Below are 57,121 nucleotides of genomic sequence, written 5' to 3'. Positions count from 1 at the left end.
AAGCGTCAATTTAACTTATAATCTAACTTTTTGGTTTACAGAATTATTGTTAGAAAATTCCGTATATTTACACACACACACACACACACACACACACACACACACACAAAAAACGAATCTTTTGTTTTCACTTCCATATGGGGGTTCAGGCCTCAATAAAGGGTCAAAACTCTCCAAAGCCGTATTGTTTTTGGTTTTTTTTACTTATCATTTTTTGCCCATAACATAATTGAAAACTTTAAAGAAATAGAGAGAGGTCGTGCATTTAACCTCTGGACAGCAGCACATTAATCACAAGCAACAACAATGTTGTTTTAAAAATAACCCCTTACAGTACGGTTCGTCAAACCTGTTTGCCTTTTGTGATCGCGCAGGGACGGACCGCACGGACGCGCAGCCAATGAGCAACTGAACACACACGGACACATGGGAATATCTGACATATCTCCCCAACTCTGACCTTGAGGGGAACAATAAAAGAGGACCAGGCCACTTCTTCCGAGGCCAACCCGTTTAGACATTACTGAGGTCAGTACTCAAATGCATGTGCTTTCCACAGCGCTGTTTGGATAGTGCGCCGTGCCTTGTATGTGACCGTTTTGAAGAATTCAAGGTTTTTGTACACAAATACTCACCAAGATTGTGGATTAGAGATTGACTTTTTTCAACAAATGCCTATGTGAAACAAAACAAAGAAGAGAAAATCTTTTTTTTTTTCTAACAAAGTTTCTACGACGTTACAGGTGTTTGAGTGCAGGTCCGGGACCGGAAGCGTTAATCATGTCCCGCTTTATGGAATTGGGGGAATTCGGAGATGCGGCCACATTCCTGCGTAAAACCAACCTGGAACAACTCGCTGCGCAGTCCCATGCGTTTGATGGTACTGTCAGACGTCCTATTTGTGTCCTATCCTTTTTTTTTTTTTTTTTTTTTACTATTATTGGTGCAGAATCCTATCAAAATTCAAATAATTAATTTTAAATCCTATCCAGTTCGGAACGAGTTACACATTAAGATGAGCATGTATTGTGCATGTGAAAACGCATAGATATCTTGACATAACACGCAATTTAGTTTATTTTAAATGTAAATAAATGCAATATATATTTATATTAGGCTATAACCTAAATTATAAATTAATGTAATAATAATAGTATTATGTTTAATTGGTGTTGCATGCATACCATGGTTTGTAATGTTACCTGTCTGGCAGTTCAATTAAGAAGTGACAAATACTTCTGTGTGCAGGGAAGAAACGTGTTTATATTCCAGATGAGAATGAAGCCTACATTGAGGTGGAGATCAAAGATACCGATGGAGACAAAGTCATGGTGGAGACCAAAGATGGAATGGTCAGTGAAGCTTAAACTGCCCTTGTTTTTTCTGTGACCACACTGCAAAAAATATTAATCACAACTTTTGTCTTATTTTGCAGTATTTTATCTACATTCTTACAAGAGACAATTTTTGAGAAGATCTTTCTTACCTCATTGGCAATTTTTTTTCTTGTTTTAAGCAAAAAGCTTATGCTTAAAAAAAAAATTGGGGAAAAAACAGATAAAGAAACATACATTTAAGTATTTGTTTTAGGTGTTTTCACTAGAGAATTATAATTGTTATTTTTTTATTGCAGTGTATACCAATGCTGATGTTGTCTGTGGGCTGATTTTTTTGTGTGTGTATTGTATTGTATTTATAGCAAATAGTTAAGCTCAGCAGGCCAATTTCGCATGTTTCTACAATTGTCATTCAAGTGACTACATTCATTCTGCAGTGGAAAAAGAAAATGTATCACAAGGTGGTGATTAAATTCTTTAATCTAATCCTGACAGATGTTAACTGTGAAAGAGGATGACATTCAGCAGATGAATCCCCCGAAGTTTGACATGATTGAAGACATGGCCATGCTCACGCACCTCAATGAGGCCTCTGTTCTTTTCAACCTCAGACGTCGCTACAGTTTCTGGATGATCTATGTGAGACACGACTTTATCATTTACTGTTTAAAAAAGTTTTAAAAATAACTCGAGAATCAAGATATCTGTTTCTTCGATGTTCTTCATAGCTTTTTGGATCATTTTAGGGGTTCTCAGTCTTCATGCGTGTTCTTTTCTGTCTGTCCACAGACATATTCAGGGCTGTTTTGTGTGACAGTTAACCCGTATAAATGGCTTCCTGTCTATTCTCCTGAAGTGGTTGCAGCGTATAAGGGAAAGCGTCGCTCAGATGTTCCGCCTCACATCTATTCCATAGCAGACAATGCCTACAATGACATGCTAAAAAGTATGGTCTGAAACATATTTCACTTTTGATCTCTATTTCACACAGGCCTTAAATGTTGCATTTGTTTTGATTCTGAATTGCAAAGATAATGCATTCTTTATTCTTTACCATGTACTCAGTAAACTTTTTTTCCTTGTAGATCGTGAAAACCAGTCAATGCTTATCACGTAAGTAACCTTCCACCACGACGTTCTGTTCTACAACTATTAGGTCAGAATGATCTGAAATCCTTTTTGCTCATTATTTAATCACGAAGCGGTATAAAAAAATGGGTTTTTGTCATTTTGAAGAGTTTTCTTTTTTCTTTTTCAATCTTTCTTCTTGGATTTAATAATGTTTCATGTATATTTCACATGAATTTTGTCCATGCCTAGCGGAGAATCCGGTGCTGGCAAAACTGTCAACACGAAACGCGTAATTCAGTATTTTGCCATTATAGCTGCTCTTGGTGAAGCAGGGGGCAAAAAAGGAGTAAGGGCAGAAATTTCTCTGCTTTTTTTTTGTCATCACCCATCCTTATCCCTTGGTTTTGTCTCCCTGCGAGTCTTACTTTTGTTCCTCTACATCTTGTTTTTTGGGATTTTTAATCACGTCTAAATGTTTATCTATTCCTTTTGAATTCACAGACATCCTTTTAACCGATAAGGAGTGACCCTCAGAGTTTTGTTTTCCCGTTCCAGTATGATTTTATAAACCCTTTTTATACCACTCTTTACATTGCCCATTCCCCTTTTTGCAATGTCTCTCATTTTGTCTTTTGTTTTTAACATTATAAGCTCCTTTTTCACTTTTTCAGAAAAAAATACCTGATTTCATCTATTTTCCCCTCAATCATGACAGATAATTTCATTTTCATTTTTCATTAGTTTGTTCTGTCCTACTCATAGATATAACTTTAGTGTTCGATTATAAACTCACACATTTCTCTGTTTTCAACGTAAATAGGGTACATTAGAGGATCAGATAATTGAGGCCAACCCCGCTATGGAAGCTTTCGGCAATGCAAAAACCCTGAGGAATGACAACTCATCCCGCTTTGTGAGTAAACGTCATAAGATGAGCACAACATCTCACTTTCTTTCAGTATCGTTCTCTGTTTTACTTTTTTTCTCCTCTCTTTAACACAGGGTAAATTCATACGAATCCATTTTGCTCCTACAGGGAAACTTGCGTCTTCTGACATTGACATCTGTAAGCTGATTTGAAAAATAATACTGTTAATAGATTATATATATTGTTATTCCTTCAAATCCTGTTCCATTTCATATTCTCTTTAGATCTTCTGGAAAAATCTAGAGTGATTTTTCAGCAAACTGGAGAGAGAAGCTACCACATCTACTACCAGATCCTCTCGCAAAGGAAACCAGAACTCCTAGGTATTCAGAGGAAACACATACAGCATGGCTACTATTTAAGCTAAAGAACTGAGTATATATCAAGTAAAGATGTTAAAATGCCAGCAGAATTCCATCCTCAGTGCACTGTGTGACTTAAAAACCAAACCTCTTTCATGTGTTATACAGACATGCTGCTGGTGTCATCAAATCCCTTTGACTACCACTTCTGCTCGCAGGGTGTTGTAACTGTTGACAACATGGACGATGGAGATGAGCTGCTTGCAACTGATGTAAGTACTTGTATGATGGAGAACACTGCAAAGAGATACCTAGATGCTAATTATTCCACATAAACACAGAATGACCACTCACCTATAATGCAATTTGCTTACCTTCCTCTCTAGCATGCAATGGACACCCTTGGTTTCACTCCTGAGGAGAAGTATGGCTGTTACAAGATAGTCGGTGCCATCATGCACTTTGGCAACATGAAGTTCAAAGTGCGGCAGAGAGAGGAGCAAGCAGAGGCAGATGGCACTGAAAGTAAGAGGGATTCTGTCATAAGCAAGGCCAACGTCTCAGTCAGCATCTTGGTTTGGCTAAGCGCTGTGATTTTGTTACTCAGGTGCAGACAAAGCCTCCTATCTCATGGGGATCAGTTCAGCTGACCTCATAAAAGGACTGCTTCACCCTAGAGTGAAAGTGGGCAATGAGTACATTGTCAAAGGACAGACAGTTGAACAGGTCAGTTTGGTCAGTAAATGTTGAATTAGTATCCACGCTATTTAATATCACCAAGCAGTGAGAGTATTTGTGCTTTTGTGTCATGACAGGTGACCTATGCTGTTGGTGCTTTGGCCAAAGCCACGTATGACCGCATGTTTAAATGGCTGGTGAGCAGAATCAATAAAACCCTATACACGGCCATCCCCCGTCAGTTCTTCATAGGAGTGCTGGACATAGCAGGCTTTGAGATCTTTGAGGTAAGTCAGTTTGAATATTTGTAAATTGCTTGTATATTGCTTTGCATCACTCCTTACCACTGTCTGCACATCAGATGTGGATCTTAAAGACACAAAATTAGGGCTGAGTAAAAATATGGATTTTCTCATGGATATTCATTTGATTGACACAAATTTGATTCTTAAAAGCTCTTTTTTTACCCTGTGGAAGTGGTTCCTGCACCACTTTTCAATGATTCATTGACTCTTATGTACTGGTTCTTGGTAGTGAATCAAAAATAGGCATTGCAAACAATGTAGTCCAATTATTTTTAATGATAAAGTTGATGTACTTGAAAAGCTACTTATAGTCAGTAGAATGCCTGTTGGAAACCATCAAAATAAAGTGTTAGCAGATATTAAGCAGACTGTCTACTAATATTCTAATGACTTGTAGTTGACATGAAGTTGCAAAGTTACTTATAGTTAGTAGAATGAATGTCTAAAGTGGACTATAACATTAAATCACAATCAGATTGAATCGTGAACTTATTTAGAACTGATTCAGGAAATGTACACTTATACCCACCCATACACATTATTCAGCACTCATTGTACCTTATTTGAATAACTCTTTCTCTTCTATTTCCCTAAACAGTTCAACAACTTTGAGCAAATGTGCATCAACTTCACCAATGAGAAACTGCAACAGTTTTTCAACCATCACATGTTCATCCTAGAACAGGAGGAGTATAAGACTGAGGGCATAGAGTGGACTTTCATAGACTTTGGATTAGACCTGCAAGCCTGCATTGACCTCATTGAGAAGGTTGATATAGAATTACATACAACTCTGTGAAAGCATGTGTAAGTTTGTATAAGATAATACTAAGCAACTCTAGCTGTTACATCCTTCTTGTGTTGTTTGCAGCCGTTGGGTATACTGTCTATTCTGGAGGAGGAGTGCATGTTCCCTAAATCCACAGAGAGCAGCTTCAAAGCTAAACTCTACGATAATCACCTTGGCAAGTCTCCCAACTTCCTGAAACCGAGGCCAGACAAAAAACGCAAATATGACACTCACTTTGAGCTGGTGCACTACGCTGGAGTGGTGAGTGAAAATAACATCATATTCACATACATATTTACCATAGCATACAATAATAGACTCTTTATAAGCCGCATTACTAGAGCCATTGGAATTTGTTAAGCAATTTACAGTATGCAATGCTGCCATAGAATGGCACCATTTAAGTAACGGGGATTGTCTGGAGCAAGTTGAGGTTAAGTGCCTTGCTTAATGGTACAATGGTGATAGCTCAAGAGTGGCAAAGGATAAATCACTTGATCACTATAATTAACTGAACATATAATATAAATTCACATGCATGTATGTTGTCAGGTGCCGTACAACATCAATGGATGGCTTGACAAAAACAGAGATCCTCTAAATGAAACAGTGGTGGGAATCTTCCAGAGATCATCCAACAAGTTAATGGCAATCCTCTTCGAGAACTTCATCAGTTTAGATTCAGGTGTATATTTATACAACTGATATTAAAAAGATGATTCCACTTGGCCAGATTGTACTGAGGTATGTGTTTTACACGTATTGTTACAGGTACAGAAGCAAAGCCAGGGGGCAGAGAGAAGAGGAAGAAAGGTGCTTCATTCCAAACAGTGTCCCAGCTGCATAAGGTGGGTAAGAGTGAGGAGAGATTATGTATTTTCTATAGGTATACTGTGTGATATCAAATGACGTTATATCTAAATGCACCAGAAAAGCAATTTGTCACTTCTTTAAAAATATGCAAATGTTAGATATTGGAAATGGTGTTGGAAAGTGAGCCAGTTAAGACTTGCAGTGATGTTTAGGTAATCTGACCCATGAACATCACTTTAAGTCTGTGCTGGCTCAGCTTTCACCAGCTGCAGATGCAAAGACGCAGGTAAGATCTGACCCAGTAGTTGCAAGCATGGAGACTGTGAGCTGATTTAAAATTTGTTTAAATCTTATCATATTGCATAATGACCTTTCCTTCTATATCACTCTAGGAGAATCTAAACAAGTTGATGACTAATTTGAGAAGCACTCAGCCTCATTTTGTGCGCTGCATTATCCCCAATGAGTCAAAGACCCCAGGTACAAAAAATTCAGTGTTGAGGATAAAACCATTTGTTATGCTATAAGATGTCCATAAACCAACCGTAAACACACCATCAGTCTTCAGTTTCTGTTCTTGTTTCTGATAGGGATGATGGAGCCATTTCTGGTTCTGCACCAGCTTCGCTGCAATGGTGTTCTTGAAGGAATCCGCATTTGCAGGAAGGGATTTCCCAACCGGATTCTCTATGCAGAGTTCAAACAGCGGTGAGTTTTTCTTCATAGGTCACACTTGTAATTAGGGGCACAAGAGACTGGATAATGTTGGAATGACAGGAAGATCATTTTAGTGAATGGTAATTAAATTAAGATTTAACACAGGTAATGCATTCTGGGGATGTAGTGTAGAGTATAATATCTATCTATCTATCTATCTATCTATCTATCTATCTATCTATCTATCTCCTTGATTTTCACTACTTTAATTCTACTTTCTTGTATTAAAATGTAACAATTTAAAAGCCATTCTCAAGTAAATTTTGAATGGTGCACAACCCCAATAGAAAGATGAATAAAGATATTTAACTAAACCATCATGATTTACCAGCTACCGTATCCTGAACCCTTTGGCCATCCCAGAGGACACATATGTGGACAGCAGGAAAGCTGTAGAAAAGTTGCTTGGGTCTCTGGATATCGACCACACACAGTACAAGTTTGGCCACAGCAAGGTTCATGAAATTGTTCTCTTTCACTCCTATCATGCCCACTACTGTATTTTCAGTTACTTAAAACTCATCCTAGGCTACACTGACCTGTGAATCTGTCCTCCTTCAGGTTTTCTTTAAGGCGGGACTTCTTGGCCATCTGGAGGACATGAGAGACGAACGTCTGTCTAAGATCCTCACCTTGCTGCAGGCCTTCTGCAGGGGAAAACTCATGCAAATGGAGCGCAGAAGGATGATGAAAGAGAAGTATGTGCTATTTGGATGTCCAAACCATGACAATAGTCATAAAGCATCTAAATAGCCAAACGCAAATAGTTTTGCTGTTACTCACTGACTGTAAAAGGTGTCAGATTGCAGATATCGCATCCTTAAGCCCTTTCTAAACATGTCGATAAACTGTTGAGAGTGCGTGTAGGCCTATGAGCCTGTAAATCTATGGGAGGAATGTCTGAAGTGTATGCGGACTATGTTGTGGCGTGTGTCTGGCGTGTGTCCGTTTGTTTTGTGTGTGTGTGTGTGTGTGTGGTCAATACAGAAAAAGCCAGTTAAACCCCCTCCACCCAAAATGGCATTTACAAAAGCAGGTGTGGAGGTGGGTCATATATCCCGCAAACAGCGCACATACCAGTTGTTGACGGTTCCTTACCAGAGTGCCCCCTCCGATCTTTAATATAAATAACCTTCTTTTGTCCAGAATGGATATAGCTGGGAGCAGGCTGAAAACTGCTGAAATGCCATCCCAGGTGACAGGACATTAAGTCCTCTTGTTTCTTCAGAAGGGTTCAGCTTTAGATAATCAACAACCTCTGCCTGACCTTTGACTGTTCCTGATTGTGTTGCCGCTTCAGCAATGCGGAATTGATTTACTCTTTAGGCATGCTCAGTATCACAGTGGGATTACTGATTTAGAACACACGAAACAATGGCGTGTGGCAGCCTGGCCCTATTTGGTGCTAGACATACTGAGCTAATTTAGAACAACAGGGGCAGGGAGTTTGAGGTGCAGGCTACAAAATGGATACGGGTTGTTTTATCCTTGGACACAAGGAGTTTTGAGAGAGTGTAAAAGGCTTCATCTTGATCCTCTTACAGTATGTATTAAAGATGTCCTGAGCCGATCTGAAGGATCGATATTGGGGCCGATTAAGCATTTTTCTTTATTGATCGTATCGCCTATCCTAAGCCTGATCCTTAATTTTACATCAGCTGTCACGCTGGTGCCGTGCAGTAGGTAGCGGAATGCACCCAAGTGGGTTTGCCAACCGTCATTAAAAGGAAAAGAATAAGCTCAAGTGTGTGTGCATGATATATATACATACATATACATACATATACATATTTATTTATATATAATTACTTTAGTAATTGTTACATTGGAGTTACTCTACTGATAAATGCCCCTTTTTTTACATTTGAGACCCTGCCCCTGAGAAACTCTCTGCACAGCCCTGTATATATTGGATTGATTGTAGTGTACTTTAAGTGAGCACCAAGTACTAGGAAATTACAAGTATAGGATCTGAACATGCTATCTGCAGATACTCGGATCGTTTTGGGGGCACAAAAAACTTGTTTGGGACATTCCTAGTATGTATCTTATATTGAAACATTGTAATGTATTTACCCAATGTTTTGTGTAGTCCAAAATATTTCCTAGACAACTCCATATATACCAGCACCACCAGGCTCAATGACATTATGCTAATTTTTCATGGATCTATTTATTTAAAAATATATGTTTAACATGCAAGTCATACACACATTGACTTACAGTCATACAGCACCTCTACGATGAAAATTAGGGGACATAAAATTCCCTTTAATTTTTTTTGGTGGTGCACCCAACATGCAGGTTAATAGTTAAAAGTGCACTCAACATACAGGTTAAAAGGTTAAAATTATTTTATTGATTAGTAATTCATTTTTTGTTATTTTTTTTACCTTGAAATAATCTATATATAATGATTAAGATGTACACTCACATGTACTTAGATGTAAGGAAGATGTGTTATATTTTACTTTATGATTAAACAAGATGACATTTTTGGGATCAGTATATTTAAACTTTTTATTTTAATTGTATAAAAGTTTTTAGAACCATATGAAACCAACATATAAATAGTACATTTCTGAGAACTTAGCATTTGTGTTTAAACACGATTTTTCCTTTTCTTTATCGTGGAAAGCCATATACAGTATGTCACTGATCCACTATCTGATTATCTTCACTCAGGGAAGCTCTGATGGTGATTCAGTGGAACATCCGTGCCTTTTACGCAGTCAAGAACTGGCCATGGATGTGTCTGTTCTTCAAGATCAAACCCCTGCTGAGGAGCGCAGCTACAGAGAAGGAGCTGGCTACACTGAAGGAGGAGTTCCAGAAGCTAAAGGAGGCTCTTGAGAGGTCTGAGGTGAAGAGGAAGGAGTTTGAGGAGAAACAGATCTCTTTGGTGCAAGAGAAAAATGACCTCTCCTTACAACTTCAAGCGGTGAGTGCAAGAGTGGATCATACCAATGAAACAAGAAGTTAAGATTCAGAATCAAAGTTAATAGCAATCATATTTTGCTTGCTTTTATGCATCAAACACTAGTCAAAGGAAAGATGGAAAGAACTCATCTTTACATTCTGACCCCAGGAACAGGATAATCTGGCTGATGCTGAAGACCGCTGTAACCTGCTGATCAAGGCTAAGATCCAGATGGAGGGGAAAATTAAGGAGCTGATGGAGAGGCTGGAGGATGAAGAGGAGGTTAATGCCACCATCCTGGCCAAGAAACGCAAACTTGAGGATGAGTGTATTGAGCTGAAAAAAGACCTAGATGACCTGGAGATTACTCTAGCCAAGGTGGAGAAGGAAAAGCATGCCACTGAGAACAAGGTAACACTGATATGTTCATGGATGGGGCAACGTGGTCTACGTTAGTTCCTCTAATGCACTGATTAACTACCTAGTTCTCTCTGGTTGACTCAGGTGAAAAACTTGGTGGAGGAAATGGCTGCATTAGATGAATCCATCCTGAGGCTGACTAAAGAGAAGAAAGCCCTCCAGGATGCACATCAGCAGGCTCTGGAAGACCTGCAGACTGAGGAGAACAAAGTGAACATGCTGTCCAAGGCCAAGATCAAACTTGAGCAGCAGGTGGATGATGTGAGTATAAAGTGGGCTCAGTAAAACCCTATGAGACAAACTCTGTAGCAATCCGAAACTCCTTATTCACAGCACAGTGGAAATGAAAAGCTTATTAGCCTACACGAGAGTGTAACCTAGCAAAATGGTTGAGTAATACATTTCTCATTGTTTATTATTATGTGTTAATTGGAACAGTTAGAGGGCTCTTTGGAGCAAGAGAAGAAAGTGCGTATGGATCTGGAGCGAGTGAAGCGAAAGCTTGAGGCCGATCTGAAGCTTTCAATGGAGTCATCCATGGATTTGGAGAACAACAAACAGCAGCTAGAGGACAGACTAAAGAAGTGAGATTTTATAAGCATTACACAGTCGTCGTCATGTTAAATGGAAGTACTGTGCTACAAAAATGCTGTAAGATTATGTTCTCTAATGAAATCTGTACTTGGTCTTTTCTGTAGGAAAGACCTCGAAATGGTTCAGATAGGTGCAAAGATTGAAGAGGAGCAAGCCTTGGTTATTCAACTACAGAAGAAAATAAAAGAATTACAGGTAAAGTAATTATTTGGCTACTGACCGAACATTACGTGTTTGCATAATGAGTTATTAATCTAACAGTATTATGGTAAACTGTTTACAGACTCGTATAGAAGAGCTTGAGGAGGAACTTGAGGCGGAAAGAGCAGCTCGAATAAAGTCGGACAAACAACGCAGTGATGTTTCAAGGGAACTGGAAGAGCTGAGTGAACGTCTGGAGGAAGCAGGAGGTGCTACCGCTGCCCAGATCGAGATGAACAAGAAGCGAGAGGCTGACTTCTTAAAGATGCGAAGAGATCTGGAAGAAGCCTCTCTGCATCATGAAACCACCATGGCCATGCTACGGAGAAAGCATGCGGACACTGTGGCTGAGATGGGGGAGCAACTGGACAACCTGCAGAGGGTCAAACAGAGGCTGGAAAAGGAAAAGGCAGAAGCCAGAATGGAGTCTGAAGATTTGGCGTCTAACCTTGAACATCTCTCCAGAGCCAAAGTAAAACATCTCAATGTGCTTAACATGGTTTCTGAGATGCCATTATGTTTCTATTCATAGAGTTTATATTATATATACAGTACCAAATGAAGTGTGAGGGAATTAACAAAGAGACTGATGTTTGCAGGCCACAACAGAGAAAATGTGCAGGATGTACGAGGACCAGCTGAACGAGTCTAAAACCAAGGCGGAGGAACTCCAGAGGCAGCTAATGGATGTCACCTCTCAAAAAGCACGGGCTCAGACAGAAAGTGGTCAGTGTCCTACACTTTGAAAAGGAATAAAGATCAGGAGCTGGAAATATATTATACATTATGATTGGAAGTGTCCTATAGACAATATGATTCACATTTTTTCTTAGAAACAAGTGCCAACACAGAGATCAAATAATTTAAGAACAAAGTAACTGGCACTTGGTAAAGTACCAACGGATGTTCCCTCTTTTCACTCTTACAATTATCAGCCGAGGTCGGCCGCAGACTGGAAGAGAGAGAGGTTCTGGTCATGCAACTGCAGCGAACAAAGAGTGGTCTCACCCAGACCATGGAGGAGATGAAGAAACAGCTAGAAGAAGAATGCAAAGTGAGCCTGATTTTAGATACATTGGATGCATTGTGCCATACACAATTGTGCCACCACAATTAATCGCATATCAATGTTTGCTTAAGAAAGACATGAAGCATTACATTATTGTGGCAGACAGGTAAAGCGTTGTACCCTACCTTTCAAAAGTTTGGGATCATTTTATTTTGGAAAGAAATTAATACTTTTATTCAGCAAGGATGCATTTAATTGCTCAAAAGTGACACTAAAGACTGGAGTAATGGCTGCTGAAAATTTCAGTTTAGCCATCACAGGTACATTTTTTATATTAAAATAGAAAATAGTTATTTTAAACTAAAAGCATTTCACAATATTACTGTTTTTACTGTATTTGATCAAATAAATGCAGCTTTGGAGAGCATAAGAGACTTCTTAAAAACTCTTAATGACCCCAAACGTTTCACTGGTAGTGTTTATATATTCAATATATTCATCTCAAGTGAATCACATTTAATATTATATTGTGTTTGTGTCTTTGTGCCAGGCAAAGAACAGTTTAGCGCATGCGGTACAGTCATCCAGGCATGATTGTGAGCTCTTGAGAGAGCAGTTTGAGGAGGAGCAGGAGGCCAAATCCGAGTTGCAGCGTGCTCTGTCTAAAGCCAATGCGGAGATTGCACAGTGGAGGACAAAGTATGAGACTGATGCCATTCAGAGGACCGATGAACTAGAGGATGCCAAGTAAGAGACCACTCTGTCTTCAGCCAATGTAACATAGGGTCTTGTTCACTTATCAAAAAGAATGACTGTTTTATTTAAAAAGCTGATTTATCTGTCTTCAGGAAGAAGCTGGTTGCACGGCTCCAGAGTTCTGAGGAGGCGGTGGAAGCTTCCAATGCCAAATGTGCCTCGCTGGAAAAGACCAAGCACCGTCTGCAGACTGAGATTGAGGACTTGATGGTTGACCTGGAACGCTCTAATGCTGTGGCTGTTGTGCTGGACAAAAAGCAACGCAATTTTGATAAGGTCAGGACAAAAAAGTACATTTAAATATTTAATTTAATGAGAAGTACAGATAGGCATTGTTTTTATTCATTTTCTACTACCACCTATTTTTATTATTATTATTATGTCCAGGTGCTGTCTGAGTGGAGGCAGAAGTTTGAGGAGACACAGGCCGAGCTGGAAGGCTCTCAGAAAGAGTCCCGCAGTCTCAGCACAGAGCTCTTTAAACTCAAAAACTCCTATGAAGAAGCCCTTGACCAGCTGGAGACGATCAAAAGGGAGAACAAGAACCTGCAGGGTACAAAGACTGTACATAGACTTTAGGAAAGAATATATCTGTGAAATTGCACACATTTATATTAATCAAGAGAGGTTATATTTTGGTCCAGAATGTATTTCAAAATGAGCCTTACCTGACCTTTGTTTTGCAGAGGAAATCATTGACTTGACTGATCAGATTAGTCAAGGCAACAAGACCATCCATGAGCTTGAACAGATGAAGAAGGTTTTGGACCTTGAGAAGAGTAACATTCAAGCAGCACTGGAGGAGGCTGAGGTGAGGAATATTACCTGAGATACCTCACCAACAGACATTTATAATTATGTACTTGGGTGAAAAGCTAATGTGTTGCTAACCCTGTGTGACTCAGGGCACTCTGGAGCACGAGGAGAGTAAAACCCTACGCATCCAGCTGGAACTTAGCCAGACCAGGACTGAGGTTGAAAAGAAACTTGCTGAGAGGGATGAAGAGATTGACAATCTCCGGTAAGGGACTCTTTTATATCTATAAAAAAAAGTAAACTATTAAAATATCACTATTTAATTAAAACACGTGACTATTTACCTATGCAGTCGAAACCATCAGCGGACTCTGGACACCATGCAGACCACTCTGGAAGCAGAAACCAGGGCCCGTAATGAGGCAGTCAGGGTGAAGAAAAAGATGGAAGGAGATATGAATGAGATGGAGATCCATCTGAACCACGCAAACAGACAGGCTGTGGAGTCTCAAAAAATGGTGCGCAACCTACAGCTTCAAATCAAGGTGAGATCGGAGGGCTGTATGCAGATTTAAACTACAGAGTAATCTTTAACTACAACTTTAAATAATCTCTAGGGATGCACAATAATACGATATTGTATAATTGATTGTGCTCAGTTCCCTATTTTAACAACTTTAATAAAACTGTTCAATGTAATCTTTAGCAAATCCCAAAATGAATATCCGTTTTCATAATGTTGTGATGCCTAAAGCATTTAGTTTTTGAAGTTTTATTTTTAATTTACTCAAAATGGTATACATTTTAATATCAGGCTTAACATAAAAATAATTACCAGCTAATCTGTTTTGGCCAGAATCTTTATATCAGTGCATCCCTTCTAATCTGTATAACATACATTTAAGTGTGTAAAAATTCAAATGTTGTGTCTTCTCAGGAACTGCAAATAGAGTTAGATGATTATGTACATCAGTGTGAGGACCAAAAGGAGCAAGTGGCAGTCACAGAAAGGAGAAACACCCTGCTAACTGCAGAGTTGGAGGAGTTGCGCGCAATGGTGGAACAAACAGACCGCATGCGTAAAGTCGCTGAGCACGAGCTTCTGGAGTCCAGTGAGAGAGTGAACCTGCTGCATGCTCAGGTATGATAAATGAACGAAACAAATAATCAATAATCAAACGTCATGATTTTACCTCACGATCCACTGATCTCTACAGAACACGGTAGTGTTGAACCACAAGAAGAAGCTCGAGGGTGACCTGTCCATGCTATCTGGGGAAGTGGACGACGCTCTGCAGGAGTGTCGAAGTGCTGAAGAGAAGGCGAAGAAGGCCATAACTGATGTGAGTTACTACTGTCCGCAAGTTTTGCATGGGCAGAAAATGTCAAAATTGCATCTAATTTTTCTGATTACAACAATAAAGCACCACTCTGACACACTTGTTTTGAGTGTGCTGTTTTATATTGTAACTTGTAACCAAACATATCCATCATTAGGCAGCCATGATGGCGGAGGAGCTGAAGAAGGAGCAGGACACCAGCAGTCACCTGGAGAGGATGAAGAGGAACATGGAGCAGACCATCAAAGACCTGCAGATGCGTCTGGATGAGGCGGAGCAGATTGCTCTCAAGGGAGGAAAGAAACAGATTCAGAAAATGGAAATTCGGGTGAGCAGAAGAAGAAAAAAAAAAGGCCATTTGGTGCAGACATGAATATAACGTATTTTATGGACTAATCTGTATCTGTGGGAACATTTCAATCATCAGGTGCGGGAGCTAGAGGGAGAGCTGGAGTGTGAGCAGAAGAAGAGTGGAGAGTTCCAAAAAGGATTGCGAAAATATGAGAGGAGGATCAAAGAGCTCACTTACCAGGTATTACTCACGGAGACGTGACGCAACAGAAAAACAGTGTGCCTCATCATCTCCAGCACATCTAAAAGACTTTGTGTTCTCTGTGCAGACTGAGGAGGACAGGAAAACTCTCCTGAGGATGCAAGACCTGATTGAAAAATTACAGGCAAAAGTAAAGAGCTTCAAGAGACAAGCTGAGGATGCCGTACGTATTTTCCATTCCCTTGCAATATCAACTCAGTAATTCAGTCTTTCATTACATAAAAATATGGTACAGTGTTGGACAGTAACAAAATATTTTACTTTGTTCATCGTGTGACCTGTCAAACAATATGGCATTGTCCATTTTTTTAAAGATTACAGAGCATTGTATCTCGTTGTTGTATGGCAGGAGGAGCAGGTCAACTGCAACATGTCTCGGTTCAAGAAGATCCAGAATGAGCTGGATGAGGCCGAGGAGAGGGCAGATATGGCCGAATCTCAGGTCAACAAGCTGCGTGTGCGCACCCGAGAGACTCATGTTGTCAAGGTAACACAGTAAACTGATCTCAGATGCTTGTATAGATAGATCACCCAAAAATGAAACTTCTGTCAATGAATTGGCACAACAAAACTGAACCCAATTAGACAAAAAAGCTCCAAATATCCTCTTTTATGTTCCAAAGAAGAGAGAAAGTCCTACAAAATCAGAAAATGAAAATGACGGAATTTGAATTTTTGGGTGAACTGGCCCTTTAAGAATGAATAAATGGAAGAAAAAGAAGACAATAAAAGTGAGTCATAACAAACATACCTTTTTGTTCACAGATTGTGGAGTGAAGATGATTAAAGCAGATGATTTTTAAGAGTCGTGTAGCTTGTGACAAGTACCTTTCCTTTCTTTTTTGCTCTTTGTAATATGCTGCAAGGCACAGAGGTTTTGGAAATGTTTAATGCTTACTGAAAGTCAACTAAAACTGATAGTTTTTTTGTTTTTTGTTGTTGTTGTTGCAATTGCAGCCTGCAGAGATAAAATGCTGATTTTCAGATATCAAACACTAGTCTTGAAAAGTGTTTTTTAAGCGGTCTACATCCTTCTCGGAAGAGGCTCAGGCTGCAGAGCTCATAATTTGCAGTGTTTTGGAAAATCACAGTGTCATTACAGTCCAGCTGAAGAACAGCTCAGGAAGACAGTTGTGTTCCTGTACCCTTCTGATTTTAAACTGGACTGAGTTGAAGTCCACAGTGTATTTGAAAAGCTATTTGGACATGATAAATAAACAGCACCTAAATGGAAATGTTTGCATGATCATGTCAAGTTGCACAGAAATTAATTTGGAATAAAAATGTTAAGAATGCGTTGCTCTTGTTTTTCTGGTCAAATAATATGCCAAACCCATGCTTTCAATTTCAACAAAGTGGGATACTTGACCACTTTATGTTCTTTCTAAAATATAACATTATGTAGCATCTGTGAAAAGGGGAATCTTTCTGAAGATCAAAAGAAGAAAAAAAGTGACTCGGCTACCAAAAACTGTATGAAGTAAAACCAGCAAAACAGTCCAGCCTAACCAGACTAGAGATTAGTTAATCTGTGTAAGGCAAGACACTACAGGCAAAAAATGTTTTATTTTTATGCACTGGTCAACATTCAAAATACACTTTTAAGTGTTTATTTTATTGCACTTTATCTATTTGCAGATCGTAATTGCAATACATATCTTTGTCACGGTTTCAATGAAATCTCCGCTTGAATAGCATTTACACCAAACTTTAGTTTTATTCCTATACATATTCCAATGGGTTTGAACAAGGGGTTTGTTCACATATCATTTGCCTGATTTATACAACATTTCATTCTTAATTAAAAAAAAAAAATTTCTAGCTGTTAACAGTATTTCCATGGTTTCTAAAATTACCTCTTAAAAAAAAACCTTAGACTATGTCAACAAAATAAAACAATTTTGAACCTGGCTTTATCCAGTGCTCAGATTTCTGTTCTGGAAATGTATGCAAATTAGTGCATATTTAATCAGATTAATTAAAATATACAATTAGCATATTTTAACAGAAAATTTGTTATGCAAATAATGTTTGCAATTCTTAATGTAATCAATCTACTGGGAAAGTGTGATATTTATTAGTGTTTTTTTTTTACCCTATTCATCCGTGGTGTCTCGCTTGAGGCAAAGCTATTTTCGTAAGCAGGAATCTGACAACAAAACAATTATTAGTTCCAACACACTTATAATATAATTATAAAGGGAGAGTTGATAGGGAGAAAGATGACATAAGAAAATCATCTTTTTAGAACTAATGAATCGAACAGATATAGCCTACGCATTGCATACATGCAATGAACATGTTAATATCAGCTATTTAGTAGGCCTTTGTTGTTGTTAATATTATTTTGTACTAAATTTAATCTAACAAATAAATGTAATTTACTGAATAAAAAATATATATTAATCACCTCAGAAAACGCGCCATTTCTGTCTGTTCGCAACGCAAATATCTGCCAACTAATCAGCGATAATTCCGTCAACGGAACTGGCGACCATGGTTGGCTAACGATACGTTTGGGAAACGCATCCCAGGTCTGGATAAGAAGGAAAAAACGAGTTCAAAATAGCAACACTTTTTCTGTAAGAGGTAGCGGAGTGTTGTTGTTTATAAATTAAGGAAATAAGAATTGCTTGGTTCATTTCACTAAGCAAAACAAAAATCATAGATTTACATAAAATATAAAGGAAAGCCAAACTGCAACTTGCCTTAAAAAATAAATAACATTACAAAAAATAATTAATTTTGTATGCTGTATGAGGTGCCCTGATTGAAAACCTGGTTTTAATAGAATACGCTTTTAATGCTGTAGCCAGACAGAAACATGCTTGTGATAAAACAATTCTTTATTTTCTTTTGTGTCGTCACTCTGTAATTCAGGGCTTAAAAGTTCAATTTTGAAGTAAGAACTACGTACATAACATACATAAATATACAGGCAGTATGTAAACTAAGCCAACCACCAACATTAGACATTAGGATGTCCCTGAATGAAACAGCCTTTTTTGCAGTGAGGGACAATGGGCAGTGAGACTCTTCCCGACTACTTTCAGGAGTTTGTCTGGATGTGTAACTGACAACTCGACCCACAGGAGGCAAGAGAGATCAGCAGTAGAGAACAAGGCAGCTGTAACTCTACAAACCAGACTCTAGTGCCATTGCAAACACACACACACTATACACACCTCTAAAGTGGCATTACATATTCCCAAGCACATTCATTTCACATTTAATACTGTGAGCCAGCACACACACACACACACACACACACACACACACACATTCATGCAGTTGAACAAGCAGATCAATAACCTCAGTGCCATGAATAGCCAGATACACTTGCACCCACATACTCATAACTTCACACATACACACTATTCTGTAATGCATCTGAATGGACGAGGTCTTATAAATTTAGGCATGATGTAATTCTGATGTAAAGAGAGTCCTCTCATTCTCTATAGTCACAGCTCCATGAAGTCTCTGTCCAGGTCCATGTAGGCTTCATCAATGTAGCTGGCAATGGCACATTGTGAGCCTCTACCAGAACCCAGCAGCACTGATACTGTCTCCTTCCAGTAGGTGAAGGGAATACAAGAACTCTGTAGAGAAAGAGATACAAAAGGTAATGCCTTATGAACCCACATCTATAACAGAAAGTCTGCGTTTGGTCAATCAAGCGGAGCTCACGTTCTCCAGGCAGGTGCTGTCCTTGTCCTTGTTGAGGTAGTGGTGCTGCCAAAAGCGCAGCAGGTTGTGGAAGTTGTTGAGCAGGCAGCCGGGGTATTTCTCTGCATATTCCTTCTCTCGCAGAGCACTCAGGTAGAAAGGCAACTTCCCCCGCCTCCGCGCCAGCATCAGAATCACCAGACTGGTGTTTAGACAGCTCACGTTCTCCTGTGATTGGTCAAAAGCACAGCAATAGGTTTTAAGGGTCAATGATATTTAATAAAAACAATTGAGTTCAAGAATTAGAAATGTAATCTTTGTATTCATGTTGGTTTAAAAAAAATTATAATTTGTGTGACTCGTAATAAACTTTATTTAATCTATATATGATTTGCATTTTTCAGGTATTTTTGAACAAATTTATTGATCTAGACAAAAAAACAATTAGTGTAATGTCAATGATCTCTCACATTTGGATATTATCTTGCAACAGCATAAATTAGGGGTCGGCAAACCTTTTTGTCATTAAGTGCCATTTCGATTTTTCCTAGTTAATCACTGCGTCATATGCACACACACATTCACAGAACTCAGCATTAATTAGTACACCCCCTCTGAACAAAGATATGTTCCCATTACTTAGTGATCACTATTTCAATTCAAGAAAATAGACATTTACACTATTGCATTTCAAGACAAATGGAAATTTTGTAAACAGACTTTATAAAAACAGAGAAAAATATGTCATCACTATCTGTAAAATAAGCAAATTAGCCAATTTTGCTTATATGAAGGGTTGCAAAACTGAGTACACCCTTGATTAAATACAAACACATAGGCCTGATTTCACAGACAGGGCTTAGATTAAGCCAGGATTAGGCCTTAGTGCCGTAAAAAAAAAAACTTTACTGGTGTGCTTCTTGAGACAGAACAATGACAGTCACGCATTTTAAGATATGTCAGTGAAAGCTGCTTTCAGTTAAAACAGTTTTTTTCCACAGACAAGCTTAAGCCTTGTCTGTGAAACCAGGGGATAATATTATACTACTCTGACCCTTTCTTGGCACTGAGTGTACAAATTCACAACCAACTTTTCACATCCATTCTGTTTATCTCCTGGAGATCCACCCCAGTAGTAGCCGCATTTCCATTACCCTTCAAATTGCGCAAATTGAAATTGCGATTTGAAAATACGCCAAATGGAAACACGTCAATTTCGCAAAAACTCCCATTTATCGCAAAAAAGTTTTTACGCTCGCATGAGGTGGTTTTTCAGGCAATTCGAAAAAGGAATATTTGGCAAAACTGCAATGGAAACCGTTTTTGCGCATTTACAGTCACCTGACTTAGAAGGCGCGGTGTGTTTGGACAGAATATGAGACAGAGTTCTTTATTAAATTCATAAAAGACAAAAGAATGACAGAAATACTGGATTCTAAACCTCAAAGAAATGCCACAATCAAGACCTCGGAGCAGAAATGAGTGAGAAAAACCCAGAAACACCTCATATGTGCCGCTCACAGTATAAGGGTCTTTCCTTGCCATTAATGCTTGGATAACACGCCTACGTTTCCTTCCATTAATAATAATAATGTCTAGTGCGGTACGTGGCTGTGATATATATAAACTTACCAACGTCCGTTGCCATGATTTTTGGAATGACTTATCGCGAGAGGAAAAAATGACGTTTTAGTCGCATAACATCGGTTAATGGAAACTCCATTTCGCAATAGTTTTTTGTTGATATTTAGAAGAAAAAAATCTCAAAAGTTTTGCGCAAATCTTTAATGGAAACGAGCCTATTGTCATGTTGAAATGCCCAATTGGTTCCATTGTTGTCAGCATTCTAAGGATGATTCAACGGGCTAAATAGCACTTATAATTACTCTTATTTAAATGTTTTGGTTCAACATCACCTCACCTGTTGATCAAGAAATGCCTTTAATTTGCACCAGAAAATTGTATTTAAATTTATTTTGTAACTTTCAGGAGGTTTACTCATTTTTCATGACATTTTATCAATTTGATAAGAAAATCTTATTTTCCTGATTAATATTGACATGTTTCTTTGGTAACTGATTCAGCAGACTTGCTGGAACATTATATCTTCAATGAAGATTACCCCTCTCCGTGTTAATATTGGCACTCGTGCCATAGGTTGCAAAAAAATTAATTTTATAACTTGCCTGAGTGAGGGTTTGTACATTGATGATGCTGATCAGTCTATAAAGGTAGAACAACCTGTTTTCCACTTGAGCCATGTAGGACAAGAGGCGACATTCTGAAAACACTTCAACCACTGAGAAAAAGAGACAAAGAAACGCATTTAAAACATGTCTCGTCTTTCATACACCTCTCCATTCCAATCACTTGAGTCGAACCTTTTATGTCTTCAGTCTGGCTCTCAAAACGGTCCAGAGACAGGACGATACATCGCACCAGCATGTTAGAGTCCACCAGAGAGCTGTTGATCTGAGTCAGGAACGTCTGAAACTGAAAGACAGATTTGAGATCTACTGATTTGTGTGTGTGCCACAAGAAAAAAAAAAAATCAAGAAAGATCTGACTCTAAGCCCACCTTCTCCTCAGTGTTGACGTATTTGTTAAATCTTTTGAAGGCATCAATGTTGAACTTCATGAGCTCTCCGAGTAGGTCAAAGTAGCTCTGAAGGACATCATGTGACTTACAGCCACTGTCGATTATGCAATATAGAATATGCTGAAAGAAAAAAATTATGAAACAGCTTAATATTTCTATAACTGTAGACTACCATTCAAACGTCAGTAAGATTTTTTATGTTTTTGAAAGAAGTCTCTTATGCTCTCCACGGCTTCATTTATTAAATCAATATTCAAGTAAAAAAAAAAACAGTAATATTGTGAAATATTATTAACATATTTATCTGGATTCTTTGAAGAAACTTCAAAAGAACAGCATTTATTTTGAAACTCACTTTTGATCAATTTCATGCACCCTTACTGAACACAATTATTAATTTCTTTCAAAAAACAGTAGTGTGTAAATGGATTCATCACACATTGTGTTTACCTCTAACAAGCCTCTTCTGAGAAGGAAAACTTGATCGGCATAAGATGGCGTTCCTCTCAGAAAACTCTCCACTGCTCTTGCCTGCCAGAACCTGAAGTGAGTTGTGAAAAAGACATGGAGAAATGTCATGTGACCAGTCAAACTCAAGACACAAGACGTGGAAGGAAACATTACGAATGCAACTATAGATCTCACCTGAATGAAGAATCAATTGGCTCTTTCTTCATTACAGAGATTAACCGTGTAAGAATACCTTTTTTACCATCACACACAAGATTCCTGTAAAACAATTAACTAAAGTTAATGTAAACCAATTAATCAGCAGCTCAAAACAGGAGAATAAGGAAGCACTAAAGAATATGATATGAAAAGGGTCCCCGTGCCTGTCTGTGTTATTCAGTGCATCCATTTCAAAGATGTTCGCACTCAGGTAGATCTCACTCAGTTCATTCAGCTCCAGTCCACTTAGAAGAAGGTACTTATTCCTGTGATCAATAAATAGATGGTTTAATATAAGTTGTGTATATGCTAAGAAATGTAGAAATATTGAGTCTAACATTCCCTGTTCCTCGCATCTCGGTGTTATACTCACTCATGGTGGTCACTGAAGCTCTGCAGCAGCCTGAGGAACTGGATCTTGAAAGAGATCTCCTGATGTGCAGGAGAAAAGAGGTGTATTGTCATCCGTATGTAAGAGTCATTTAAATAAGTCTGAGTAATGAAGGGCTGCTTCTTACTGGACTGCAGTCACAGTTCTGGTTCTGTCGATGTAGGACGTGACCCGATGGCTGCTTCCTCCAGATCAGCTTATCAAACAGGTTATTGAGTCCAGGAATTAACTTGAAGTCTGCCAACATTCTGTGAACCTGTGTAACAAGAGTAAAAATATATAATTCAATTCTTTAAAATACACTCCCGTTCAAACGTTTGGGTTTAAAGGAATTAATACTTTTTTTATTTAAAAAAAATTACCAAAAAAGACAATACATGCATTTATAATGGTTCAAAAGATTTCAAAGCATTTCAAATAAATGCTGTTCTTTTGAACTTTCAAAATACATAATAGTTTCCACTAAAATATTAAGCCGCACAGCTGTTTGATATGCAACGTTGATATGTTTCTTGAGCAGCAAATTAGCATATTCGAATGATTTCTGAAGAATCACTGAAGACTAATGTAATGATGCTAAAAATTCAGCTTTGCCATCACAGGAATAAATGAGTTATTTTAAACAAAACTGCTATTTTACTGTATTTTTGATCACATAAATGCAGCATTGGTGAACATAAGAGACTTTAAAAAAAAACAATTCTTATTATTATTACTCAAGCTCATATCATGTCAAATTTATCATATTAATATTTAGTCACTTCAATCCCGTCACATTACCTGATTTCGCTGTCTGCCCATAAGCATCACACACAGCACATAGAGAACCTCCACTTTGTACATGATCTCGTGCACGATCTTCATAGATTGGGGCAGCCTGTGTCTGAGCGGACTGGAGGACAGGGAGCTCTCATCAGACGACTCTGAAAGACAGCCAATCAGAGTGGATGAGACCAAGTAACAGGAAAGGATGGAGAGGAATCACAGCTAATATAAATAACAGAGCAAGAAAGAGAAGAGGATCTCACCTGTACTGCTCTGCTCCGCTTCCTCAATTGCTAACTGCATGAGAGCATCCAGAACCAGTGCGTTGTCAAGCCAACTATGCCAGTCTTCCAGCTCCAGCCGGGCAGAAGCACCCGCCGCCTCTGTAACTTTTCGTGTGGCGAGCTTACAAAGGCGCTCAATAAAGCCTGGGATATTCAGCAGAGCCACTGCAGACAGATCAGAGCAAGTGTGTGACCACATGACACAACAGAGCGCATATTATTATTATATGGATTAACTACAGTTGTGTTTTCTAACCCTGGTTGCTCTCAGCGCGTGATGTGCACGTGCTGGTCTTTTGCTGGGTACTGCGGGCCAAGAGAGTGTGTTTGTCATCTACACCAACGTCTGGCTCTGATATGGTGACCGAGAGGATACGACAGAAGTTGGCCAGCTGCTGCTGGTTGAAGCTCTGGACCAGACTAGCCAAGTTGGGAATTTTGTCCAGCTGAATGATTTCCTAAGGTTAAAATAGAAAAAATATGCTTTACTACACTGCAAAGAGACAGAGAGCATTTCTGAATATCATACAAAATACACTTTTAATCTGTGTGATGGCAAAGCTGAATTTTCAGCATCATTACTCCAGTCTTCACAGCAACATGATCCTTCAGAAATTATTCTAATATGCTGATTTGCTGCTCAAGAAACATTTAATTATTAATAATTCAGGATTCTTTGATGAATAGAAAGTTCAAAAGAACAGCATTTAATTTAAATAGAAATCTTTTGTGACATTACAAATGTATTTACTGTCACTTTTTATCAATTTAATGCATCCTTGCTGAATAAAATAATTTCTTACATTTTTTACCGACTCCAAACTTTTAAAGGGGTGGTTGATTATGATTTGAGTTTTCTAACTTTAGTTAGTGTGTAATGTTGCTGTTTGAGCATAAACAACATCTGCAAAGTTACAATACTCAAAGTTCAAAGCAAAGGAAGATATTTGCTTTTAAAGAAAAGGACTACAACAAACGGCTGGTTGGGCCTACATGACATTCCTCCCGGGTTAGTGACATCACTAACCCTAGAATTTACATAAACCCCGCCCTCGGGAACACGCAGTCCATGTTGAGAAGAGGAAAAGTTGTTGTATAAGAGTACATTTGTGAGTCAGCTCAAACTTTAGCATCCATCTTTTCACATGCAATAGAAAGTCACTCTGTGTGCATCTCACAACAGTTCCTATATGAGCGATTTATAGATTTATCATGACAGAATATCTTAATTGAAGATAGTTAACTCCACATCAGCAACATAAATTCATCAACTAACCATTCAGAGACGTCCTGTTGCATTCTACATGTTGTTACATCTTCTTGAGTCTCTCCATCATTGTCTGACTCCGTTTTAACATTAAAGGCAGAACAGTTTCTGTCATTTTAGTGTGTCTGCTTGAGGTAATAGCAGCTGCTAACACACATGAGCTCTTGAAACCCCGCCCTCTGCAGCAGCTCATTTGCATTTAAAGGGCCAGGCACAAAACGGTGCGTTTTTGCAAACCCTCCAAAAGTGACAACTTTAACTTGCTATATAAAAATACCTGTGGGGTATTCTGCGCTAAAACTTCACACACATACACTCTGGGGACATCATAGATATATTTTACATCTTGTGAAAAGGGCATTTTACCACCCCTTTAAACAGTTTTAAACATATACACTGCATTTGCTTTTACCTTTCGGACACTCAGAATGTCCTCAATAAGAGTGGCAGTTGGTAAGAAAACCTTTTTGTTGGACATTAGAGTGAACAGGAACATGACGAAATCCTCCCTCGCTGCAAGGCTTTTTGTGACGCCCTCTGTCTGACAGACCAAAGCAGAGGCTGTTACTCACAAGGAAACAAGCGAAATAATTCATAATTTTTATTTCCGTCCTTTCAGAGTGCATTTTTTTATATACTTACACATATACAGCAGTTGTACAGTCCGCTTAGACAGTCCTTGATGAGATCATCGCTCACTAAAAATAATAAAGAAAACCTTTAATTAAATAGAAAAACATCAAACACCCTCTCTTTCCTAAAAAACAGTAAGCAATGAGAAGAGTGGAAATGAGGAAGCTTGGATTTAATATTTAAATAAGCTTACGTATGGGTAGGTCTCCTTGTACTGTGAGCGTTGGCCGCATCAGAATCTCTACAAATAGCTGCAGACGAATGACAAAAGCACTGAGTAACTAACAAATCTGTTTACTGTGATTACCAGTATGATAATTACGGTAACAGCCAAACTGGTTCCTTTTAAATATTATGATTCCATGTAAGATTTTGTATGTTTTCAAGAGTGTAAACTGAAATAAAATAGAAATTTCAACATAAATGAAAAACTAAAACTAAACGAAACTAACAACAGTTACTGAAAAACTAACTGAAATAAAATAATAATTAGCAAAAATAAATAATCGTTTGTAATTAATAAGCTCTCATCATGTACCGGAAAATCATGATTTGATGCTCAATAAACATTTTTATTATAAATGCTGAAAATTATGGAAGCTTGTTTCCGCCACGGAATTAAAAAAATACAAAAGGAAATTGCGACTATTTCACAATTCTGATCAAGTCAAACTCACAATTCTGTATAAACATTTTTATAATATAAATGTTTATACCGTCTTTAATGTCACTTTACTGCTCTGTGTGAATAAATGTATTATTATTTTAAAAGAATCACACTGACCCCAAACTTTTGCAAAGTAGTCTAACTTCTTAGTCTAGCTTAAGAACAATTGAAAACTAGAAACTACATACAAGATGAATACGAATATCCATGAATGCCTTCAAAATGAAGACAATTTAACTTAGCCTATCTTGATCAAGATTAGTCAGGCATTATATTTAATTACAAGAAACTCACATCAACTCCTCCAAACAGGTCAAACGTGTATGTATTGGGTGAAACCGACTCCTGTGGTGTTTTGCGCTCCTCTGTGACAAATGACATGGCCTCCATAGACAGCAATGACGACAGCTCCTGCACAATCACAAAACAACTCAATTAACATCAGATCACAAATTATACGAATGGGTTTCAGGCGATGCATTTTGTATGAAAGGACGACATTTTGATTACCATGACCATGCTGTCAATCTTGGAGAGATCACTGTTAGGATGGCTGCTCTCATGAAGTCTCCTCAATAACACTGGTATTCCCTGCCATTGAGCTCTTTTATCTCTCTCCTCCAGCAAAACCGCAGGAATCTTCATTCGACAACACAAACACAACACTGCTCAAACACTATAAATACATTTCAGATATATTAATTATTGCTCCTATTGTTATCAGACTATTTTAGCACTAAACACCTTTAGCAAGCAATGCAGATACATAAAACATCAGCACTTTATCATATAGGTAAGTTAGGTCATAAACTAATCATGTTTGCGAAGTTGAAAAGCAGGAAGAGAATCACTAAATCAGTTTTTTTTTTTAAATAAAAACCTACAACTACACATTTGTCATTCACCCTACACAATTCGTTTGTCGGATTATCGCTCTCAATGAAATTTAATATATGACTCTGTGAGAGCTAACGTTATTTTAGATTGAGGAGTCTCCAGGCCCTCGTATGTAAACAATGTCTTAGACGCGTTTTGGAGGCAGTTTGGACCTTTACATAACTTAAAATCTCACCTGGGACCCTCTAGTCAAACCAACACCTGTGATTTGTCCTTGTTGAATTTTATTAAAAATGTTTTTGCATGAATTTCCTCTGCTTGTTTGGGTCCGTGAAAACCCAGAGCGCCTTGTCGCCATTGCTGTTTCGCTGACGTTGTGACGCTGGGAAGTTTCCACGAAACCACCGGGGATGACAGAGTTAATACTGCACCCTACTGGACTGGAGTGGTAACTACAACCAGCAACTGACCCCCACCCACTGAATTACTGCGGATATGGTGTCATTACCCATTAGTGAGACTTTATTTTTATTCTTTGAGAAAGAAAAACACCAAAAATTGATATTTCTTGATGCTGGTCTGCACTCCCATTACACAACGCTCTGTTCTTAGGATGGCGAAAAGTCTTTAAAGGTAAATTTTTAGGCTGGTTTGCCTTAGCGCACGAAATGTTTGAGATGGCCAATCAAAACAAAGGCGAGTGCGAACTCCAACACTGCGATTAAGGGGCTGTTTACACAAAACTATTTTTTTTTTAACTAAAAACGGAAAACTTTTTATGCATTTTGGCCGTTCATTTACAAGTTCATTACTGAAAATGCAAACTTTTGAAAACAATAGTTATCATCTTGCCTACATGTAAAACTACAAAAACGTGAATGTGTGAAAACGGTGACATCATGCATAGGCCTATATGTGTTCAGTCTATGTCAAAACATTGGTGATGTCACTTTCTTTATAAAGTGACATCGCCAGACGCCAACGACTGGCCTGGCAGCCGAAAACAGTGTTTTAGTCATTTTGGATTCGTATGAACAGGGATCGTTTTGATAACATTGTCTGTATGCGAAAAACGCAAACCGCTGTTGTTGTGTAGCCTAAATGAACGGAAAAGTTTTTCGTTTTTTTATTGAAAAAGGTGTTGTGTAAACAGTAGTGAAAGACTGGTGAGATGTACTGTACGTAGCTAAACATTTAATATTTGAAAACTGTTTTACGATTGAAATGTTCAGCAACTGGCAGTAAAATAATCCAGTAATGCAGACTGCACAATATTTTTATGAAATTTCACCTTTTTTAATTGAACATGCTATTATTTACATAATTCATAACTGAATGCGTCGAGAGGAGTAACATTGTGCGTTTTGACATATTAGACATAAGAGTGAATGTGTGCATAATAAAAAAAATGTAATAAAAAAATCATATTTGCAAATAGTAAGCTGAAATAGTCTGGAATTTTCTTGAAAATCTTTTTTTTTTTTTTTTTTTTTTTGTCCCCCCTTGAGTCATGTAACACATTTCTAAACTATAAAATACAACTACTTAACTTTACCACTTCAAACTCTGCAGGAAATATGAAATGATTTTAACAAGCCAATAATTTTGAACATCATCTTATATATACACTCACCTAAAGGATTATTAGGAACACCTGTTCAATTTCTCATTAATGCAATTATCTAATCAACCAATCACATGGCAGTTGCTTCAATGCATTTAGGGGTGTGGTCCTGGTCAAGACAATCTCCTGAACTCCAAACTGAATGTCATAATGGGAAAGAAAGGTGATTTAAGCAATTTTGAGCGGGGCATGGTTGTTGGTGCCAGATGGGCCAGTCTGAGTATTTCACAATCTGCTCAGTTACTGGGATTTTCACGCACAACCATTTCTAGGGTTTACAAAGAATGGTGTGAAAATGGAAAAACATCCAGTATGCGGCAGTCCTGTGGGCGAAAATGCCTTGTTGATGCTAGAGGTCAGAGGAGAATGGGCCGACTGATTCAAGCTGATAGAAGAGCAACTTTGACTGAAATAACCACTCGTTACAACCGAGGTATGCAGCAAAGCATTTGTGAAGCCACAACACGCACAGCCTTGAGGCGGATGGGTTACAACAGCAGAAGACCCCACCGGGTACCACTCATCTCCACTACAAATAGGAAAAAGAGGCTACAATTTGCACGAGCTCACCAAAATTGGACAGTTGAAGACTGGAAAAATGTTGCCTGGTCTGATGAGTCTCGATTTCTGTTGAGACATTCAGATGGTAGAGTCAGAATTTGGCGTAAACAGAATGAGAACATGGATCCATCATGCCTTGTTACCACTGTGCAGGCTGGTGGTGGTGGTGTAATGGTGTGGGGGATGTTTTCTTGGCACACTTTAGGCCCCTTAGTGCCAATTGGGCATCGTTTAAATGCCACGGCCTACCTGAGCATTGTTTCTGACCATGTCCATCCCTTTATGACCACCATGTACCCATCCTCTGATGGCTACTTCCAGCAGGATAATGCACCATGTCACAAAGCTCGAATCATTTCAAATTGGTTTCTTGAACATGACAATGAGTTCACTGTACTAAAATGGCCCCCACAGTCACCAGATCTCAACCCAATAGAGCATCTTTGGGATGTGGTGGAACGGGAGCTTCGTGCCCTGGATGTGCATCCCACAAATCTCCATCAACTGCAAGATGCTATCCTATCAATATGGGCCAACATTTCTAAAGAATGCTTTCAGCACCTTGTTGAATCAATGCCACGTAGAATTAAGGCAGTTCTGAAGGCGAAAGGGGGTCAAACACAGTATTAGTATGGTGTTCCTAATAATCCTTTAGGTGAGTGTATATCTTTATATAAAGCATTTAGAATTGTAATGTTATAACAGCAAATGTCAACCATGCATTGAAGCAAAATATGCTTATATATTTTTAAACCATTAATTTACAGCAATTGTTATGAGCTTATAAAATAACACAATTATATATTTTGAAATAGACTAAGATATAGACATGAGCACTGAAATAACCAATGAAGAAATATAACCTTTAATGCATTGCGTTCAATACAATGGACAGATGTATTTTCAGTAATGGAAAGATTTTATTGTGTCAATGCATTTGTAACACTTGTAGAAATAATATAGATATAAAGATACTATAACATATATTAGGGTTTATTATTTTTCCTTGGTCCACCTACATTTACTGTAAACAGCTGGACAAATAAACACTGGGTTCCTGTAGTTTTCTCCATTTAGGTGGCTTTCCCATAACTCCATCGCATGGGCGATGATGAATGAAACCCACTCACATAATCGACATCATCAAAGGAGATTAAAGTTATGATAGACGCCCATAAGAACTCAGCGCACACCCTCTGAGATGATAAACGACTGTAAGGAAAGAGAGACGTGTGCCCATGCTCATGCATTTCCTGAACACACAAGGAGGATCAGATGGGGCTGTGTGCAGGACAACAGAACTAACCCGACAGCAAGGAAATGGGCGTTTCTGAAGTTGACCCCACAAAATCCTCCCAATTTACTGGAGCTGAAAAAGGAGGAGAGCAGCAGCAGACCTGAATAAAAACCGAAAGAGACAGTACATCGTATATTTGCCTCTGCTGGATTTGGATCACATTTGGTGAGTTTACTTCTATTTGATCTGCTTTTATTATTGTTTATAGTGTGAAATAATAATAAATAAAATAAAAAATAAAAAAACACAACTTGAACCATAAAATATAACAACTTAAGATACTTTACCACTTCAAACTCTGCTGTGAATATGAAAGGATTTTTAACAAGGGAATGAATCTGTGCTTGAACATCATCATTTTATTATATAGTCAGAAGTCTACATAACAGTTTTAGGTTGTTGTTTTTTAATGTAAAAGATCTCTGAGAATGACTGAAGTTATGAGAAAATAACTTTTCCCGAGGCTGTTCTTCTTTAGCTTTGACCTGAAGAAAAGCACAGTGTGTCGCAAGACTTAGAAAAGTCTGAAAGAGTGCCTTCATTTCTCAGCTCTGGACATCAGCCATAGTCAGTTTACTTACTATTTTTACTTCCTGTCCTTTTCCCTGTCTAGGTTTTGGCAAAAGCAGAAAACCTGAGGCTAAACGTACAATTATGCAGTTGTGTCTTGAACTCTTGACTTAATATCAAATATCAAACAATAGTTTTTTATTTATTATATAATAATATTTTTATTACATAATTTATTACAAGAACACTATGTAATAAATACATTGTTTTTAAATAATATATTTTAAAACATTTTAAAAGTGAAATGAATAAATAAATAATAATACAAAATATTTTAAAATAATATTGAATATTTATAAAATATTGGCAAACGTTTAAGTTAAATGTTTATAAACAAATAATATATATATTATTATTATTAAGTTATATAAACTTAACAGATGCAGTTGAGAACAGATGAGAACGTTTCATAATGTTGACAGGTGCTGTTTATCACCATGACGTCCCTTCTGATGTTTGTCACGCTGCTTCATCTCATCACACTGGCCGTTCTCTTTATCTCCACCATGGAGAAAGTAAGTATATGAAGCACTTTATCCCCAAAAATCAGAATGTCAGAAAATCTAAAATCATTAATGCATATTTATGATTCAGTCCTGGTGGGTTTGGCAAGGCACAGAAAACTCAGACCTGTGGTACAACTGCCGATTTGACAATGAAACCGAGTCGTGGTTTTGTGCGACATCACAAGAGACGGGTAAAATAACACATTTGAGCACTTAAATGATTTTGAAATATGGGAATTTATTGCAGTAACCATCACCAAACAAGAGGTTCAAAGCTGCCTAGAATAGTCTCCATGTTTTGTGTCCACCAGAGTGGCTTCAAGCTGTCCAGGTTCTGATGGTCCTGTCCGTGGTTTTCTCCTCCATTTCATTCCTGATATTCCTGGGACAACTCTTCACCATGTCTAAAGGAGGACTCTTTTACCTCACCGGTATCTGCCAGGCATTTGCCGGTATGTGCTTTGAATTAATTTGCTTTATTACCCAATTTTAACGTCTTGGAGCCAAAATACATAAACACTCGTTTCGTTTGCCCTTAAGTCGAGAAAAATAGTTTTTCTGCCCTTTTGTCTCCTTTCAGGCCTCAACGCCTTCACCGCCGTGCTCATTTACACCCTGCACAATAAAGAAATCCTTCAGGACTCTCGGGAGTTGAGCTTGGGACACTTCGGCTACTGCTTTTTCTTGGCGTGGGTTTGTGTTCCCTTGCTCCTGTGCAGTGGAATCATGTACATCCATCTGCGTAAAAGGGAATAGCAATGAGTCTCCTAAAATAAGACAAGCTATGCGAAGAATGTTCGCTGTTGACATACTCCGCTGAGTGATTATATACTTCATGATATCTCTATGCAACAAACAAGACATTTATTTTTCACTTATTTAGAACGTATTTAGCCACACATAAATATACGCAGAGGGAATATAGCCCCACAGCCCATGCCGAAAATCAGCTCAACTTGGTTAACTCTTAAAAGGCAACCATGACTAATATATCCGATTAGCTGAATTATATCTAATTTAATAATAAAACGGGCCATATAACGTAATCTCATTTAATACTGGAGGAATGCTTGTATACATTATAGTGGAATCCATATGCTAAAATGTTGAGATGTATTTTTATAAATAAATTCAATGAAGTCATTAATGTAGGATTTCAATTTCCTTGCTGTGCTAAATGTGAAAATATTCTTCACAAATACACTGGAAGCCGGTGGACTCCACAGACCTTGGGAGTGCATGACAAACTCATGACTCCAGTTTCTGAACTAATAGCTTCCATCACGCAGTCTGGCACGATCTTACGTCAAACTAAGCTTTCAAAAACAAACTGCTTCCTGACATTCAAAGGTCCCTTTTTTTGGGGGGGGGATCAAAATTCCTAGGGTATCAGCACCTGGTGGTCCCATACTCCAAAACACCCCCCAAAAAATAAAGCGCTCTCCAATGCCAGACAAAGGGGTTTAATATCAGGTTCACCACAGCTCACAATACGTCCAGATTTATAGTCAGTTTCTGCATAGAATACAAGAAGGCCGCTGATAAGTTTACCAGCAGCAGTGTCCGAAACTGAAGTTGGCTCTTAACCAACTCTTTATTTTGTTTTATTATCAGGCAAAATTAATATAATAAAAAAAAAAACAATAATATAGCATGACAACCTAAATAACAAAAAAATCCTCAAATCTGAAAAAAGAAAGATTGTTTTGTAAAAATAAACATTTTGATCATTGACAGTTGAGGTTAATCTTGGAGGTCAGTGTCACTGAATGGGGTTGTAAGGCTACTTTATTTTAAATGACAGTTCTGAGAAATGCTAAGAGAAGAATCACGGAACGAGTAAGTGGTAAAGCAGCATATAGCTGCAAGATAGACATCGAGGTAAAAGAATGTCAAAACTCTTCAGCTCTTTTCAAATCAATCTGAGGTGTTCAGCAGTTATTCTAAAATCATAAAACTTGTTAGATCTTCGCTTCGGTTGCTCTCTCCTTTCCTTTAACTATATCACAGTGTGATTGTTTCCCCATTCATCTCCATTTTGCTTAACCAGAAACACCCACCACCCTCAAAACTGTCACAGGGGAATAACATATCACTAAAGAAAACAAAATTAAGTAATTAGAAGTCCTTTCAGTCCAGGTATCTCCAACTCAAGAGCGCTTTAATAAAGCCAGGCCAGCGGATGGCGCTGTCACTTTATCCGCTGCACAATGACGGCATTCAGCAGGTTGGCTTCCTTCAGCGTCTGGCTCTCGTCCGTCAGCTCCTTGTTGGGGAAGGTCGTCATGAGAACAAACTCGGTGGCGGCTAAAGCTGGACGAGCGCTCGCCACAAACTGACGCACATCAGACACCCTGAGATGGAGAAAGGTGGAAACAGTCAGTCAGTCGTGAGGAAGATTTTCCACTATGTTCAAAGCATTTTTATAACGCTTTTACCTATGGGTGTGGTTGAATTTCTGCACCAGCCGGCCTCCATCGGCCAGTCTGATCTGGATGCTAGTGACAGGTTGAGAGCTGTCCACACTGATGGAAGCACTAGCCTCAGCTTCACTGCTAGACTGGTCCAGCGGGTTGCTCTGGAGCGACACCAACTCTGGAGTGGCGCTGAGGGACGATAGTGTGGAATGAGGACAGTTCAGCCGCATTCAATTATATAACATCTAATGATCAAGTGTTATCAAGTAGACCACAATGTACAATGAATTGAATTCATGATTGAAAACCAAAATTGCAATATGGCTTAGTGCGATTATCAAATCACAAAGACTGCGATTAAACTAAATATATGCATCCATTTTCCCAAAACTTGTAATGATTTTGGCTGTCGTCATCAAAAGAGAAGCTTTATGGTGTCCCATCAGTTCACTGCCAAAATAAAAGTTCGATGGTTTAACATTTAAAAAAATGAACAAATTTAGACAGCCATAAATATTAGTATCGTAATTTTACAGTTGTACGACTAACATTATACAATTTTTCTTATATTGTTTTATGTTTTTATTTTACAATGATATTTTACAATAATAACAGGGTTAGTTCAATGGAGGGACAGAAAGCTCCCAGATTTAATCCAAAAGATCTTCATTTGTGTTCCGAAGATGTTCGAATGCCTTACGGATTTGAAACGACATTATTTTAGTAATAATTAATATTAGTACTATAGTCATATTGATATATTTGCTAAATTTTGGGGCCAAAATGTGCAGCCCTACATTTAAATCTGCATTGGTGCTGCCGTTGACCCAGAGAAAGCAGTTAGGTATATGTGTAGGTATGAAACAGCTTCACAAACAGTCTTTTCAACATCACAGTATCATTATTTCTATCTTACAATCATTCAAATGATCACAGAAGTACTGGGATAAAAGTTTAGAGTTCGGATATAAACGCTGATGATCAAAATCTGTGTAAATCACCTTTTGAAAATAATAACACTTCAAATATAAAGTGACTGTTAAAATTTGTATTTGTCATTGATTCATTTATTCAGAACATTTGTTCAAAAATTATGATTCATCCAGTAATGAAACAATTGAAGTCTTTATGAGTCATTGAATCATTAATTCAAACCGTTTTTTTTGTTTTGTTTTTTAAATAGACTAATTAACCTTTTCTTCAGAACCTCTAGTACATTACATGTTGTTTAGTTGTCCATTTAGAATTGTAGGAGAATCATGATCTCATATTTAAAATCATGATTCTCAATTGATCCAGAACCGAGCAGCTCTATTAGCCATACATATGTTTCAGCATTAGAAACAGTGTAATTAAGTAATTAAGCCACCTTCAGCTCAGTGAAAGGAAATCAGAAGAGAAGAAAGAGTTTTCCAACCTGCCGAGTTTCTGTCCTTCTCCAGTAAAGGCCTTGAAAGCAAGCTTGGGTTTGGAAAAGTCTTCATCCCGATGGTCCTCCATGTCTAGGTTTACCTGACCGCCTCGGAAACGCTGTCTCAATTCCAGAGGAATCTCCCTGAGTGAGTCAGCAAGTAACAAAGAGATTTAGTGGATTATCTAGTCTAATTTGACAACCAGTTAGAGGAGGACTATCTAATTAGTGTTCAACCAATAAGGATTTTCAATACTAATGTCAACATGAAACTAAATACATTTAGTGGAAAATGGTGGATGCTTTTGGAAGTGACTTGAGGGGGAACATCCATTAATGAATTCAGAGCTCACCCTCTGCGGATAGACTCCAAGAAGAGAGCGTTCCCGGGATCACTGTAGTTCCTAAGCTCTCCATCATCAAGACTAAAGCCACTCTTCCAGAGCTTCAGAACCACATGCACCTGTTGGTACAGCACAAATCACTGTAGTACATCTCTCTCTACACCTGAATGACTTCAGCAGGCACAGGCTAGGTGACTCACATCTTGTGAACTGCCGGGCTGTCTCCGAGCTCCTGCAACATAAGTCGACTCCTCCTCTGGTGCTGCACCCAATCGATAACCCCCACCTATAAACGGCTGTAGAACGAGCAGACAGAAAGGAAACATGAGCACATCAAAATCAACATGAGATATAAGTATAAATATATATAGGGGTGTAACGATTCGTTTTAACAACAATTCGATTCGATTCGCAATTCATGGTTGTCGATACGATTCAAGGACGATATTGGTTCATTTAGAACGATACGATCCGAAACGATTCATTGACTTGAAATCGATTCAGTGACTTTTTAGCCAAAAATTCTTGTAAGGTAATCAGGTATCAATTAATTATGGATATAAACAAACAAGTAAAACACAAATTAATGTCAAATGCATTCACATTTTATTTTAATAGGTAGGACTGAACGATTATGACAAAAATGATAATTGTTGATTATTCCCTTGAAATTGTAATTGTGATTATTAATTACGATTATCACAACATTGAATGATGTTTTGAATAGTTTGGCTATGGGACCCACATTTCCCCATGGTCATCAAGCCGCGACCCACCTTTTTAGGAATTTTATAGGCCTATTATAATACATTTGTTTACACAAAAATAGTTGACACACAAGTTCTGTTCCCCTTTATTTAACAAAAAAAAATAAAAAATAAGAATGACAAATACTGATAGACAGTAGGCACTGCGAGGTTAAGCTATTAAATAGCAGTCCCAAACTAGTTTGTGTTAATACAATCTTGGTATGAGCCACCAGTCATATAAAAATATACAAAGTGGCATTTTGTTATGGAAACAAACTACAATTAGGCTACCATGGTGATACACAATACTTAGAAGAACTGGTAAAGAAACATGGAAACTGCTCCTGATAAATAGCAACACACATGACGTACCAATAACGTAATTTATTGGTATTTTACTTTTATTTCTTAACTTACTAATTTACGACGTTGCATTCTCGTATGACTTTAGTGAAGTGATACAGCGCGCGCCGGCGCATTTGCGCGTGCAATTGAAGAGTGCGCGCTCCTGCAGTACAGCGGCTGAGAGGACAGGAAAATCTGTTTTTCTGAGGTGAGAGACTTTGCGCCACTTGACTGTTGTCTTTGCGCTGCTGCTGGCGCGCCACGCATGGCGACGACGACAAAGATAGGCAGACTGAATCGAGTCACGTTTAATGCCTTTATCATTGAAAGTGCAAAGAAAAAACATCCATATAAAGTCTGACGTGCTTAAATCCAATGCGCTATTTCCTAGTATCGATACAATCGATTCATTACCTTTTAAAACGATATTAGATCGATATATGTCGTCCGGAAGGCCAACTTGCCGAGCACAGATCGATCCAGTTGGATCGTAGGAATATAAATCGATACATCGATGTAGTTGATGAATCGTTACACCCCTAAATATATATATATGCAATAAGCAAATTATCTTTAATATACGGTAAAGTTTACTCAGTGGAAGAGCTACCTTGGACTTGCTGGATTCTCCAAGTCCTTTGCCTGCTTTGTCAACAGGAACCGCCCCATGCTCCTTAGCTCCTTTAAACAAGTCCTCAACCACCTCATTTGGGCTCTTCTTTTTGGGAGGACCAACAATCTGCTGCCCACTGCGTTCTGAGCCCCCGGCAAAGAACCTGCAGGAGTAGAAGTCTGATGTTACTCAAAAAAAGGAGCATTAAATATGTGTAAACATGACATTAAAAGCATGTAAAGGCAGAAGTGAAAGTATTTATGTCTTTATCTGGCTATTAGAGAGGGAATAAAAGTGTGACTGAGAAAACATCCTCTTACAGAGTATATGGGTAGTTGACATGTCGAGCAGTGTCTTGGAGGGGGACGCTATATTTTATTTAAGGGCCCACTGAAGTGCCTTGAAAAGCACAGCGTTTTTTCATTGTGTTAACATAATTTCCACTGAACGAGGAAGACGGAAGGACATCGATTCTAGACGCTTTAGATTCTAGAGAGCATTTGATTGGACAAAAAATCTGACGAGAAGCTGAAGTGCAGTGATGTCAAAATCATTGATCCATATTGGCAGAAGACTGTATGTTTTCAATGCTTATATCTTCTAAATGCAAATTTTGTACAGTAAGGCTAATATATTCATACTAAAAGCCAAAAAAATTCAACTGATTTCATGGGGACTTTAACAGTTAATGTCTCATTGTGGTATAATTATCAAACATGCATTTTTTTTCACTTTTAATATATACTGTGTCACCACAGGACCATTGGAACGAAAAGCAAAAACGGAGAAAGACCTAAGGACAGTGTTTCCTTTATGCAATCATTTCCCTTTAAGTAACTTATCATGGTTGTGAATACAAAAGAGTTCATGTTCGTGTTAAAGTCACGAAATGCGGTCTTCTTTTCTTCCCTATTGTGACGTATATATATGCGAGTGAAACAGCTTCTCGAATGAGAATGAAAAATGTAGGGGTGAAATTTGATTTTGTCCACTGGAAATTGATTGGATCGTTGTCATTTGCTAATTGCTGGGATATCATGTGTGACAGGTTGCTGGAAGGAAGGGATTATTGTCTAGCCCTCACTCCTGTGCACATGTCATCAGAGAAGGGAAGTTAATGTTTTTAAAAGATTACGAGGGCATATGGTTTAAAAATAAATATTCCATAAAAAAATAATGACATTATTCCACAATAATATAAACCCCAAATATTAAGAAATGTCAATTTTTAGCTGTTATTAACTGTACAAGATATTGATACCTCTGGCCTTCTTCATCACCGCTCTCATCCTCATCCTCATGCATCAGATCTCTAAAGGATGTCACTCTGTGTTCACTAAAATCAGATGAGATTACATTAAACACAGCACAACTGTTATAATGACTTTAACCATAATATAGCTGATACTGTATAACAGAGAAGCCCAAACAGTTCGTGGGTTGACCTGTGTTACCTTGGCCCTGTGGATCGAGTGACAGGGCCAGTTTCTGGCTGAGGGAGGGTGGCAATATCATCATCTCCTCCATCTTCAAAGAAATTAGCTAGAGCAAGCTGAGGGGACAGAGGAGAGAGAGCTGTCACTTCATTTCACACACAGACACGCTTTTGGTCAATTACAGAAACAAAACACACCAATTTTTTGCTTTCAGTAATTAGATACATCAGATTTATCATATTAACGACTCAAAAACATCACAATTTAATATATTTCAGGACGAATAATAACAATAAACCACGAATGTAAACATGAGTATCAACTGAACAAGCTAAAGCTGCTAGCTTATGGATGGATTTCTAAGTAAAATAGACCGGCACGGTTTAAAAACATTATCCACTTCAAGGCAATACTGACTACCAAATCCAGAAGTGTGAATCAAATCATGTGTGATTAACGACTTAAACCAGTGTAAGACACTCCTGGTGATTTTAATGAAGAGTGACTTGCACATTTCGTTAGCCGGTTACAGATTTCACTGGCTGCCAGTGAGCGGAGGTTTAAGTATGTTGAATTCTCAGCTGCAGAGCTTTTGCTTCACAGCACAATATTTCAGTAAAAAAGTGATCAGCGTGACCCTGACCTGTAGGTCCCAGCCGGCTGACTCGAGGAAGAAACGGGCCCTCTCTTCATCAACATCAGTAACAGCGATGAACCCCCTCACTGCTTCTTCCCGCTCCGCCATTTTGATGTGTCACGCTCTGGAAAGATCCGACAGGAAACAGGGGAAACGAAAGCTTAGTTCCGCTGTTTGGGAGCAAAAGTTTAGAGTTTAGGAGTTTTCAATTCCCTCTCTTTTCATTGCATCGATATTAATGTTGGCAAGTTTTTGTTTTTTGTTTTTATAATCACCCATAAAAAAAAGAAAATCTAACAAATATTGAGTTGCACATTTTTATGTAGGCTGTTAGGGTCTATAAGTTGGCATCATTATTTATATATATATTAAAATATATAGTGCAGTTATTACTACAAGCACATGTGGAGAATTGAGAATTCAAAGATGGAGTAAGTCGCAATCCTTTCCCTCACATTTGTATCCACCAGCAGATGGCAATACAGTCCATTCTATTTGTCACCTTATTTCTCATCGCTACTACGCAGTAGATTTTCAGGCCCACACCTAGTATTTTTTGTTATATTAGATCAAATGTTATATTTACAATTTTTACAGATGTATATTATATTAGTAAGTTTTTGTTAATCATGGTGCCACATTTTTCACGCAATAGGCTACTTCCTTAAAGCATAATAATATTTATGATAATAATAGCACAATAAATAGTTTTTTTTTAGGGTTTCAAATGATAGGAAATAACTTACAGTGTTTCTTTTTCCACGTACAATAATTTAGAAATAATGTGTATGCAAAATTTTTTCCAAAGCAAAGAAACTGGGTTGAAACAGTTCTCACATGCATGTGATTTCACACCACAGAGCTTTTACACAGCAGACAATGACTTATTTATTGTGTGACCTGGATTTTGCAGGACTTTCTTCCTCTAATATTCATTCATTAGCAACTGCTAATTCAAAGGTCCTTAAACAGAAGCAAACTATGTGCTCAATTAGTTTGGGAGGATCTAATTTAGCACATATTGTTTCTGGAGAGAAACTTGGCAATGCTTTGTTGTTTGTTTTCCAGTGCACTGCTCGTTTGATCTTCACAGATAATCAGGTTGTGGTACATGACTAAACACCAGAGCATTGCTGTCATCATTCACCCCCAAGCTTTCCTTTCCTATCACACGCATTGTAGCTCATGCAAGAGAGCAACATGCCCTCAAATTTTAATCATCTTACCGGCCCTTAGGGGAATAAAACAACATTTCTATTTTTATATGCATCATTGCTGCATGTTCTTATAGATTTAGAAAAGTGTGTCCAGAGATCACTGCTATACAGACATAAAATATGTCCCTTGTTATTCAAAAAAAGAGGAATCAAAGAACAATCTGATTTTAAAGGTCCGTTAATCAGATTAAACTGATTATCTAACACTGTTTTTTCGTTCTCAGGAGATTGAACAGATACCATGCATAAAGTATGCTAAAATATGTCTCTAAAGTTCACTGATGAAATCAGCATTACACAAATCTGGTAAGCATCAGCTCTTTCTATAACCGTTGTTGACAGTGATAAAGTGTGGGTGTGTGCGAACAGAGAGAAAGAGGAGAAAGAGGAAGAACCAGCCTTATCGTGGGGAAACGCACACCGTCAGCCTGGCTGTGGATGTGGGCCTGCAGTCACTGTTGTGTTAAAGGCCAGGGAAGTAATTCACAACACACAATACAAAGAGCAGAGGCCTGCGACCCTCCACTGGAGTAGGAAGAGCAGTCAGTCAGACAGTATCTCAGGGACAGAATGAGGAAGGATGTTCTGCCAACATATCAAAATAACAGCAATTTCCTCACTGGGTGTGATACTAGAGAAAACATACAACTGTAAATTAGCAATATGATTGATAAGACACTGTGTATGTTAATATCACTCAAGAAATGTTATATTATAACGCTAGCACAATAAAGATATGCATGAGTATTTCTATGATATATGTGTGCTAGGATAAACACAGTCTTTCTCACTGACAGATCAGGAAGAGCATCAGAGAGGAAGACAGAACGTTTATGGTCAAATGCTCAGAGTCTGAGTGGACAAAAGCACACATGGATGCAGACTTTAGTGGACAAACAAATATTTATTACAGAAACATTAATAATCCAGTGTCGACACATGCTGTGAGAATTTCATTTACATCTACTCCAGTTGCGTCACAAGTATATATTTACAATGTGTGTTTTTGTTTGTTTGTTTTTCGCTGCTTTGCGCCTTAACCAATCACAGGACATGTCTGTTGAGCACATAAATGCAACAGCCAATCAGAGGTGTTTAAATTAAAGTTGCTGACACACCACTCGAGCTCTCTGACGTTCTGCATTTTCATGATACTCTCATTATACCAGTAACGTGTAAACACGAAGTAAACAATATATTTATTGTGAACTGCAGACAGCTTCACTGATAAAAAGTCAAAATTATGACATTTAAATGTTATAAAAAAAATTTAAATAAAGAATTATGAGATATTGTCATAAGTATGAGTTATAGTCCAAATTCTGTCTTTATCTCATAATTTTTATCAGAATTTTTTTTTATCTCATATAATTAATAATTTATCAAAGTATGTGTTTATGTGAAATGGGCTTCCATATGTTTTAGATGTGTAACCTACACAAAGAACACGGCATGTGGTTGCCCCACACATTTATACTGTATATATACTGTAGGCTATGTAAAGCAGGATGGGGGTGATTAAAAGAAAGTGAGAGCAACTGCTATGTGCATCAATTTCTGTGCTGATAAGATCATGATGCATCTCTCTCCTGGGTGGCGTCTTAAAGGGATACTCCACTTTTTTCGGAAATATGCTCATTTTACATCTCCCCCAGAGTTAAACAGATGAGTTTTACCGTTTTAGAATCCATTCAGCCGAACTCCGGGTCTGACGGTACCACTTTTAGCATAGCTTAGCATAGATAATTGATTCAGACGAGTCCAGTAGCATTTCTTTCAAAATGACCAAAGAGTTTCAATATTTTTCCTATTTAAAACTTGACTCTTCTGTAGTTAAACCGTGTACTAAGATCGACGGAAAATGAAAAGTTGCGATTTTCTAAGCCTATATGGCTAGGAACTACTCTCATTCCTGCATAATAATCAAGGAACTGTGCGGCCGTACCATGGGTGCAGCAGGCGTAGTGATATGACGCAGCGCCTAAAAATAGTCCCCAGCTCGGTAACTTCTTCCAACGTGACCGGGACTAAGTTTGTCTAACCTATAAGACCTATTTTCAGGCGCTGCGTCATATCACTACGCCTGCTGCACTCATGGTACAGCCGCACAGTTCCTTGATTATTACGCCGGAATGAGAGTAGTTCCTAGCCATATCAGCCTAGAAAATCGCAACTTTTCATTTTCCGTCGATCTTAGTACACGGTTTAACTACAGAAGAGTCAAGTTTTAAATAGGAAAAATATTGAAACTCTTTGGTCATTTTGAAAGAAATGCTACTGGACTCGTCTGAATCAATGATCTATGCTAAGCTATGCTAAAAGTGGTACCGTCAGACCCGGAGTTCGGCTGAATGGATTCTAAAACGGTAAAACTCATCTGTTTAACTCTGGGGGAGTTGTAAAATGAGCATATTTCCGAAAAAAAGTGGAGTATCCCTTTAATGGGCAAACTAATCTTGTGAATTAAGACTAATTTTCCACTTTCTAAAAATCACTTCCATCCGCCCTGTTCATGCCACCACCCCTTCATCTGAAACTGAACACCTGACCTTTGACTCATGAGCCTATCAGAGATTATGACTTCCACACAGAACTCGCTGTTTACTTCCTCTCTAACGATGGTCACCTTTACTAATCGATTCCCATGAGCACTACGGATGGATCTGGTCTGTCCCATCCATGAATGATCCATGACACTTGGAGGATACTCTCGGTTTGACAACGTAATAAAGTAATATTTGGACATCAAAGACTAGGGAAATGGTTTCGTAATTACAAAGATAACAAATTATATTGTTACACAGCTATACAAATTAGTTTAATCTTAATTTACATCTATGAAAACTGATGTTTACTCAGCAAGGCCGCTTTCCCGTGCTATCTGTTCCTCTCCCAGGATTAGCTTTGTTTGTGTGGAGCTCTATAGCTCTTCACTGGGTTAGATATGGAGATAAAGTTTGGAGCAACAGGAAAAGGCCTGATCGTAAACCGGAGAGTCATGGGATTATTCTCCCATTCCTTGTCTTTTTTTCCCCTTTACATGCATCTTTTAAGGCACTTTTCCATCTTTTTGCATTGTGATCGTCAGTGGAGAACAATCACATATATCTCTTTTCACTCTTATCTCTTCTCTCTTTATGGAAGCTTTTATAGCAAACTTTATATCTCATATTATGACTTTTTTTCTCCAAGTTGCAAGTCTATATTTATATTAGTTTATTTTTAAACTGAGAAGTCAGAGAAAAAAAAATCTGAAAATTGCAAGATGTAAACTCAAAATTTCTGAGAAAAAAAACAAAGGCAATTCTGAGTAAAAAGTGCAACTTTTTTTCTCACAAAACCTTTTGGTTTTATTGCAAATTGCAAGTTTATATCTCACAGTTCAGACCTTTCCTTTCAGAATTGCAAGAAAAACAGTCCGAATTGTGAGATAAAAAGCTGCAATAACCTATTTTATTATTATTATATTTTTCCTGGTGGAAATAAGCTTCCATACTTTTTGTGTGTGTCTGTGTGTGTGTGTGTGTGGTAGCATCCCATGACCTGTCGTTTTTCACTCTGACAGTTTAATCAGAGTTCAACAACACTACTGCATCCTTCCTGACCACCTCTCCTCCCTCCTGTCCATCCCTTTTTCCATCTTTTTCACTCTTGTCCCTCCCATGTTCCATAAATCTGCCTCCATCTGTCTCTCTCTGTGTCAACTGTCTATCCACTTGTATGAATGCATAGATGGACCCAAAGCAGTTTCCCTCCTCCACTATAAGTCCTGTTTCACTGTGGAAGAAACATCAAACTGGAGAAACCTCCCAGAGTGAAATCACGGTGACTCAGTGACTCACGGTGTGTGACCCAGCCTGTTATAACAAGAGCCCACAGTGTTCAAAAGCACACAGGCTATAATGCAGAGAGGGCAGATTGATCGCCCCCTTGACAGAGTGAGTGTAGTAAATCTACTACGTTGAGCACACCAGCGAGTAACTCTATCTATTTTTAGTGCACTCTAACCTTTCTTCTATCAACCTTTCCCAACCGCTGTGTTCACTTTAATTAAACAACGCTATCTATCTATCTATCTATCTATCTATCTATCTATCTATCTATCAAATAATATAGATCTATTATATATCTGACTATTATGATGCTCTTAAAATGTCTTAGTATTTATTTTATATAGGCCTATTAATCTTAAAATTTCTTAAAAAGCTTAATATTTCTTTTAAAATTTCTTCAGAAAATAAGAAAAATACACAAATGAGACAATTGCTGACATACATTCAGAGTTTAGAGCAATAAAATAAATCTGGATAATAGATCGTTTGATTGTGGAAGTATCTGATGAAAATATTTCAAGTTTATGGTTTAGGATCATACACAAACTGCTGATTTTTATTGATTCATTGAGATATGTGAGATTACTGCCGTTTTAAAGCCTCCAATTGCTCTCCATTCAGTCTAAACAAACAACTGAGACGTTTCCTCTGTGATAATTATATCCTATTGGCACTGACAGAAGGTGAAAGGGAAACAGACATCGCATCCTGTTAGAATAGGTGTGACATTTCCACAGTTCAACCTGTAATTATTTAAGCAATCAACAATTAGTCAGAGACTGTGAATGTTTTTATGACACTATTAGTGCAATGAACCTCTAGGGTCAGACAATGAAAGTCAGACAAAATGACAGACATTAACAAACCGATACCAAAATGTGTGTGCAGGTCTAGAGGCCTTTACGGCCTGCTATCACAGCGGCATCAGATCTTCTCTCAGACACTAAGACTCCAAACATCAGGGTCTTCTGCTCAGCATTCCTCCTCCAGACGCCCAGGCAATGGCCTCTCATGCTCAATAAAATAGTGCGAGGAGAGGAGTCGCCATGGCAACCAATGAGGACCTCTTCTGGTTAAATAGACATCTGAATGCCCAGGATATCAGTGAACATTTGGCTGCTCTGTGACCCGTGTGTGCGCATATGTGTGTATATGTGTGTTAAATGATGTGCGTGAGGGGGAGGGGAGTGTATTTAATAGCACTGATGGGATTAATCTGAATTGTGTTTCTGTTGTTAGGTCAATTGAAGCATTAATGAGACACATGCGATCTTTGATGTATTTTTTCACTAGCCTCATTGCATATTGGGATTGTCTTCTCTGCAAGAGATGCATTTGATGCTGCCGTAGAATTTGGCTAAAACAAAATATCTTAAGACAACATAATTAAGATGCCTACTTTCTGGTTCCTTGGGATCTCATCTATGATGCCTAAAAATGCTTCCTCAACAGGCAAAAAAAAAAAGAAAGAAGGAAAAATATTGAGCAACACAACTGCTTTCAACATTGATAATAGTAAGAAATGTTTCTTGAGCAGCAAATCAGCATATTAGAATGATTTCTGAAGGATCATGTGATGTGACACTGAAGACTGGATAGATCGACTGCACAGTAATGATGCTGAAAATTCAGCTTTGCATCACAGGAATAAATTACAATTCACAATAGATTAACATGGGAAACTGTTATTTTGAATTGGAATAATATTTCACAGTTTTTCAGTTTTTACTGTATTTTTGATCCAATAAATACAGCCTTAGTGAGCATAAGAACATTAAACTGCCCTTATGCTATTTTAAAGTTTCCTAATGTTATTTTGGAGTCTCCTACAACAGGTTTACATACATCAAAGGACAAAAAACTGTTTCAATTTTCTCATAATATACATTTGCACATCACCACATTTTCAATGATTCTCAAACGACTCGTCAGATGAGTCAATCTCTCTAAATCCCTCCTTTCCGCAAGCTACTCTGCTCTGATTGGCCAGACAGCTCAGTCTGTTGTGATTGGTCTACTGTGTAAAGCGCGCGTGTCGAAAACAAAAACGCCCATTGCCAAAACAACGTCGTCAGCTCTGCTTTTCCTGAGGCTTCCTACACCGTAAACTAAACACAGTCTTGGGCTGAGTCCCAATTCGCCTACTTATACTACGACCTAAAAGTATGTACTTTTTTTGTGAGGAAAAAGTACATACTTTTGAGTGTGTAGCAAAAGAGTATGCACGTTCTGGGACATACTTCGATGACGTCATGCAACGTGAACGAGAACGTGGTTGCCTAGTTACGCACATCAAAACATTTTACAAAAACGTTAACAAAACATTTTACATTTCATTCATTCTTATATGTCCAATATAATTTTATTTGCATTAATCTGCACTTCGAATTCTAACCGGAAATAGTAGACCATCCGGGTATCTTTGGAATACTCATTTCAACATACTACGATTTGCGACATACTAATTCTAGTTTCGCATACTATTTAGGACGGATAGTATGCGAATTGGGACTCAGCATTGGCTTTACCTTCACATTGGAGAGCACAGCATCTTCTCGACATGATGCTATCCAGTATCCACAGGAATCAGCAACAGTGTTTTTGAGGGCGTTCAAGTTTTCCCTGGTGTCTGTGCGCGCAATAAGTTGGCGGGCAATATGCTAATGTTTCACAACAAAACGAAACGGCTTATGACTTGATTCATTTCATTGACTCAGAGTCGACTCTTACTTTTGAAAGACAATAACTTTATATACGGTACACTTTCAGATTTAAAACTTTGCAGGTTGTTTAAATTATTCAAGCTATGTAACACACTACATGAAGGGTCATTTTCAAAAATCCATAATAGGGGCACTTTAAAATGCTATCCACCCAATTTAGAACTTTTGAAGAGTGTATGTGTTTAAAGATCATGTCTTCATGTAAGCACTCAATTGAGACACAAGGAGAGCTGCAGAACTGAACACAGCTGCACTTCAACAGCTGTAATCAACACTCACACTATTGACTTGGGAACATTGAGGGAGCAACAGGTGCACAGGATCTGGACGAAATGTGAGAGCTACAATGCAGACTTTGTGTATTTTTTATAAAAAGACAGAGATGGAAAAAGACAGTAGTGTACATTTTAAGATTAAATACAGCTGTTCTGTTGCTTTACAGCTGCTGTAATGGGAAACTCATTCACAGTCCAAGTGACCGTTGGGAAAAGCAGGCCTGCATATTACAAACAAATCAGTTTCATGATCAAGATCATGTTGTTAAGCAAGCTTGCAGGACTGACGGGGGTCAGGACGGGGGCTTTACCACAGCGCCCAAGGATACCTAAGGATTTCTGAAGAGTAATGATGCTGAAAATTCAGCTTTGACATCATAGGATTAAATTACATTTTAAAATGTATTTTAAACTGTACTGAACCTGGAATATTCCTTTAATGGTTCTTGTTATTCTTACAGTGTTCTGGCTACAGATGAGATTTCTGGACTGTGACATCAACAGTTGTGTGGTGCAGTCTGTCCTTCTAGTTTATCTGCTGTGTGGGAACCTGAGGACAGAGCCAAACACAGACCTATTAAGTCATGCACTGATGGTGAGACATGCCAGCAAGAGAAAGTAGCAAAGCAGCTGAAAGAATTTAGATATTAGAAAAAAATGGGGCTAGGAAAGAAAAAAACACAGTATTGAGGACACAAAAACAACAGCATCATCAAAATCTCTTCATTCTGTGGTCCTTTCACTTCCCTCTCAATTCACTCAGCAGAGGATTCTTACAGATAGTAAATCCCTTCTCTAATTAAAAATGCAAAATCTAGCCCACTTTCGCCTTCCACTAATGTGCGTTAAGAGCTATGATGCGCCTGCCGCCGCAACTTTCCAATCCTGCTTCTCTCGCTTTTCTCTTTCTACTTTTTAGATCTCAGTAATGTAAATCTCTCTCTCTCACACACACACACACACACTCCTGAGCCTGGGGTGTGGGTGAAGATTTTCAGACATCAAAAATACAAATGACTTTCAAGTTAGTAGGCAGTGATTCATGCAGAGAGATTCATACTCTGGCACATTTGAGAAATGTCACCATTTGTTCAATTGCAACCCTGTAGTCTGGCATTTACTAAACCTTATTTAACCTACATATATCTTTTTGCTAGAGTCCTAACATCAAATAGTTTTATTTAAAACACGCTAATATTTTTGACAATTGAATTTCACTTGTTTACTACATTTCACTATTATTATTATTATGCACTGGTTTGCTAATCATTTTCTTTTCTTTTTGTTCCTATCCTTTGCTTTCTCTAATGGCGATGTCATGCTGTGCAGCTCAAGCTGCCTTCAAAAAGAAACAGTAATGTCTCAAAGGCAATGTCTCCAAACTGGGTCGTTTGAGTATGCATGGGATCTTACAGACGGAGGAAAGCTGTGGTTGAGGCTGAGAACAATGTGTGCACACACAGAAAGATTTCGTGCTCTTACAGTTTTCATTTGTCTTGGGAACTGCAGGTAGGCTTGCCCTTACAATGCAGTCTGCAAGATATTCTGTTTCGGTTTAAACTGAATTGCATATCATTTTCTACTGTGCATTATTTTAATTTAGAGCCATGACAGCCATGGAGGAATAATCATTAGTCATATAGCCTTAGGATGCACTGTATGTTCATACTTAGCATGATGAGTGTTTGTCTTTTAGCAAATTGGAAATGATCTAATTGTGTCTTGACATACTTTCTACATGTGTGTGAGTGTATCTGTTTGATATGTAAAAGCCATCAGCAAAGAACTGGGCTAAGCTCTGAAAAGTCTAGCACAAATATACTGTTTTAAAGGTTTTGACCACACTGCAATTCCCATGATAATTCTTCCATCTCTCTGTTTGGAGTCATTCACATGCAGGTCTCATGAAAAATGCACTACTCCATCGGCAAGATTTAAAACTACGAAGTGAGCTTGTGCAAGCAGAAAATATGAAGTACATTACTGAACACGAAAATAGGTTTGCAACCCAACACTCACACTTAGCACACGCACTCACTCCTTAAGGGAAGCAAGTGAGCAAACTAAGGTAAAAAAAACAGGGTAAAGTTCTGGCAGACCAGTGATTGGAAATTAAACAGGAAATGCTTTTTGAATGAATCCAGTTTGGCAGAGTATCTGATATTTTCAAGAGAGAATTTAGACTAGCTCTGTGACAGTGCCTTCTAAGGCAGCATCCTAACTTCATAACGGATTGATTTTGAACGCTAAACAACAAGCAGCAACTCCGCACACCACAAAATAGTAGCTACTCCTAGTAGAAAGAGATTTGACTCAAAATTGAGTTTGCTATTAGCATGTTGCTAAGCTAGTGCAATACTCTAATACATCTAAACATAGGACAAATACATATTGGATAAAAATTGGTTAAAAAAATGTATTAACCTGAACTATTCGTATCTATATTTTTCAATATTTATCTTGCCCTTGCATCATCCGCTACCGTGGATTAATTTTTTTCACTGATCTCACTAGGTTTTGAAACAGAGCATCTGATACTACAGCATTTATCTACAAAAGTTCTGGACATGACTGATTCATTATATTCTCTTCACAAATGTATTCATATTATACATATGACTGAGCTGGATAGATCTCAGAGAGCATTTGGGGGAGATTAGACTAGCTTTGCCTGTCCTGTAGTTCAAAGCCTCTTATTCTACCTGAACGAGACCTAATTCTACGACCCCCTGCTACAGAGCCCTGGGGAACCTCCTGTTGGTGCACTGAGACACAGATCAGCACAGTCAGGGGTGGAGGAGGCTCACAAACACAGTGCTACAAAAGTGTGGATGAAAAATACTTAAGGATTTACAAAAGCCTAGCCTGGGTTTCCCCATGCTGCCTTGCGCAGCGCGATTTTATTCACGCTGCTAGGCAGCCTGGACACCATGGACCAGATTTTCCCCTCAAAAAGGGAACCAATCACAGAACGGGGAGGGAGCAGCAAGACGATGACGACGTCTATGCGACACACCGAAGCAGTTTGTTTATATCTATGGATCCAACATGGCAGCAGACACAAAGTTACCTTTCGATGCAGCCTTAGATAGTGTTCTAAGTAGTTTAGTCGCTGAACGCCGTCGTGTACACATAAATCTCTGACCCATCGTCTTCTTCCTCGTCGGATTTCTGTCGCTCTACACACGTCATCTGGTATAATTGAAACGATTGGCTATGAGCTACGTACAGGCGCATTTGATAGATTGTTTTTCTATACATGCACTAGATGGACGTCTTTAACTGTCAACTGAGTCAAAGGCTGCATCCGAAATCGCATACTTCCCTTCTATATGTGAAAAACAGAAATGTGACATAAGACATATGTCTGAATTCACAGTACTCATAAAAGAGTAGGGAAAAAGTACCCTGATGACCTACTTCTGGTAAAATTTTAAAGTGTGCACACAATGAACTCCTTACTATCCCATGAGGCCACAGGAGAGGATTTATGAATGGCAGTGAAGCGACATAACTGACGCTGTTAGGTCACATGATAATGACAACGTGGCGAATGTACGTCCAGATTACATTTATACTACACACATTCACACTATGTGGAATGTAGTTTCATGAAGACGTGAAGTAATTACTTATTCAAAATAACTACCTATTCAAGAGAGTATGCGATTTTGGATGCAGCCAGCGAGCATCCCTTTCAGGCAAATCATTTCACTCGGTGGCCATCTTTAAAATGCCTCTCTGGCAGCTATTTCAGTCATGCAAGGACAGCTCCTATATCTCTTTGAATGGGGAAACATCAAATTCTTCAAAGCTGTTCACCAAGCTTAAGATTAAATTTCATATTTAAAATAACATAAATTATGTTATAATGTTAATTTATAAAATAATAAATAATGAAATCTGACAACTATCTAATACATTTTGTTTCTAAATGCTCAAATCATAAAAAAAAAAAAAAAAAAAAAAAAAACCTCACACATGTGGAGTCATAAACGTAGACGTTTTTACAGCAACCGGAGCTTCTAACTGCAGCTGCAACGCGATTGGCTCTTTTATTTAGAAGGCGGGACTTATTCTGCCAAATTGCGAGTTGCAAAGTAATATGAGAGTATCGTCTTTGTATAGGCCTATCTAAAGTCTTTGGCCGCGTTTAAAAACGTGAGAAACTTTTTGAGAAACACATTTTGAACATTTTTAAATTTGCGCCACTGACGTGCGAGACGCAGAAAAAGCAGCGAGACATGGCATAGATGTCTGTAGAAATTTTAATAAATGAGTTATCACAAGGGGTTTGTGGCAACAAGCAAACCATGTGTTATGTTGCAGTTCCTAATAAAGCTGGCCAGTATTGCCAAAGACCATTTTTACTCACACTTGTTGCTTGAAAACCATACATTTTGAACTGTGACTACATGCTCCAAGAACCACACACTCTTTTGACTCTTGCAGGTATTTCATCATAATGACCAAGATGTGCGTCAGAGTTCACGTGGGACGAGACAGGAAGGGTCTGAAATAATATGAGGGGATTGTTGTGGTTCAGGCACTATTCATCAGCTGTGCTAGTAACTAACTGTGTGTGTGGGGTTTAAGGTCTACATTTATCTGTCGTCAGCTTTACTCTCTGCCTCGTTGCTGACGTATGATCACACAACATGTTGAGTCTGCAGTCTGTGTCTTAAGGTCAGCTGTAGCTCCACAGAGATGTTTTTCAAGACTGTTTTCAGTGAAGGAAGGCTCACAGCACTCAGAAGATCCTTTGTTTGGGTTGTTCCTTGTTTTTGTATGCAGTTCTCGAGTACAGTCTGGTCTGAGATAGCATATCTGTCCATTATGGCATTGAATTTGCAGGGGAGTTTTAAACTTTTTGATGACTTAGATCACCTAATATGAGGATGCCCTTATGATGGATCCCCTTCCTAAAATATGACTATTTTCACATATAAAGACACATTTACTGTGAAAATATAGATAATATAAATATAGGTCTATGTAAACTATTAGATGGAAAATATTTACTTTCCATTAAAATTAAATTTTTGTAAAAAAAAAGAAAAAACAGTTTAGAGTTGATGCATCTAAATCTGAAGAAAAACATAAAACTATGGCTGTCAATCAAATAATATAATAGTCTTAACAGTAAATAGATGGTAGTCAAATGTGGTAAATAATTTATTTGATTTTGTTAACTTAAGCCTATTTGAAATAAGTTTATTCATAATGATAATAATTATTATTATGTTATATTATTATTATTTTATAATGTTATTTTATTGATATTGTTAATTGATATTGAATTATTATTATTGTTAATCATTTGTATTCATTTTTTCTGGTGACATTTAAAATCCTACTGGCTATTTAAAAAATAATATTTGTATATATTCGTATATTTAAAATATTTAAACATTCAAAATAATCGTACTCATATACTCAGTATAATTTTCTTTTCAAAAGTTTTCATAAGACCCGTTGAACATGCAGAAAAAGAAAGCAAGAGCGAGAGAGAGGAGCAGATATTAGCAGTGTAACCGGAGGCAGAAACAGAGGAGAGGTGTGGAATTTCACCGGATTGAACCGCTTGTTGTTGTCTAATGGGTCTTTGCTTGTCACATTACTCATCTCGTGCGTGTAGTGCTGGATAATATCATGCAGGTTCTTTTCTTCACTTGGTTTTTATGCACCATAATTTTTATTACTCAACCCAGCTCCTGCGGCCCACCCTGGCACATTCCTCACCTGTCCTCTGACTCACCTGAAGTCCTTCAGAGCTGTGACGCAGATTGCTCCAGTAAAGGTGATCTAATCTCCGGATCACCTGACATCAGACCTCGGCTCTCTCCACACCCCAGTCTGCATGCTGTGTTTCTGGGGCTCTGATAATGAAGCTCCCCTTCCGACTCCTCACCTCTCCTCCTACGCCCGTCCTCCCTGCGTCTTTCATGCTGTGACTTCATATGAGCCACCCAGCACATGCAATAAAGGTGCAAGTGTAGAAATTCAACTGTGTTATTATTAAGTCAGCTCCTTTTTGTTATGAATCACAGTGGTTCAGTATAAACCCATGTTATATTGGCTGGTTCATAATTTGCTTGTGTGTCTGAATATGCAAAAGTGTAATCCAAAGTTTACCACACATACTGTTTTTGTGTCAAAACATAAATGATTAGCTACTAGCATCAGACTAGCGAATCTTCTCTGTCTCCTGCTGGTTTCAGTTGAATTGTTTTGATGTAGTTTGTGGCCAGTCACAGCTGCATATCTGTCATGCCGGTTACTGTCCCATTCAGACAGACATGTTTTAGAGGGAGGATTGTGGCGATTTAGGGAATGTAAATTACATGTTGCAAGTTCCCTCACATAAAGTAGCGGAGCTACAGCGCTACAGTATATAATGCCGCCTCATTTAGTGTGACTAAAATGATGTGTGTGCCGTTTGTCCATCTTTCTATGCACACACTGAAAGATGAAATACTATGTGCACACAAGTACGTATACTTCCATGACAACAGGCACATTGTGCCTATGAAAAATTGAAGGTGCATTCGGGTGAGCGAGAGTCTTTTGAATATTTCATTAAAAGTTGTCTCTTTCTTGCTCTCGACGTCATTATCCTTTGGCATAGAACTGGGACAGGATGCCACTCACTGCAACTTCCTGTCTGATAACAAAGACCATTGGGGAGTGCGTTACAAAAAAAATCTAAATTTTATTGAATAATTTTGTTAGTTTTAAAATAAATATCTAAATTACATGAATAATAATTGGTTTAAAAAAAGATACATGTAATGCAAATTAAATATTTTCCAAAAAAAATATTAATAATTTGCTTTAGCCTTAGTACAGTGATGATATTTTTTTAATGTTTTTATAAAAGTCTCTTATGCTCGCCAAGGCTGCATTTAAGCAAAATAAGCTTATTTCTGCATTAAAATCATCCAAAGTCTGTACATCATATCAAGTAATATAAATCCTTGCCACACTCAAAGAACAGAGAGAGGAATTGCTTTTAATCAATGCTTTGTTAAAGCTTTCCAATTGTCTGAAGCAGTTTCTCTTTAATAATTTATGCCCACAACATAAATAACAAACATGTAGAGACAAGCAAAACTACTTTCCTTTCCAAAGCAATAAAGGGAAGGATTTTGGGCGCACACACAAACAGACTCCGAGATTCAAACAGGAACCAGACAAACAGTCTAGCTCTTATCTACCAAAACACCTGCCATCAGTTGGGACCAAGTGTAATTTCAAAGAATGATGCAAAGACACAAGAGTTGGACACAACTGTGTAAATCTGTTCTGGAGAGAGGGAATGTGAAATAAAGTTTATAAGGTACTACAGACACCTGGCATTGAATATCCAGAGACAAGAAGAAAAGAGGAATTGAGCCACAAAGTAAAGAGGTAGAAGAGAAAAAGCTCTTCTTTTGGTCATCTTTTTTATATTTCTAATTTTACTTTGCAGTATTTAATTTAATTTCATTGGATTTTACCTAAGTGACATCACATGACCTGGTTTAGTCAGAGTTCATGCCTAATCAAGCACCACACATCCATCAGGCCCATGAGCCATTGATCTGTTGAGTCTGTTCGTTGAGGAGAAGGATGAAGGACCTACTGACACACATCTGACCTTATATGCAGCTCAGTTTGGAATTTGTTTAACAAAGATTTAGATTTTGCCAGTGCGAATCATCAAGATTATTTACAGGCCTTGATTTAGATTTATTTTTCTCTAGTTGTAGCATAAAACATTGACTTGATGTCAGAATAGACATTGCACGTGATGCACAAATATGAAAAAGGGCTGTTGGTTTATCTCACGAGGACCACCTGTTAGCCTGACATTATAAATAACCATATGGACAAGGTCCTTTACATGGAGCTGTATATTTTAAGGCACATTTTTACAACTTAAAGCAAGAATGGCAAAGCAATTAGGTCAAAGTCCAGATAAACATGGCCTTCATCCCATTGGCTAACCCTCCTTTATCTCATGAGTTTAAACACAGAGCAGACAGACATAAGAATGCTCTACATTTCCTGAAGAACTTTCCCAAGCCAGGATCCATGGCTCTCTCCTACCATATACTGCTTCTCACAAACAATAAAGCCACAGAAGCAACTTTTACTATAGGGAACTGGGAAGCTACTCTCACCCGCCGGAAAGCTACCGGAAATACGGGTCGGATGTGATGCAAAACGCGTCTGAGTGAACTGACTGTGCTTGAAAGGAGCTTTGCTAAACTCCATACAGTCTCTGCTAAAGCATAGATGCTTAATAGGTCAAAGTTCATTCCCACCAGCAATATATTCTGATGCTTAGGACTAGCCTTAACTGACATAGATCTGTACAGCTTATCTCCTTAAATTTAGCTGTTGACAGTCTGGTTTCTAAGCAGATGAGTAGTGAGGGTTAAGTGGCTTCAGCTCATTGCAATTGAGGCTGGTGAGAGGAGACTCATCAATGCTCAACGCACATCACATCCAGTTTCATACACACTTACAGACCCATCTGCCCTGTGCATCTAATCAGCTTATGACCACATCCCCCCTCCCGACCGCCTGTGAATGAGCCCACGGGTCAGGCAGTGACACACATTGCGGCTACTGTGCTTTGTGGTTTACATCAACACATGCCCACTGTAAATAATAATAATTCTTAATAAGAAAAAACACCTTTTTAAGTAGAATCAACACATAAACTTCAATAACGGTGACAACCAATAAACTACAAAGTAAAATGACGAGTTCTTTACACCAACACAAACAACATCAGCATAAGTAAAGCCAGTCAACAGCCCAAAACTAAGCCTATAAAGCTACAGTGAATGCACATTGCAAATGCATCAGCATTGTTCAAAGCAAAACTGTTACATTTGGGAGACTATTGTTTTTCTAATGTGTTTTATATAGATTCAAAGTTATTCACATTTTTCATCTTTGATTTAAAAAGCCCCTGAATAAAAATGTAATTCCATTATTTACAGCCTCACTGGTGCATGCATACCCCCCAAAAACACTGCACACACCAATCTAATTGCGGTAATGTTTAAACTCACTGTAATATAATAAAAGCAGGGGACTATAATGAACACTAGAACTGCTTACTAGTGCATAATACAGTCAGTTACACCAAGAAATGCTTATGAAACAATAACTGAACAATTTTTTCCCATCATCATCCAGAAGTGAAAATTCAAATATAATGCCGGAGGCTCGCAGGTGCAGAAGTGTTTACCGTTCTTTGTGTGCGTTTCTGAATGAAGCAGCTGGTGTGTCAGTA

At 38.1% G+C, this 57,121-nt stretch overlaps 4 protein-coding genes across 6 annotated transcripts; 2 read left to right on the top strand and 2 right to left on the bottom strand.

Moving 5' to 3' along the window:
- Positions 1–387: 387 nt before the first annotated feature.
- On the top strand, positions 388–16,788 carry myh7bb (myosin, heavy chain 7B, cardiac muscle, beta b). 3 transcript variants are annotated; one of them, XM_084428771.1, is made up of 43 exons: positions 464–528; positions 744–880; positions 1,249–1,352; positions 1,833–1,976; positions 2,127–2,283; positions 2,423–2,450; positions 2,658–2,754; positions 3,229–3,321; positions 3,411–3,474; positions 3,561–3,659; positions 3,807–3,910; positions 4,025–4,163; positions 4,246–4,364; positions 4,454–4,603; positions 5,220–5,390; positions 5,493–5,672; positions 5,964–6,096; positions 6,183–6,259; positions 6,617–6,704; positions 6,815–6,932; positions 7,273–7,396; positions 7,503–7,639; positions 9,627–9,882; positions 10,030–10,272; positions 10,366–10,542; positions 10,720–10,865; positions 10,980–11,070; positions 11,159–11,548; positions 11,676–11,802; positions 12,012–12,130; positions 12,636–12,832; positions 12,934–13,117; positions 13,229–13,394; positions 13,528–13,652; positions 13,747–13,862; positions 13,950–14,142; positions 14,535–14,738; positions 14,815–14,940; positions 15,095–15,265; positions 15,365–15,469; positions 15,558–15,653; positions 15,840–15,977; positions 16,256–16,787. In XM_084428771.1, the coding sequence occupies exons 2-43, from the start codon at positions 781–783 to the stop codon at positions 16,265–16,267; spliced, it is 5,808 nt and encodes a 1,935-aa protein (XP_084284897.1). In that variant the 5' UTR covers positions 464–528; positions 744–780; the 3' UTR covers positions 16,268–16,787. The 3 variants fall into 3 exon arrangements, with proteins under 3 accessions (XP_084284899.1, XP_084284897.1, XP_084284898.1); XM_084428772.1 differs by having other exon boundaries at positions 501–613; XM_084428773.1 differs by lacking the exon at positions 2,658–2,754 and having other exon boundaries at positions 388–528; positions 16,256–16,788.
- A 1,530-nt stretch (positions 16,789–18,318) lies between these two features.
- trpc4apb (transient receptor potential cation channel, subfamily C, member 4 associated protein b) lies at positions 18,319–27,649 on the bottom strand. Its single transcript, XM_084427935.1, has 19 exons — positions 27,507–27,649; positions 26,945–27,073; positions 26,729–26,845; positions 25,961–26,018; positions 25,777–25,832; positions 25,547–25,675; positions 24,124–24,325; positions 23,847–24,032; positions 23,599–23,741; positions 22,946–23,074; positions 22,801–22,859; positions 22,592–22,693; positions 22,404–22,487; positions 22,209–22,299; positions 21,738–21,878; positions 21,541–21,652; positions 21,346–21,458; positions 19,181–19,387; positions 18,319–19,092 (listed from the first exon to the last, which is right to left on the bottom strand). The coding sequence occupies exons 1-19, from the start codon at positions 27,627–27,629 to the stop codon at positions 18,955–18,957; spliced, it is 2,319 nt and encodes a 772-aa protein (XP_084284061.1). The 5' UTR covers positions 27,630–27,649; the 3' UTR covers positions 18,319–18,954.
- Positions 27,650–30,519: 2,870 nt separating this feature from the next.
- On the top strand, positions 30,520–32,972 carry emp3b (epithelial membrane protein 3b (MAM blood group)). Its single transcript, XM_084427679.1, has 5 exons — positions 30,520–30,918; positions 31,746–31,838; positions 31,918–32,020; positions 32,141–32,281; positions 32,410–32,972. The coding sequence occupies exons 2-5, from the start codon at positions 31,761–31,763 to the stop codon at positions 32,583–32,585; spliced, it is 498 nt and encodes a 165-aa protein (XP_084283805.1). The 5' UTR covers positions 30,520–30,918; positions 31,746–31,760; the 3' UTR covers positions 32,586–32,972.
- A 304-nt stretch (positions 32,973–33,276) lies between these two features.
- Positions 33,277–39,923, bottom strand: nsfl1c (NSFL1 (p97) cofactor (p47)). The gene is made up of 9 exons (XM_084427675.1): positions 39,788–39,923; positions 39,163–39,260; positions 38,970–39,044; positions 37,706–37,871; positions 36,202–36,297; positions 36,011–36,120; positions 35,664–35,801; positions 34,268–34,435; positions 33,277–34,183 (listed from the first exon to the last, which is right to left on the bottom strand). The coding sequence occupies exons 1-9, from the start codon at positions 39,887–39,889 to the stop codon at positions 34,021–34,023; spliced, it is 1,116 nt and encodes a 371-aa protein (XP_084283801.1). The 5' UTR covers positions 39,890–39,923; the 3' UTR covers positions 33,277–34,020.
- Positions 39,924–57,121: the final 17,198 nt, after the last annotated feature.

This window comes from Rutilus rutilus, assembly GCF_951802725.1.
Source record: "Rutilus rutilus genome assembly, chromosome: 13".
Lineage (NCBI taxonomy): Eukaryota > Metazoa > Chordata > Actinopteri > Cypriniformes > Leuciscidae > Rutilus > Rutilus rutilus.
Note: the sequence above shows the minus strand (reverse complement) of the source record. Positions and strands in the feature narration are given on the sequence as shown.

Coding starts and splice junctions, on each gene's coding strand:
- myh7bb (XM_084428771.1), top strand. CDS start 781: ATGTCCCGCTTTATGGAATTGGGGGAATTCGGAGATGCGGCCACATTC. Junction 881..1,248: donor GCAGTCCCATGCGTTTGATG/GTACTGTCAGAC, acceptor TTCTGTGTGCAG/GGAAGAAACGTGTTTATATT. Junction 2,755..3,228: donor AAGCAGGGGGCAAAAAAGGA/GTAAGGGCAGAA, acceptor CAACGTAAATAG/GGTACATTAGAGGATCAGAT.
- trpc4apb (XM_084427935.1), bottom strand. CDS start 27,629: ATGGCGACAAGGCGCTCTGGGTTTTCACGGACCCAAACAAGCAGAGGA. Junction 22,860..22,945: donor AGAACTGTGACTGCAGTCCA/GTAAGAAGCAGC, acceptor CCTGCACATCAG/GAGATCTCTTTCAAGATCCA. Junction 22,488..22,591: donor GCACTGAATAACACAGACAG/GCACGGGGACCC, acceptor ATTGTTTTACAG/GAATCTTGTGTGTGATGGTA.
- emp3b (XM_084427679.1), top strand. CDS start 31,761: ATGACGTCCCTTCTGATGTTTGTCACGCTGCTTCATCTCATCACACTG. Junction 32,021..32,140: donor TGCGACATCACAAGAGACGG/GTAAAATAACAC, acceptor TGTGTCCACCAG/AGTGGCTTCAAGCTGTCCAG. Junction 32,282..32,409: donor TATCTGCCAGGCATTTGCCG/GTATGTGCTTTG, acceptor GTCTCCTTTCAG/GCCTCAACGCCTTCACCGCC.
- nsfl1c (XM_084427675.1), bottom strand. CDS start 39,889: ATGGCGGAGCGGGAAGAAGCAGTGAGGGGGTTCATCGCTGTTACTGAT. Junction 39,261..39,787: donor CAGCCGGCTGGGACCTACAG/GTCAGGGTCACG, acceptor CTGTCCCCTCAG/CTTGCTCTAGCTAATTTCTT. Junction 35,802..36,010: donor TTGGAGTCTATCCGCAGAGG/GTGAGCTCTGAA, acceptor TGACTCACTCAG/GGAGATTCCTCTGGAATTGA.